This window comes from Taudactylus pleione, unplaced genomic scaffold, assembly GCF_031769625.1.
Source record: "Taudactylus pleione unplaced genomic scaffold, aTauple2 ptg000314l, whole genome shotgun sequence".
Lineage (NCBI taxonomy): Eukaryota > Metazoa > Chordata > Amphibia > Anura > Myobatrachidae > Taudactylus > Taudactylus pleione.
In genome coordinates, this window is record NW_028284715.1 from 10074564 (window position 1) to 10146652 (window position 72089).

At 48.0% G+C, this 72089-nt stretch overlaps 1 protein-coding gene across 1 annotated transcript; it reads left to right on the plus strand.

The window, feature by feature from the left end:
- The first annotated feature begins 11264 nt into the window (after window positions 1–11264).
- YWHAZ (tyrosine 3-monooxygenase/tryptophan 5-monooxygenase activation protein zeta) lies at window positions 11265–47867 on the plus strand. Its single transcript, XM_088442672.1, has 6 exons — window positions 11265–11471; window positions 26854–27158; window positions 42582–42705; window positions 44788–44951; window positions 45036–45131; window positions 46805–47867. Exons 2-6 carry the CDS (start codon window positions 26865–26867, stop codon window positions 46865–46867), a joined length of 741 nt encoding a protein of 246 aa, XP_088298798.1. The 5' UTR covers window positions 11265–11471; window positions 26854–26864; the 3' UTR covers window positions 46868–47867.
- Window positions 47868–72089: the final 24222 nt, after the last annotated feature.

The following is a 72089-nucleotide window of genomic DNA, read 5'->3' on the forward strand; positions in this document are numbered from 1 at the left end:
CTGGGGCTCGCGCATGCGCACGCTGAAGGTGGTGCATTCGCAGTGGGGGAACATCGACCCGAATGCGAGCGCCATGCGCTCGCAAGTGGGTCTCAATCAGTCCCAAAGTACCAACCAATCAGCTCACGCCATGTAGCGATTAAACAGGCCGATTTAACGATAACAACATCATTATCGTTCAATCACTTGTTAATCGTTCACAAATCGCGTACCCGCTAGTCATTTTTTACATCTATCATCGCCCGAACATGCTGGTCAACCTAACGACGACGTCAGGTTGCCCGTGCTCGGGGATGATTGATGTGCCTACACTGTACGACTGAACTGTCAGTGTAGGCACATCTCAGACTGTGAAATGACTGCACGATTACAATGTCGTAATCATTTCACAGTCGTTATGTGGATATGCACCTATAGACCTGATTGGTTGATACTTTCTCTCTCAAAACTCAAACCCCCCTAAAATATTATACCTTCTACACATTTTACACTAAACTTAAATGTATTATTTATATAATCAAACAACTTACAGCTCCCTAAACATTGCTGTGTGACCTACAGCACTACACTTTACTTTTTCCTATTAAAATCTGGCTTGACCAAAATCTATGGTATTGAAACTGATTTCCCAACCCCTAGCTCTCTCATCTTCCCTGAGGAAGCATTTGCCCGCCCCACAGGTGACTCTGGGAGAGATGTATCAAACCTTGGAGAGAAAGAAAGTGGAGAGAGCTAAAGTTAGCACTTTATCTCTCTCAAAGGGTTGATACATCTCCCCCTCTCTCTTTTCTTCTCTTTCGCTGGCTCTACCTCTTCTAGGGCCTCATTTAGCAATGAGTTTTATAATTCACAACAAGTGATAAAACTCGTTGCGTATGATAATGGTGCTCCAGCCAATCAGCTCCCAACTGTCATCTGTTTAAAAAATGACAGTTGGGAGGGGATTGGCTTGAGCACCACTGAGCATAACTGTCAACAATCTGAATGTCGACAAAGTAAATGTCAACATGCTGACTGCATACCAAATGATTTGCTCATGCCTAATGACAGTAGCCCCTGTCACGGCCAGGGTATTTCAGCATGGCGCTAGGCGAGTGTTACCTGTGAGGTCATTGTGGCGCAGGCTGTCTGGTGGCGGAGCTGGTGTCTGGCGGGGGGCTTTGGCTGCACGCGTTGTTGTGCGGGCCTGTTGTCACTCTGCGCTGGTAAGGCCTGGCGGCGTCTCCATTCCGTTTGGCATGGGCGCTGCCATCTTTCCTTCTGGCCATGTGATGCGGCTGGCCAATCCTGGTGAGTCACATGTTCCCTCCAGCCAGTAACAGCACGGCATGGGGTATTTAGGAAGGGTCAGTGCCTTCCTTCTTTGCCAGTGCAACGTGTATCTCAGCCTAGCTGAGAGGGAGTTCTCTGTGCTTTCCTGTTCCTGTGAATCCGCTGTCTGCCAGTCTGCCTGTCAGCTCCTAGTTCCCACTGGACTACCCCGCTACCTCCATCACCCTTGCCCATACCTGAGTGCCTGAGCCTGCTGACATCCTGCACTTCAGTTCACTATCTGCAAACCTGGCTTGTTTATTTTCAGTTTCACTATCTGCAAACCTGGCTTGTTTATTTTCAGTTTCCCTACCTGCACAGCTGGACTGCTCTAATTGTTTCTACCTGGACATTAACCCTTTTGCTCCCACCACAGAACTCTTGTGCACATTTATATTTTCCTGGACTTTTATTTACTGCCACATTATATGTCCACTCGAGCACTTATTAAAAATCCTAGTTTTATTTACAAATCTGCTTCTGTGATCGCTCCTGCTACCACCCCGGGTCCACAAATAACCCAGAACGTAACAGCCCCTACTTACAAGCAAGGACCCAGGGACATAGACCTAGCTATATACTGCAGGGCCCCTTCCCATTACTAATCTCTCTGGACCACTACACAAGTCCTTCCTTTTTCATACCTGATGGCGAACCTCTTTATTCATCAGCATGGATGGACTGGCCCACAGGGGAAATCCCCGGTGGGCCCCACTGCCTGAGAGCCCACCCACTCCTCTAGGTGCCAGGTTCCAGACCTCAAACCATACATTGTTACTCTATTAGATGGTCAGTTACCTGGTGGAGTAGTACCACTGATCATGGGTGATTGGTTCCTTTCTATAGATACACCAGATTTGCTTATTGGTTAACCAAGCATTTGTGGTGGCTGGCCACACTCCTTAACCACGGGCCCCTTCCACTGCATTCCCCTGGTGGGCCCTTCATGCTTCAGTCCGACACTGTTCATCAGTTATGTCACTAGGCCTAGGAAATCTATTTTATTGCCATAGCGGGTTGAGAACCAAGAGGGTGGAGGGCCCTGCTCATAAGAGCTTAGAGTCTAATGGATTAGAGGTAAACTTGGTTGTGAACAGGGAAGAGAGGATGGCGAATGAGTAATAAGAGTATAAGTAGGGCTGACAGGCTTTAATGAACAGGTGTGTTTTCACAGCACATTTGAATCACTGCAGGTTGGTAGACACCCCAGTAGGATGGGGAAGTGAGTTCCAGAGGATGAGAGCAGCACAGGAGAAGTTTTTGATGCAGGTGAGGGAGGAGGTAATTCAAGAGGAGGCAAGGCGACAGTCAGAGGAAGAAGGGAGAGGGAGTGTGGCTTGAGATGAGATTGTACATGTTAGAGGGGGGGGTTAGTGTGAGCAACAATTGGATTATGTTGGGGAATGGGAGGCAGAGAAGGAGTTGCAATAGAGGAGAGGTCGAATCAGATTGATGGGATAGGAAAACAAGGCAGGCAGCTCTATTGAGGACAGATTTGAGACAAGCAACATGGGAGAGAGGGACTCCAGTGAGTAAGAGGTAATAGTAGTCCAAGTACAGTATATACTCGAGTATAAGCCGAGTTTTTCAGCACATTTTTTGTGCTGAAAAAGCACCCCCTCGGCTTATACTCGAGTCATGCCCGCATGGTACGCTGCTGAGTAGCGTACCATGAGGGCCGCGGTGCAGACTGTCACTGTGACACAGCCTGCACCACGTGTGTAGCGCTGACCGGATGGAGTTCGGTCAGCGCTACACACTGCCAAACACACAGCCGCCGGAGCCGGCAGCTATGTGTTTGGTGTAATCAGCAGCCGCTGAGAGTCTGTCAGACTCTCAGCGGATACTGCTGCTCCCACTGCGGGAGCCATCTTCCAGCTCCAGCAGTGGGTAATGGGAGAGACGTCATCATGACGACGTCTCTCCCATTATGCAAAGCGGCGGAGGAGCCTGTAGCAGCGTCGGGACCAGGAGCGGGGTTACAGGTAAGTGTTTTTTTTTTTTACATTTCTTTCTACTGGGGGGGCTACTACCGGGGGGTACTACCAGGGGGGGATATCGCTACTGGGGGCACTACCAGAGGGGGGGGATTAATAATGGGGGAACTACCAGGGGGGGGATGTTGCTACTGGGGGCACTACCAGGGAGGGGGGGAATACTGGGGGCACTACCAGGGGGGATGTTGCTACTGGGGGCACTACCAGGGGGGTTAATACTGGGGGCACTACCAGGGGGGGATATTGCTACTGGGGGCACTACCAGGGGGGGGGATTAATATTGGGGGCACTACCAGGGGGGATGTTGCTACTGGGGGCACTACCAGGGGGGGGATTAATACTGGGGGCACTACCAGGGGGGGATATTGCTACTGGGGGCACTACCAGGGGGGGTATTACTACTGGGGGCACTACCAGGGGGGGATATTACTACTGGGGGCAGTACCAGGGGGGGATTACTACTGGGGGCACTACCAGGGGGGATTACTACTGGGGACAGTACCAGAGGGGGGATTACTACCAGTAGCTGCTGCATTTCCCACCCTAGGCTTATACTCGAGTCAATAAGTTTTCCCAGTTTTTTGTGGTAAAATTAGGTACCTCGGCTTATATTCGGGTCGACTTATACTCGAGTATATATGGTATGTGATTACAACGGCATGAATAAGAGATTTAGTAGTCTCCAGGTTTAAGAAGGTTCTGATCCTGGAGATATTGCAGAGGTGAAAGCAGCAGAATTTAGAGATAGCAAGAATGCAAGAGGTTAAGGAGAGGGTAGCCGAAGATGACAGCCAGGTAGCGTAATTGGGGGGACAGGAAAGTGGTTAGAGTTAGCAACAGAGAGAGGGAGACTGGTGGGAAAAGGGATCCTGGAGTATGAAGGGGGAGACAATAAGTTAATTACATGTTAATATTATAGCTCAGTACCGGTGTGAGGGCTGTTTTCAGTGGCATATCTATAATGGGTGCACCCTGCACCAATGTTCTGTATTATCTGCAATACTTACCTCTATGTAGTCCCGAGGCGGCAGTGCTGCAGAAATCACTGCATGCGCAGTATAAAAATCACCTGGAAAATGGTTGCCATACAATTTTCCGGGAGACCTGCACATGCGCAGCACAAAAATCTCTACCGTGCTATTTTTCCAGAAACCTGCACTTGCGCAGTACACTTTAGCACAGTACCAGAGTCCACTCTCATTTGTGCTGCCGGTTGAAAGTGAGAAGGCCCAGACAGAGAGTGCACATGGGCTCTGTCCTCACTCAATATGCCCCTGCCTGTGTTCTTTGCATTTGTCAACTAATGTGGTTTCTGGATTTCACGGCTTGTCAGTACTCATCCAGTAGGTGCTCATTTGTGCAGTAATACTGAATTATTTATGTATTTTCAGTAATATTTTAGAAATTAGGCCTAAAGCCGCACACACACTAGACGATAACGATATCGTTCAACAATATATCGGTCATATAGTTCAGTGTGTATACAGTGAACGACCAACGATGCACGCTCCCGCGGGTCGTTAACAATGTCATTTGTCGTCTGTACATGCAGGCCAATCTGACGGTATCATCAACAATTGTTGTTCAGAGATGTGACAATATGACTTCACTGAAAGATATATTTAAAGAGATATCTTTCAGTGTGTAGTTGTGTACATCCAATATCGTTTGTCCTGCACTACAGAGAGTTCAAGGGAAATCTTTCGCCAATATCGTTCATACAGCACATCGTCTAGTGTGTTTGAGCCTTAACTCTAACCTTGCTCCTGCCACCTTATATCAGGTTATGTAGTTTCTAAATGTTTCCGCTTAACCCAATGCATACCTTACATTTAAATGGTGGAGTCAGTACTTCGTGAGCGTGCCTCCGGCGTATACGAAATGGTGGCATCTCCGTGCCACGCCTCTATTGTTCATCGCACTGGGGGCAAGCCGAGTGCCTCCAGCCTCTCTCTACACTGACTGATGGCAGCTCGGCAGCTCCACACGTCATGCCCCTTTTGTACTTCATGCTGTGGGCATGCCTAGTGCTTTCCAAATTGCTGTGCTGCCTCCAGCCTCTCTACACGGCTTAGGTGCTGCAGATACGCTATGCAGAGCAGCAAAAGAGAGTGTAATCTCCCAATCCCTCCCCCTGTGTGACACCGTGGCCCAGACTTGCCTACCCTCCCGATTTGGTCTGGAGGGTAGGCAAGTAGGCAAATCGGGTGCCGCTCCCGACCCCCGGGAAAGGCAGGCAAGCCTCCCAGCTGCCGCTTGACACCCTTCCAACTACTACAAGAATCCCCCGCAGCGGGGGGCCCGATGACGCGATTCGCGCTGAATCGCGTCATCGTGGCTCCGCCCCCTGCTGCACAATGCCAATATTTTCGGCATTGTGAAGAGAGGGCGGAGCCACGATGATGCGATCGCGTGGCTCCACCCCTAAAACCGCGTCATCGCCCGGCCACGCCCTCCACTGTGCACAGAAATTCAGCTCCCTCCCGGAAGGAGGGAACTGAATGTCAACAAGTATGCCGTGGCCTGCAGGTGATGGGATGCCCAAAAGGGCGGCCTGCAGCCGTGGCGTAACAGGGCTGAAGTCAAGCCCGGTGCAAGGTTTCTTGGCACCCTAGGCAAATCTTCAGCCCACTGCCCCTTCGACCCCACCACCACCAATATCCCAACCCAGCCCCTTAGGTGAAAGTGTGCAGGAGGCATTATATAAGTGCACAGCCGCTACTGTATTGAGTACAATCAGAATGTCTCTAAGCTACATTCTTAATAATGTGTTGGGCAGACTCAGCAGTGCCCCCCAAATTCCAGCCCACTAATCAGCTGATTAAAGCTGCCTAGTGGCAGAGTCGGCCCTGAGCAGCCGCCATACAAACCTATGTGGGCTTCTTTTGCAGGCAGAGAGCAAGGCGGTATGCAATTTAAAAATTAAGGGTTCTATCTATCCCATCACACTGTAATATCGTACATAGAAATATTTACTGTTACTTATCGTGATGATGAAAAAGAAACATTTATAGTCATAATTTGCCAGCTATATCACCAGGGCATCTAAGTGTTACTGTATTAAACAGCCCAGTTATACTGATCCAGAGTGGTAGGCAGGGTGGCATGTCAGGCCAGTCTCTGTACATATTTGCATGTATGACATGGCTAACAGATAACATGGTATGTACTGTAGTTGGAAGAGGTATGATACAGCTGGGTCATGACACATTCATCACTTCTGTGTGGTCTTTGCCTACATGTGGCACTGAGCCTGGACCGGTATAGCCATCACTAACATTTCCTATTATAAGATGATTTCTTACATCAGGTATTTTTTTTAGGGTACCTGACAAACACAGGCAGAACTGCCATAGCAGCAGGGGGCACTACTGATAATGAGCTGTGGAAACCAGTCAGTGCTGATGGCCCGGGTGGTGTACCTGCCCACCTCTCTGTTAACCATGATTTCCCAAGGCTGAACAATGACTGGGATGAGACAAGAAGAAATGAGGGACATGAGCATTGGATTAGGCACTGGGGGCCCCAATTTGGAAATAAACAAGTGAGATTTTGAATGCCCACCTGCCCTGGCAGCCTGCTACTTGTCTTCTTCTCCAAAAGAAGAGGAGATAAGGGGAGGAAAGAGCACGGCCGGCCAGCAGCGTTTGTGACCGCAGACAGCCCGGGTGGACGCGGCACCCTGTTAGAGACGATGCACTGGAAGTGACAAGTGCAATGAGGTCATCATGTGCGGGATGACAGATAGCGGCTGATTACACCAGCGGGCCTAAGACCGCCGAAGGCGCAGTGTGAAAGAAGTATGTCTCCATCACAGACATCCTTCATTTTTTTAGTTTGACCGACTCAGTGGTGCCCTCCTGTGGCCGGTGCCCTAGACATGTGACTAAGGGCTATTTCACATTTGCCGGTTTTGGCTGGGCGGTTTTTAGCCGGCTGTGAAATATAGTAGTGCAGGGAATCAGCTGGGTCCTTTCACACGGCACGGTCGCCGTGTTACAGCCGGGAATATCTACTGTGCAGGACGGCTGCCATGCCGTGTCGTCCCTGCACGCCAGTGGTGTAAAGGTAACAATGTTTCCTTGCACACACACTGGCTTCTGTCGGCCGGGCTTGTTCAGCAGGAGCTGCCGCTGTGCATGCCCAGTTGGTTTTAAAAAAAAAACACACATAAAAAACAGCTCTAAGCCGCTGCTTGTGAAAGGCACACAGTGCCTGAAAAAAGCCGTCCGGCTACCGCCAGGTTCTTCCAGGCCGGCCAAAACCAGCAAATGTGAAACTGGCCATAAGCTGCCTAATGGTGGCGCCGGCCCTGGCTGCAGTATATCCTGTGCTATAACCCACCCCGATTGTATGATGTCGCATAGAGGGGACTGGGCTGCCAGCACCAAGAAATGCAAGGCTGCCCGGAGTGGCTGTACCTGACTACTGGGTGCGTGCCTCTAGGTTCCAAAGGACAGTCTGGTAGGCACTGTAGCAGCGATACTGGCTGCACGTTGCCATCCCAGGCACCCTGCTAGCCAGGAGCAAGGGCCGTGGGGCAGCATGGTGCTGCCCGCAGTGCCCTGCTCTATGCGCTACAGGACCGCTCGCACGCCCCTAGTTACTGCCCTACTGCGCAGTGAATTATCTTCACTCATTTCTGCCCGCAACCCATATAGATACGTATGAAAATAAGCAAAGATTACTTGCCTTATTTAGTAGAAATGTGCGCAGCTGGACATGGCAGCGAAATATTGCTGAGAATTGAACTGCCCCATTCGTACTAACTTGCTGTAAGATGTACTGTATATAAGCTCATTGTATTCAATCGTAAACAATCTGAACATATTAATAACATATCTGAGCTATAGAATAATTTAATTGCAGAGGGTTCTATCATCTTTTGCAGCAATATTACAAAAAACAACACTTGAATGTATTTAAGAAGTAGAATCAAAAGTTGGTTTGTTTTTTAATACTTCCTTGCTGCCAACAGCACTTAAGAGATCGCAGTTCCAGGAAATAATTTCTACCCTGAACTGCACTCCTGTCATATTATTTATATACTAGAATGATTATTGTGAATTACAGGTTGAGTCTCCCATATCCAAAATGCTTGGGACCATAAGTTTTTTGGATATAGTATTTTTCCGTATTTGGGAATATTTGGAAACAGGACCCAAGTCTAAACACAGAATGTTTTTTGTGTTTCATATACATATACACATAGGGCCTGATTCAGAGCTGAATGCTCTGACCAGAGCGCTCGCTCTGAATCAGGGCCCTCCTACCTGTTTTAGGAGCGTCCTCTACCACCCACAGCTTATGCAAGCGTCCATGATGATGGTCGCGATGGTCAAGACCATCGCGACCATCGGGCTTGCGACGGAGACCCTGCGGTAGGGTCTCGCTGCCGCAAGCCCTGGAGTGATTTTGGCTCTATCAGAGCCAAAATCACTACTACTGACATCACTAGTGATGTCAGTGGGGCCGGCTTGAGACAGTAGGCGTTCCCATGGGAACGCCTCCGTCTGGCAGGCACGCCCCCGGCACGCATGCGCAGTGGGGCAACATCGACCCGTTTGCGAGCGTCCTTTGCTCGCGAACGGGTCTGAATGACCCCCATAGTCTGAAGGTAATTATGTACATCAAACAAAGCTTGTGTGCATACACAAAATTAAATTGCTTCATATAACAACCTGAAGATGATGTTATACAATATGTTTAATAATTTTGTGCATTAAACAAAGTTTGTGTCTCAGTCTAACCCCCCCAAAAAATCAATATTTCAGAATATTTGGATATGGGAAACTCAACCCGTATTACAATTATTATTTTCCACATCAAGGGGTAAGCCATACAGCTGGGGTCAGGCTGTGACAGTGGGCCTGATTCAGAGCTGAACGCTCTGACCAGAGCGCTCGCTCGGAATCAGGGCCCTCCTACCTTTTTTTGGAGCGTCCTCATGGACGCTCGCATAGCTGTGGGTTACCACCCACAGCTATAGCGAGCGTCCATGATGATGGTCGCGATGGTCTTGACCATCGCACTTGCGACGGAGACCCTGCAGTAGGGTCTCGCTGCCGCAAGCCCTGGAGTGATTTTGGCTCTATCAGAGCCAAAATCACTCCCACTGACATCACTAGTGATGTCAGTGGGGCCGGCTTGAGACGGTAGGCGTTCCCATGGGAACGCCTCCGTCTGGCAGGCACGCCCACCAAAGGGGGCGTGCTGTCAATCAACATCGACAGCACGCCCCCTTTGGTGCGAGACCCGGAGCAATGGTGAGCCCGTCGCTCGCCGGGTCTCGCGCATGCGCACAACGGAGCTCCCTCCGTCATGCGCAGTGGGGAACATCGACCCGCTTGCGAGCGTCATGCGGGTCTGAATGACCCCCAGTGTGACTTATACCTTTCACGTCGCAAATGCCGGGTCGCAACCGGGATTTGTACACGCGTCCATTCCAGTGTGACCCCCTTTCAGACTGGCGGCCCGACCAGGCAATAATGCCAGGCTGATGACATCACTGCTGAGCTGGCGATCTCCAAGCACCGGCTCTTCCTATGCAGTGAACGAGACCCGTTCCCACTGCACTGCAAGCCGGGTTGTGTTCCACCATGCTCGTTACCCGAGTTGAAATGCCGGGTCGCTCGACCCAGTTATTCAACTGGGCCCTTTTGTACCCTTTCAAATCGCAAATGGCGGGTCGCACCCGGGATTTGTTCACGCATCCTTCCCTGGTGTGACCCGCTTAAGACACCTTTCAGACCAGTGGCCCGACCCGGCAATGATGCCACATAATGCCAGCTCTCTCTATGCAGTGATCGGGACCCGGGTCACCTCGACCTGGGCTACCCATTCACACCGCATCGCGAGCCGGGTTGAACTCATGTTCAACTCTGCTCATTACCAGAGTTGAAATGCTGGGTCACTCGACCCGGGATATTTCAACTGGGCCCTTTCACACTGCACGGCAACCCGGTATGCCGCGCGTTCATGTGCAATAACCCGGGCTATTTGATGACAGTGTGAAAGGCAGAGCCGTACCTAGACTTTTTGGTGCCCTGTGCCAGAACGAGCATTGGCACCCCCCCCTATTTTTTTAAATAGTGAGATAACCCACCCGAAAAGGGGCAATGGCCTCATGTGGAAGGTCCAGGGAAGAGATAGGGGAGGCCAGGAGGGAATCAGTATGATTTACCGCCGGACACGGCGGTTGGAATCCCGGCACCAGCATCCCGGCAGTAGTGGAAATCCCGAATGTCCTCAGGTAAGTCTTAGCTAACCTAATTCTGTCCCCTAACCCCCCCTCTAAGTGCCTAAACCTAGCCCCCCTTCCCCTAAGTCCTCCCCGGGAACGCTAAACCTAACCCTCCCCCCCCCCCCCCCGCAGCTATCCGCTCCTGGCATCCCTTCGATCGGGATGCCAGACAACGGTCTCCCGGCATATGTCTAATGACAGGCGTCGGCATATCGACGCCTGACTTTAGACCCTTGCCGGGATATGACAGTCGGGAAGCCGGCTGTCAGGATTAGGTCCGCCGGCTTCCCGACTGTATACCGGCCAGGAGGTGATGGGGATAAAATTAGATGAAGCTACAAGTGAGAATGATAATAAACAGAAAATTTACAGGTCCAAACAGCAGCCCCTGCCCTGTGCCATGGCACAGGTCGCACTGCCCCCCTGGTGAAAGGGGTATCTGAGTGTTATAAGGTTACAGTCAGACCATGTTTCACAGCCTGCCATGATGATGAGCCAGCCAGCAGCAGTGTAACTGAGATGCTGTGAGTGTGAGTGACTGAGAAGATAATGAGTGAGTGTCTGCTGCACCGCCCACCAGCGCAGCAGGTCAACCACCGACCAGGCCCTGCCGGGCGCGAGCGCCCCACCCTCCGCGCGCGCGCTCCCGCGGCCCTCTCAGGGAGGGAGCGCGGGAGCGAGGCGGGCGGTTATTATGCCACCCAGTCAGCGGTTGCCATGGCAGCGCTTGACGTCACTCCCCCGGCCCCTGCTCAGCGATTGGAGGAAACCCCGTGGATCGGTGAGAGCAGAGCTTTGAGCGCTCGGAAGAGAGAGACCGGACTCTCCCAGCGGCAGAAGCTAGAGAGACGCGCACTCGCCCAAAGCCCGGGGACCGACACAGCCGCCAGCAGCTCTCCGTGCTCCCCTCTCCGATACAGGTAGGTACCAGTGCAGCGGCGACGGGGGGAGGGCGGGCACACCAGCCGGGCGTGCAGTATGGGTGGGGGTGCAATGGCGGAGAGGAAGCATTGTCCATAGAGCAGGGAGGGGGCTGGGGCCGTGCTATCCGGTATACCCCCCCTAATCCAGTGTCTCCTTCTTGTCCTGACCTTTTGGGCAGCTTGGGGCACCTTGGCTTTTGGCAATACCGAATCAGCCTCTTGCAGGGCATGCTGGGGCTTGTAGTCTCCCTCCCCACCCCCCCTCTTCTCATCCATCCTCTGCATCTGGTTGCCTAAACCGTGGGTAGGAGGAAGCCATTGTCCCCAGCATTTCTCCTTTCTCTGGCAGAGGGAGGACCCTCCCCTCCCAGCATCTCCTCCTTTCCCAGCACCCCATATATGGTGGCCGGGCTGAGCTCATCGCCCCGCTCTATTTACTATGCCGCCTTATCGTGCAATGTCCACATAAGTATAGAATATACGCGCCCGCACCCATTCATTGGCACCACGTGTAATCCGCAGGCAAGCGCGGCTAGTCGGTGTAATCCGGTAATGTGCCCTGATCTGGAATTTTTTTGGGGGGGGGCACTGCTGCATGCATCCATCCCCCTCCCCCATCATGTTGCATCGATGCAGCAGACATTGCAGCACAGGTGAGGCCGCCCCCTCCTCCTCCCCCGGGGACACGGGGAGGAAGGGAGGTGTCTCCTCTCTTTGCTGCTGGGTCAGTGGTGGCGAGTAGACCTGGTGACAGTGGCCATGTTCCCTGGAGGCTTGTGCACAAAGGAGCCCAAATCATCCCCCCCCCCCCCTTACACCAGTCACACTTTGCATAGAATCAGGCTGCAGCACATCAGGAATGAATTACATCGCTGCTTAACCTTACCAGTATGCCAGGCCCTGTTGTATGACCAGGATTAAGGTCACTGTGACCCCTCTCTCTCCTGAGATGCAGATATACCTATATCTTATGGGCCCTTCACATGGTCAGTGTATTTCCCAGTATGATCTATGAGTGACTGTGCAGATGAACAATGCCCCTGCTGTTAACACATTAGCTAATTTCTGAGTGAGGGTGTCGGTTTTGCTCATAAAAGAAAAATGTGTTGTTGCCATGTCAATTTAAAAAATTTTTTTTTCTCCTTATAAACGTGGACCATGCCCTTAGTGATTGGAGGAGAATTGGGTTTTTCAAGACCTGTGCATAGCTGGATCGCACCTCCCCCTACACATTCCAGATACTTGGGAATGGGAGGTGTTCATCTGGGTAATTCCTCGCAGGTCTCTTGTTCATCCGAAGCGTTTAGTGAGGGTTGGAGGTGCGACGTTTATCTGTTACCTGGGAAAGCTTAAGGATTTCGTAGGCTAGTCCTTGTGCAGCCACTGCTTCTAATATTGAATGGCTTCGTAGGGAGTGGGTGGGGTGATGCTGAAGCTTTCCGGAAGATGGATCCACCATGAGCATTGGCTTCCTTTGAGAGGATGTTAATGTTCACTTGAGTATTTCCAGATGGGAGTAGAGTTTGTTTGAACTAACGTTTCCGCAGCCCATTGATATGAAATGTGTGAAACCTTTTAGCAGCTAAGAATATTGCGGTCTTTCATTTTTCCTTGTGGGGTTTTTTTTTTTTTTTTTAAATGGTTGCATTTTATGTAACACAAGTGTAATTGTAGCTTCAGCATTGATTACAGTAACATGAACGTTGGTGTCTTTACATAAAGCTGACTTACAAAACCTGATTTATTAAGGTCTGGTGAAACCTGATTTGTAAAACGGGGAATCTTTCATTGTCATCCTAGCCAGCGTCCCATATTCCGTGCCCTCTGCAAACCACATGGAAAGATCTCTATTAAAAATGGATTACAAGAGCAATGATGCAATGATAGGTGGAGTTAATCCTCATATAAGCCTTTCTTGGAGATCATATTGGCTGGCATATACTATTAGCGGGGACTCCTCCCTTGCTATAAAACTAGGGCGTCTAGGTTATGTCTGGTGTATAAAGCTTGTGCTCCCTAATTCTTCTGCAAGTAGCCAGACACATCACAAACAGGTAACACAAGCAGACCAGGGTGGGGCCCTACTGATCTTTATCAGACTGCATTTTTTACAGACTATAACCCTCCCCAACATCACTAGCTGGTTTTCTTCCTCCTAATTCCACTTGGTGACTGGGAGAAACCTGCTTTTGCCTTCCCCTGCAGCCTTGTTTAAAAAAAAAACATGGGTTAAAGAGAAATCCCTATTGGATTATTCTTCTGCAGTTGTCTAAAAATCTTCTATTCTCATTATTTCATTTCTGAAGTACATAAATAATTAATCCCAACAGTTTGGATTCCTTCAGCCCCAGTACAGTTACATTCTGACCTGTTTCCCCCTTGGGCTTTAGAAGGAGACGCCACTGAATATCACATCGTGGTTTCCCACTCGGGGTGTGGTGAATTCAGGGTTGTTTTTTTTTTTTCTTCATACATTTTGGTTCCTGTTCATACATGCATAACACCTTGTGGCTGTAGAATATGACAACGCCTGCATGCTTATGGTTTGATCATCTACGCAGCTTCTTGTAAATGATTGTCCCTGTGGTGGATCGGCTAACGTGTGACCTCTATGGTCAGTGGGATATAGATATATGTACACCTGGATTATGGGTAACGAGGGGTTTTGACAGCACGCAAAGGCTGTATTTCCATGGATTGGGAATCCCCGCGGTCTCCCATACACATGAAAAGAGGGAGCACTGTAATGAATGTAGGTTATTAACAATGTTGCTATGTCGCTGGGTCTGTTTCTCATCTCTTAAGAAATATCATTCATTTTATCGCGTTGGAGCTAGCATAGGCGTGCGCAAAGCTTGGGAAAATGCAAGTGCTGGAAGAATATTAATGACATGTAGCTTGTGTTGTGTAAAGAGCAATCTGCTGGTTTAGGCTTAACCCCTTAACTGTCCTCACTGGCATTTCCATTTTTAGCCTGGCCAAGTTGTGGAAATGATGCTGTCAATTACAAACGTCACTCGGTCGCGACAATTTTTAAAGAATCTTGTATTGAAATGACGGATCTCTAGCCTGAAAGAATCATTGTTTAGGTCCTGACGTTTAATGTCAAGCAAGGACTTTATCACTTTCTTCAAGATGACAGGGTTATTTGGGGGCGCTGTTTTGTTACAGTTGCTGGATTTGGCATTTAATCCTCCTTGGAACCAGTATGAAAGTTGATCCCATTTAGACTATACTGGCAATGTGTTATGCATATTCTATTAAATAAAACACGCTCCTGCATTGGGGCTATTTTACATTATTCAGCCTTAAAGATCATTTAAAATAATATTTTGGCATTTATTGAATTGTGCTGAATATTATAAATGACAATGACTGGAGTATTTAGACTTCAAGTCTGTGGTCATATTTAGTTTTCTCTCCTACAGCAGATATTCCCTTTTTGACCTGGATGCTATCAGGACACAGTAATGTAATGGGGTGGTGATAGTTACTTATCAATGGAGCTGCATTGGAATGTCACGTTTACACTGAACCTTATTTGTTACCTTCATGGTCCATATTTTCATTTTGGGGTTTAGTGGTCTTGCACTGATACTGAACTATATTCCTGTACAATAAAACTATACAATTATAGGATATATTACAATCTGATCAGTTTAATTAAAAGTTTCCACTTACTATACAGTTTGTATATAATAAGGTAGAAAGAAACACTTGCAGGATATGTAATTGTTGTTTAATAACACTATTTCAATACACAGCCTCATGCTGGGCACACACTACAATAATCTGGCTGGTTGAAATGAAAACCTGGTAATGTATGGGAGCAAATGACAATCATCCATTTGCTCACAAACACTGGAAAACAGCCAAAAATGGTCGTTCAGACAAAGTTAAAATACATGAATTTAACCAATTTGAAATAGTTTTTGTCCGTTTTCCAGTGTTTAAAACTATATCGACTGTAATTTGCTCCCATACATTACCAGGTTTTCATTCCAACCAGCCAGATAGCTGACAGATAATTGTATAGTGTATGCCCAGCATTGGACTGATCCCTGTAGATGAAAACTATGTAAAGTAAGCACATTTTCTTCCAATTTTGACCTTTGCAGGGTATTGCGTCAATTTATAGCTCAATGTGTTTTATGCTTTCGTATACTAGTGAATTGGATAATCGTAACCTGTGTCAGCTTCAGAGACCTAGTGTGCAACCCTTAAGGGGCCTATCCATTGCACGAGTTTTAGAATGATGCGTTTTGGTCGAATTGTTCAGTCGTGTAATGGATAGCCAGCAAGGACCAGCGATGCGCGTGCAACGCTGGGTCTTTGCCGACCCGACTACCTACTGAACATGTTCGTCAACCTGACGATGCTTGTCAGGTTCGGCATGTTCAGAGATAGGTCGGACTCCTGCACTAAATGACGCAGTTCAGTGCGGGCACCGCACCTCGACGACCTGAAGGTCTGAACGCTAGTCTTTCAGGTCGCCTAGTGGATAGGCCTCTTTAAAGTTTTAGGTGTGTTCATTGCACAGCTATGATGTCATTTCCTGTTCATGGATCCTGTTTTTTTTTTTTTCTAAACCAGGTCACATAGTAAATAGTAGGGACCGAACTGACAGAACTTCAACAGCTAGAATGGTGGTACAACCACAATCTCTGCTGGGAGAGTTTGGTGGGGGAGATAGTGGATGTTGTAAATGCCAACCTAACTAAAGCAACTCGTAGTATAACTTTCTACCTGGTCTCAGTAACCATCTCAGTTTGTATTTATCAACAATTCCCTTTTAAAGTGATCTATTCAGTGAGGTTGGATTTTGGACGTATTTATAATAACTGATGTTTGATGAAGCATTAATAGAAAGTGCCTTGCGGAAACAGTGATGTAAAAAAAATATTTTTATTATAAAGTGGGCAAATGGCTCCTCTTACTTTATAGCATTAAATATTATAATGGTCATGCAACATAATGGCAATATGTAGTTACCCATCTTTAGCTTGAAAAGACCATAGATGTTTCATCTTTAAAACAAATGACTATTTCGGGTGAGAGCGGGACTGCTTAGTTGTCTTCAGGACTCATAAATGGCAGAAGGGAAGTCTTTACCCACCTTCCTACTAAAGAAGTTATCTGGAGTGCAAGGCCACAGCCTCTTCTCACACTGTCAATATTGATTTTGTTTGGACCCCCAGAATGCTGTCTGAGGATGGTATCCAATTGTTTCTATCCCCCCTTCGCGCCCAATGGAGTTATTCAATTGTTGCTCCTGTCGGGCGCAGTCAGCTGCTGGCGCATCATTTCAGCTCGCATAGGGGAAAAGTGACCCGTTTGTGTGCCCAAATGGCATTTTTCACAATCTCGTCCAACACTAAACCCGACCTCATTGGGAGCGATAATCTGCATCAATCGAACAGCGCCTTGCGATCTACCGTCACTTAAGACGTGAGAACGGGCACGATAAATCAATTGAATACTGCCCATAGTATCTTATTTTTATTTTTTTATTTTGGTTCAAGCAAACTCTTAATTCACATGTGGTAGCACAGTGGTTAGCATTACTGCCTCACAGTTCTGGTGTCAAGAGTTTGATTCCTGACCAGGGCCATGTCCGTGTACGGTTTGTTCTCCTGCGTTTGTGAGTTTCCATCAGGTGCTCCGGTTTTTTGTCACAATCCATAAAAATAACATACTTGTAGATTTTAATCTGCACCTATGTGCGGAATTCAATTGATTTTGCGGCCCGCATCTCCCGTCTAAAGTGACAGGAGATCGCGGGCCGCTATTCAATTGTGCAAGCTTTTCACGCTGATCGCGCCCATAGAGGTCAGGTTTAGCCGCGTAAAGCAGCTAAACCCGACCAAAGTGCTGGGCGCGATCGCGAAAAGTGATGTTTGGGCGCCCAAACATGTCACTTTTCGCACATTTCAGCTCTCATCCCCCTGGGGCTGCGAGCTGAAATGTAGCGCTTGGCAGCTGATCACGCCCGACAGGAGCAAGAATAGAATAGCTCCGTCGGGCGCAATAGGGGCTGGAAAGAATTGAATTCCGCCCTATTTGTCCATGAATAATGGGGGGACTCTTGTGTGCGCTGTACTGCCGCCTGCACAGCTATCGGCTAGTTACGGTAGTGCCAACATTGCAAGTTTTCCATCGCAACACATGGTGTAATTGTTGGCATTACTGCCTCACAGCACTGAGGTGGTGGATTCGATTCCCTCACTTTGTGGAGTTTGTATATTCTCCTTGGGCATTCGTGGGTTTCCTGTGAGTGCTCTGCTTTCCTCCCACACTCCAAAAAATATACTGGTAGGTTAATTGGCTCCCAACAAAATGAACCCTAGTGTGCATGTGTGTTTAGCGAATATAGATTGAGAGCTCCGCTGGGGCAGGACTGATGTGTATGGCCAAATATTCTCTGTAAAGCGCTGCGGAGTATGCGCTATATATGATGAATAATAAACCGTGTTTGAGGGAAAACTTGTGATGCATGGAGACGCAATGTGCCATTTAGGTGTAGCGCAATGTTACAATACAGAGGAATTTATATCTTTTTAAGAGCAAAAATCATCCTGAAATAGGGCCTTGGGGCTGGACACACCGTACCTGCAGCGCGCCCAGCAATTCGCACAGGAAAAGCTGCTTAACGCGGCTAATACCATGCATGCTCGCAAGAGAAAGGGGCTGGTTGCGCAAACCATTGAATAGCTCACGTGCAGTTTAAGCGGCAGCTACAAACAATTGCATAACCCCCTAAAGCTTTAAATAGCTTTTGAGGGCAGCATATTTTAGATAGAAGAATGCAAGCTAGTATTCATTTGCTGCAATTCACTATACAGCCATGGCCAAACATTTCAGAATGACACAAGTATTAGTTTTCACAAAGTTTGCTGCTTCAGTGTTTTTAGACCTATTTGTCAGATGTTACTATGATATACTAAAGTAACATTACAAGCATTTCATAAGTGTCAAATGCTTTTGTTGGCAATTACATTAAGTTTATGTAAAGAGTCAATATTTGCAGTGTTGACCCTTCTTTTCCAAGACCTCTGCAATTCGCCCTGGCATGCTGTCAATCAACTTCTGGGCCACATACAGACTGATGGCCGCCCATTAATGCCTAATCAATGCTTGGAGTGTGTCAGAATTTGTGGGTTTTTGTTTGTCCATCCGCCTCTTGAGAATTGACCACAAGTTCTCAATGGGATTAAGGTCTGGGAGTTTCCTGGCCATGGACCCAAAATGTCCATGTTATGTTCCCCGAGCCACTTATCACTTTTGCCTTATGGCAAGGTGCTCCATCATGCTGGAAAAGGCATTGTTCCTCAACAAACCTGTTGGATGATTTGGAGAAGTTGCTCTTGGTGGATGTTTGTAATTTTACTTCAGTATACCATAGTAACATCTGACAAAAAGGGCTAAAAACATTGAAGCAGCAAACATTGAAAACCAATACTTGTGTCATTCTCAAAACGTTTGGCCATGGCTGTACAGGGCGTGTTGCAACGTATTTAGTAGGCAAGTAACGCATACCATTGGCAACATTCTTCTGCAATTCACAATGTGAATCTGTCACAACTAGTATAAAAACCATATTGGGGACATTAGTGTCTACAGAGCGCACACAGCAGTTTGTTTCTAGTAATTTCTAATGGATCGCGTGCTGCAGGCCCTCTGAGCAGATGATACAATGACAATTTAATATATTTTTCTTTTTTTCTTCCTGATCATTTGCAGACCCCTCAATCAAGGGAGGAACACATTCCTGACAGTTTTTGGCAGGGCAGTAATTGAGGGAACTAGTTGTAGTGTTCATTTTAGGTCAGGCATGGAGAAGGGCACCGGACCTTAGAAAGGGCACTCGCGTATGGCCGAAAAGGGGGCATGACTTTACGCACCCCCTTTCCATCACTCCTGGGTGTGTGCTCAGCTTTTACGGACATCCTGGGCTACCCGAAGCTCTTACACAAATGCGCACGGCATCTATTCACAGTGTGGTATGTGCTGCATATTCTGTGAAACTTTGGTTTTAGAGAATACATCTTAAGTCAAGGCTTTATCAAATAAAATTATTAAAATACATGGCTTTTACTTGCCAGGTAGATTGTAGAGGTAGGATAACATTTGTAAGCAAGGGTTGGATCCATAAAAATACATTTGGCTCACTTTTTAATTTTTTGCCTATTTAGTAATTTTGTACAGTTTTATCCATCTGCAGAGATACATTGTTGCAGTCAGTGTCGGGCTGTAATGATGCTACTGATGCATTGTTTTGGATATATATTTTGTTATGGGTGTCGGTGCTATAGTATGAGAACGTCTTGTAGGGGGGATTAAATTTGTCAGGATGTGCAGTGGTGATGCCAAGCTGCGCACATATCGGCAATTACAGCAGTGCCGACATTGCACCTCTGTGGGTTTGCAAATTAAAAACTGTGCTGTTAGTCAGGGATTTGAATTCCCCCTCCCATTTGAGGAATTTGACACCATAAGGTACTGCATTACCAGAAACCTTTTGGCATTTTTAAAATTACTGAGTTGTAGAGCTAGTTATTGAAAACTTTTATGGAGAAAACAAAATTCTTTGCTTCCAAAAATAAAAATTGTAGCTTTAAGGAAGCTGAACAAATCGTGTTATATAAGGTTTGCTTACCATATAGGCAGTGCACCAATATTGATAGGCCAGATTTATGAGGTAAAATCAATTAAATGCAAACCTCGCATGTCACAGCGCAATGTTCAGTGTGTGTCACCTGCACTTAGGCTAGTTTAGCTTTGTGCAATGATGGGTGCAGTTACCTACATTCAAATGCAATCATAGGGCTCGATTCAATTCAACGCAAATTGAATAGCGCCAGGAATTAGCTCCCTGAGCTATTCAATTTAGCGCGCTGCTAAGCCCGCCTAAAGCTGCGTACACACGGTCAGATAAAGTGGACAATTTAAACGATAACGATCCTATCGTTTTTGTTCAAATCGTCCAGTTTCTGGCCCCTCCAAACGATGGTCGATGCGCGGGAACGAATAGTCGTTATCGACTGTCACCCGGGCAAACGTCATACATGGTCAATTTCAACCATGTTAGCCTGTTTACTATAGGGACTCGCGATCGTTAATCGCGGGTCGCTATAGATTAATGCATGTGTTGTATGATCATTATCTGATCGTCGTGTAGTCGTCCCGTGTGTACGCACCTTAAAGATTTCTTCTCGCATCTCCTGGGATGCGAGTATAAATCCGGCAAAGTCTAGGCGCAATGCTGTTTTCTGCCCTTAATTTAGGCCGGGGAATGCCCATTCTCCCGCATAACAGCGCGCAGAATTGAATAGCTTCATTAGCTCATTCCCGGTGCTATTCAATTTGCATTGAATTGAGCCCGTAATGGTGCGTCACCCTTACTGTTTATTTAATCAAATTGTTATGTATATTTCTGGTAGTAGATATGCTAGACGCCTGGATGAAAATCTGGTCTATTTGTACGCAGTTATCTGCAAACTCTCCGATCCTGCAGGCTTTGGCCATTTTAAAAAGGATTTTTTTTTTATTGTCCTAAAGCAAATGTGTTGAATGTATACAAATATTTGTTAATTTACTTTCTTCTTCAGGGTCCATAGGCTCCACAGGGAGACCTTGGAGGTATAGCTGGATCTAGATCCCAGGCACCATGCAGTTAAAAGCTTTGCTCCCAGGATGCACTGGAACCTTCCTCCTCCTATACCCCGAGCCAAAGGCACCTCAGTTCTAGTTGGTGCCCGGCTGGAGTAGGGTCACTGTTTTGCGCAGGGGGGCTGATTAGCAGCCCCAAAGCTGTTTTATTTTGAGTTATTTTTTTTTTTTACTTTGACTCTTCAGAGCTGGCAGCTGCGGACTGTCCATAGGACGTCTGACCTCTCAGGGTATCCTGCAGTTGTTGCAGTCTACTCCTGTGCCACAGACTCACTCCCTACCAGGGGTTTACACACTATATGCAATCTCCTACGGTACCACTACAGTCTGTCATTCCCTTCCAGGGTCTTACGCCAGCTGTAAAACCACCATGGGTGGATGTTTTATCTAGTTCAGAGTTTGGCAGCTTCATCTACGGCCTTTCAGACCATGTGGCGGAATGAAAGACCTCAGAAGGCTTCTAAACGTCCTGTGTTGTCGTCCCAGTCTACGCAGGACACCGATGTTTTCATCGGATGATGCGGGAAGTGGCTGAGGCGTCTGATTGATTCCCCCCTCACAGGAGGTCTGGAGCCTAAATCAACTAATATTCCATCGTTGGTACGGGCGATACGATCCATACTAGATATAGAGAATGATGGTCCTGCCCCTAAATCCAAATACCCTCAATTTAAACAGGTAAAGGTGACTTCAGCCATTTTCCCTCTCTGACCAGCTGGTAGACCACATGGCGGAAGCCTGGTAAGAGGTATCAACTGCAAAAGCATTTGGCCTCATGCTATCTGTTCCCTGAGGGTCACTGCAAGAAATAGGAATCGCCACCTGTGGTGATTCTCATATGTTACTCGCCCGATTTAAAAGTGCTACGCTGCCAATGCCTTCCATTTCTTCCTTGAAGGATTCTACAGATAGGAAGGTGGAGGCGTGCCCGAAATCGATTTACTCTCTCTCGGGAGTTGTGGTCCATCCGTCCATAGCCATTTCATGGGTGGCCAAGGCAATAGAGAGCTGGGCGAATGTCCTGGAGACACCTTTGCCGAGGAGGCTCCTGAGACTCAATGGTCTTTAATGGGCCACATGAGGGATGCAGCTGCTTATATTGGTGAGGTTGCTTTGGATGCCAGTCTACTGACCTCAAAGAGTTCGGCCGCAGCAGTTTCTGCTCGCCGCTCCCTGTGGTTATGCTCCTGGAGGGCTGATGCTAATTCAAAAAAGGGCCTGGAGGCCTTGCCCTTCAATTTGGAGATATTGTTGTCCCAGACCTGGACAAAATTGTAGACACACTGGCAAAATCTAAGTCCGCTTTTCTGCCGTCAGCGTCTGCGCCTTGAAAGGCTAGAACCTCTTTCGGTCCTTTCGTTTTCAAGGAAAGTCCAAAGGACAGTCTTCCTAGACAATCAGCGGCCAAATCGACCTCTAAGCCTAAGAAACAGGCCTGGAGCGCCAGACGGCCTCCTTCTAACTCAGAGGATAAGCCCTCAACCTGACGGGACGGGCCTACCTCTAGAGGATCCCAGAGTTGGAGGCCGACTTCTTCAGTTTGCCCAGTGCTGGTGTCACCACCAAGGATGCTTGGGTAAAAGAAGTGGTCTCTCGAGGTTACGCCCTCTCATTCCGTCGAAGGACTCCCCATCAGTTTATCTGCACAAGTCCTCTGCTGGACAAGAACAAGGCCTTGCTGATCCAGAAGGCAATAGAGTCCTTGCTGAAAGCAGGGGTCATTGTACCAGTTCCACTGTGTCAGTGCGGGACTGGTTACTATTCTACTGTTCTGGTTCAAAAGCTGAATGGGTCTCATCGGCCTATCCTCAACCTAAAATCTATGAACAAGTTCCTCAGGGTGCCCAGGTTCAGGATGGAAACTTTCCGATACATCATACTGGCTATGGAACCTGGGGATTACATAGTATCACTGGACATTCAGGATGCCTACCCACTTGTCCCCATAACACCTTTCCACCAGCATTATCTGCGCTTTACTATATTGCAACAACACTTCCAGTTTCGGGCGCTGCCCTTTGGCCTCTCTGGCACCAAGGCTATTTACCAAAATTATGGCTGTCATGGCAGCCCATCTACGGAGTAGGAGTATACGACTCCTGCCCAACCTAGATCACCACCTCTTGCTTTCAGGCTCTCCAGAAGTACTTTAGCAACACTTGCACCTGACGATCGCTTGTCTACAAGCGCACGGATGGCTGATCAGTTGGAAAAAGTCCTCCCTAATTCCCTCAGAGGATGGTTCATTTGGGAGCCTTTCTGGACTTCAGAAAAGTTCTCATCTCTGCAACTGTGAGTACGAAGTGGCCGGTTGTTGGTACACTCGGAAATGCAGGTTCTAGGATCCATGGTGTCCATATTTTGATATGGTGGAATATGCCCAGTTCCATTCAAGGCCCCTGCAGGGGCTGATACTATCCAAGTGGAAAGGGTTACCCCACCGGATCAGGACTCAGACGCTGGTGTTTTCTCCGGAGGTACGCCTGTCTGTCTTGGTGGCTACAAACAACTCATCTCACCAGGGGTCCCCCCTTTTGGATCCCAGACTGGGTACTTCTGACAGGCGCCAGTCTCCGAGGTTGGGGTGCGGTGACCGGTCCGCACTCATTTCAGGGCAGTTGGACAGAGGACAAAGCTATCCTTCCAATCAACATATTGGAACGTCTGGCTGTGTACAGGGCCCTCATGATGACGAGACACTGCTCTTCACGAAAAAGGAGTGCAGATTCAGTCTGACCAACGCCACCACAGTGGCTTACATCAACCATCAAGGAGGCACTCTAAGTCGGGCAGCAATGACAGAAGTGTCCCACATCCTGACTTGGGCAGAGTGTCGCCTCCCGGCCATCTCGACAGTGTTCATTCCAGCCTCCCTCAATTGGGAAGCGGACTTCCTCAGCAGTCACAACATGCATCCAGGGAAATGGTCTCTTCACCAAGAGGTGTTTCAGCTCCTAGTGGACAAATGGGGCCACCCAGAGGTGGTCCTCATGGCTTCCCGTCACAATCACAAGTTACCGGTGTACGGGTCCAGAACAAGAGATGCCGAAGTAAGCTTAGTGGACGCTCTGTCAGTGAAGTGGACCTTCCAGTTTGCATACATATTTCCTCCAGTTTCCCTGCTTCCTCAGGTTCTTCTGAAGTTCAAACAGGACGGAGGCACGGTCCTGCTTGTGGCTGCAGCTTGGCCCAGACATCACTGGTACTCAGATCTTCGGAGTCTCCAAGGACACTCCGTTCCTGCTACCTCAGCAACCGGACTTGTTGTCTCAGGGTACTTGCCTTTACCTGGATCGTCTCTTCGATGGCGTGGCTCTTGAGACATCCATCCTAAGGTCCAGGGGATTCTCTAGCTCGGTCACCATCACGATGCTACGAGCGTGTAAAACTGCCTCAGCCAGGATCTTTCACAGAGTGTGGCATACTTATTTCCAGTGGTGTCGCACAAGGGATTATGACCCTCAAATGTTTCGTGTTTCCAGAATACTAGCACTCCAAGATGGTTTGGACCTCGGCCTAGTTAAAAGTGCATGTCTCTGCACTGTCAATGTGGTTCCAGCGACGTATAGCTCCGCTCCTGGGTAGCCACACTTTTTTTTTTTTTTTTTTTTTCTCAGGGTGTTTTCTGGATTCAACCACCCTTTGTCTCACCTGTGGCTCCTTGGGATAGTTCTTCGGTCCTCCATTTGAACCACTAGATTCGGTGGAAATTAAGTGGTTAACCGCTAAGACTATTTTTTTTCTGGCAGTTGCATCTGCCAGGAAGGTGTCAGAATTGCGGGCTCTCTCCTGTCATCCTCCCTCGCACTTGCCCTGAGTTTCTTCCTAAAGTGGTTTCTAATTTCCACGCAAATCAGGATATTATAGTACCGGCCTTTCAGTCACCTAACCTCTCGGCAGGTGAGGCCTCCTTGGTGTGGTCCGTGCTCTCAGAATTTTATTATGTGGACCGGACCCGTTCCATTCAGAAATCGGACTCCTTATGTGCTCTATGGATTTTACAAGACAGGATGGCCAGCCAATGAGCAAACCTTGGCTAGATGGCTTCGTATGCCTATATCAGAGGCTTACACACAGGCAGGCCTGCCTGTTCCGGCTTATGTTATCGCTCACTCTACTCAGTCTGTGGGCAGCTTGCCGTGGCGCCTCTGCTGTTCATCTTTGTAAGGTGGCCATGTGGTCTTCTATCCAGACATTTCTAAGGTTCTATGCATTTGATACCTTCAACTCTCAGGACATCCCCAAGGTCTCCCTGTGGAGCCTAAGGACCCTGAAGAAGAAAATGAGTTATGGTAAGAACTTACCTGTGTTAACTTTCTTCAAAGTCCATAGGGTCCACAGGACACCCGCCCTTACGCACCTGGCTTCATATGGGCTCTCATACTGGTCACCTGTTTTCCGTCTCCTCTGTGAGTGTGATTCTCGAGTGTTCCAGTCTTCCTTCTCTTTTTTTCCTCCAGCTACTTCCAAACTGAGGTGGCTCGGAGGCGAGGTATAGAGGATGGTTCCAGTGCATCCTGGGAGCAAAGCTTTTAACTGCGTGGTGACCCAGATTCAGCAATACACCCCCACCCAAGGTCTGGTGCTCACTCTAGCTCCGGCGGCAGGCAGGGTGCTGGAGCTAGAAAAGGCACTTCCGTGCGCGCCCACCCGAAAAGGGGGCGTGGCCATTGAAAAGGGGCATGTCTATAAGACGCGTCACCCTTTTCATCACTCCTGGGGGCGTGCCCGGCACTTACGGACGCACCGGGAAGCCTGACGTCTATTCACCGGCAGTGACCGGGTTACCGCACATTTCCACACCCGCGGGACACTGCGACCCGCTGGTGTAGACGGCACCCGCAGGTTGTGAGGGCAGGGCGGTTTTTGCTCTCCAAAAGCAGGGCAGGGTACCGCACCCTGCTAAAACAGCCTAGCGGGAACGCTGCAAGGTCTCCCTGTGGACCCTATGGGCTTCGAAGAAAGCGAGTTAACTAAGGTACCTTAACTCTCATTTTATCTATTATACTTTCAAAGTTTACCAGTCACTAAAGATGCTCATTTATCTACCTCTTAATCCACTTCTCTCTTCCCAGAGGTTTCCTAGGTGTGATAATGAGGGAATGAGTGCCTGGAGCTATTCAATTGGCCGCACTGTGAACCCCCGTCTAGAGTGTTTTTGTGCGCACCCTCCTGAGTTGCGAGCATAAATCAGACTACTGCAATGATGCTAGATGTGGGCTTACCGTGTGGGCTAACTGCATCATGCCCGGCACTTCAGTCAGAGAATGCAGGTTACCACAACTAAACCCCAGACATTGGCAGCAGTAAACTGCATCTCCCGATTAAGTGTCGGGTGTAATGCGGATAATTGAATAGCTCTGGGCACTTGTTCCCGCCACTATTCAACATCGCGGGTGCCCACATTTCTGCTCACAGCCTTCTGAGGTGCTGAGGAGAAATGTGCGAAATATCTGCTGTTGGGCGTCCAAACTTTTTGCGTTGTGCCCATTACTTCATACGAGTTTAGCTGCCTTGATTTAACTGAACGGTGATGCCTGGCTGCATTCTGCACTGCCATATGCGGTAGTGGATTGTCCGACACTACTAATTTTGACAAAATTGCTACTTCCACTATGTATGCAACCTTATATGTAATTCTATAACAGTACACCTGTATAAAGACCTGTTCACGTAAAAACTAAAATGTTTTCTTTTCCTTTCTTTCCAGAACCATTAGCCATGGATAAAGGCGAGGTGGTACAGAAGGCCAAATTGGCCGAGCAGGCAGAGAGGTACGATGACATGGCAGCTTGCATGAAGCGGGTGACGGAAGAGGGAACGGAATTGTCCAACGAAGAGAGGAACCTTCTTTCAGTGGCCTACAAAAATGTTGTGGGTGCACGCCGGTCGTCCTGGAGGGTCATCTCTAGTATTGAGCAAAAGACGGAAGGAAGTGACAAAAAGCAGCAGATGGCTCGAGAATATCGGGAGAAGATTGAGATGGAGCTGAGAGAGATTTGCAATGATGTGCTGGTGAGAGGAACATCTACAACCTGTCTCCTACGTTGTCATATATAAACTAGCTGTGGTGTGCTTGCTTTATAAATACTAACACTAGGGGCAGTACAATGATAATTACATGTTGGCAGCGCGTAAAGCACCTAAACCCGTGCAAACTACTGGGTGTGCTGCCCAAACGGCTGTCTGATGCGCACAAAAGCTTGACATTGGGACGATTTTCAGCTCCCAGCCTCCGGAGGGTGCCAGCAGGATTGATGGGCACTCTAGCCCTGTGGCACAAACAATTGAACCATTTCTGGTCACTTTAGACTAATTGAATTCCCCCCCAAATAGCTATTTTTAGTCAAGTATCCAAACTATTTGATTGTCCTTTGCATATCCTGTCCTAGCTAATTCAATAGGTGGAATATGTCCAATCTGCAGCAGCTGACAAGTCCCTTGTGGGACTGTGCAGTGCCAGGCATAGAATGTGTCGCCCATGTGCTAATGCTTGTTTAGCTCTCCATTTAGGAGCGGATAGTTGCTGCACCTCTTGGAAATACTCTAATGCATCAACTCCATTACTAGCTGCTCCTCCTGTTCTATGCAGGTTACAGTATGTATTGGGGGTGAAGAGGATTTATCAGATATTAGTGGAGAAAGAACTGTCTCAGTAAACCCCCTGTGAGCGAACCAATGCTTACTTGTAGTTTACACCTATTGCTTGATGACTGTATTAAGCCATTGACGGCTGCTGATATGGTTACACATTCCGTACAAACAGGAGCGTGTGGAGTGTTTTGTGAATTCCCTGCATTTCACAATAACTTTATCTGGTCCCCAGCTGTGTTTTTCAGCAAAAGTCTTTCCAGCATTTTGGGATATAGAAAAAAGTCTGCAGTGTAATATTTTTTTTTTTTTTTTTAAATACAGGTTTTGGAAAAAGTAGGAATATATATATATATATAATCTCTCACACACACACACACACACCTGTCTCTCCTCATTTACACCCCCACACACATACACACCCCTGTCTCTCCTCATTTACACCTCCACCCACCTGTCTCTCCTCATTTACACCCCCCCACACCTGTCTCTCGCCTCATTTGCACCCCCCCCACACACACACACACACACACCTGTATCGCCTCATTCCCATGTGCAAACTATAATGGTAATCAATGGCTAAAGGCCCCCGTACACCTACCGACTGGTCCCGCGATCAGATCGGAAACCCTGATCCGCCGGTCGGAAATGCGGACTGGCAGCCATCGATGTTTTGCGATCCGTTGGGAGGATCGGTGAAATTCTTAGTTGCATTTCACTGATGCGCAATTTCCAATTAGATTTTGATCGTTGGATTTCACCGATCCTGCAATTCCGGATTGCAGGAGTGCGGCGATCCATCGGTAGTGTATTAGCCTCTTAAGTGAGAGTTGACTTGATCTTAAAATTTGTAATGAAATAATTTCATCCCAGAAAAATCACACTGCACTGGGTCATTGGTGTTGCTTTTAACCAGTGAGGTCAGCTCAGACCAGGTTATCCACCCACGTGTGTGGCCTGATTGGAAGCAGTGGTGGAATGTGATCATGTGGTTAGAGGTCAGTCTGAGGCTAGGGGTTAGTGGTACAAGTTGAGTCTCCCATATCCAAAATGCTGGGGACCAGAAGTATTTTGGAATATTTTCTGACCATAATGACACATCTTGGGAATGGAACCCAAGTCTATACACAATGCATTTGTTTCATACACACCTTATACACACAGCCTGAAGGTAATTTTACACCTTATTTTATGTTTTAATAATTTTGTGTACATTGAACCATCAGAAATCAAAGGTGTCACTATCCCAGTCATGCTCGAAAAGTTGTATTTCAAAATATACTTTTGTATTTTAATTTAAAAATAAGAGGTAATGCATGGGTCAAACATGTAGTTGGCATAATATTTACTGTTTTATACATTATGCACTATTTTGTGAGCAGTCTGACAACCTTATCAACACTTCTGAAATTGTCCATAGTTTCTGCACAAACACTGATCATAGAGGCAAAAAGTTACGTATAAAGCCATTATTTAAAATGTGTAGTTAGTACAGCCGCAATGTTTTCGCCGTCTTTGCCTGTTTTGAGGCGCAACTTTTTCCCTGCGCGCTCCCGCTCATCTCCATATTAAATTCCAAAAGGCAAACTGGCGGAATCGGCAGTAAGTGAAACTGGCAAAGTCCCTATTAATATTTGAAAACCGTCTGAACCCCATAAAAAGCTGCACTAACATTAGAAATCAATATAGAAGTGTCCTAATAGCCCATATAAGTGTTTTGTGTTCATAGGGCGGAATTCAATTCTTTATAGCCGCTATCGCGCCCGACGGAGCTATTCAATTCTTGCTCCTGTCGGGCACGATGAGCTGCCAGCGCTACATTTCAGCTCGTAGCCCCAGGGGGGTGAGAGCTGAAATGTGCGAAAAGTGACATGTTTGGGCGCCCAAACATCACTTTTCACGATCGCGCCCATCACTTTGGTCGGGTTTAGCTGCTTTACGCGGCTAAACCTGACCTCTATGGGCGTGATCAGCGTGAAAAGCTGGCACAATTGTGTAGTGGCCCGCGATCTCCTGTCACTTTAGACGGAAGATGCGGGCCGCGAATACAATTGAATTCCGCCCTTAAAGTGGCAGAATTGGCTGTTGTATGCTTATATGCATAAGTGCTGAAAAATAATAGAAAGCAATTTCTTTTGGGAAAAATAAGTACCTAGTTCAAATTTGGGGTACATGAAAATGGGTACTAGCATATTTTGATGTGTCTAAAGTGAAGATTGAAAAAAAAAAAGTCAAAAATACACCACCTGCAGCCTTGTGCAATCCCAAAAACACATGTCCATCCATATATCCCTCCCCCCAAAATACCAGACCCTCACTTTTTACCCATTTTCCAACTTTTTTTGGACTGAATAGTCCATTAGTGGGCTTGTCCAAAGGGTTCTGGACCAAATCCCCTCAGTTGAACCCCAAACTAGTGATTTTTGCACTTCAAATTCGCCTACCTGTACACAGAAAATGTTATCTGTATTTTTCCACTTAAGTGAAAACTCCTGCAATTGAATACGGAGATAAGTTGAAAACTGGAGAAAAGTTTGCCGATTTTGACTTTTCGCCTAACAGCACTTTTCGCGGCTAATTGAATTACGGGCCTTAGGGGGGAATTTTTTATTTTTTGCATCTGGTCTCCCGTCTAAAGTGATGGGAAATAAGGGGGTGACATTCATTTGTTTTGGGCACCGATTACTTTTCACGCATGTTGCGTCCAAATGAAACTGTTTTCTCTACGTACGGGGGAGTTCAAGTTTTTATCGCAGCTTTAACTAATAGGCGCTCAAGGAAGCATTTATGTTGTTGCTCCGATTTAATTGTAAGTGCCACATGCTTACACATTTCTCCTTGCAGCCTCCTGAGGTGGCGAGCAGAAATGTGTGCAAAGAACGCCCAAACCAGGACTCGGGGGAGAGGGGAGATTCAGTTGTTAGCACGGGGCATCTGACTAATGGGCGTCTATTGGAACAATTCAAATGCTCCGTTCAGAAACCCTTTAGTATTTTAGACGTGAAAAGTTTCTAACCTTGTCTAAAATCCTGCTTATTCGTCTAAACCTACCTTTTGGAGCGTCTGAATTAAGGACCTTACACACGTGTGTATGTGTGTGTATATATATATATATATATATATATATATATATATATATTTATATTCATATATTCTCTTACACCTTACACATACCGTTTTTTCTCCAACAGAGGAGTGCCGGTCCATTTACAGCAACACACACACACACCCCCTCCCCCCTACAGCGCTGCGATGAAGAAATGACCACTGCGGCTAATGGGTGTCTGATCAGACAACAATTGAATTGCTCTGATAGACGCCCATTACTTAAGACACCCAAAAAAACAATTGAATTTCCCCCATAAATGGCGAAACCCATCTAAACTAATGGATGCGATGCTGAAAATTCAGATTGAGCGCCCTGACTTTTCATGTATTTCTGCCCTCCACCTCAGGAGGGCGCAAGCAGAAATCTGTGCGCTTGCTTCTGTTCGCAGCATCAATTGTTTTTGCTTTGTTGGGTGCCCAGTATTGACAGGAATGCAAAAACCAACTGAATTTCCCCCCCATTTGTTGGTTTCCTATAATATATAATTGTATGTGTCTTTTTCAAAGGCGGACCTATGTTAAGCTTTGTCTTTAGCATTTTCTTTTGTGTTGCCGGTACTGCAGTTGAAGTCTTGGTGTAATGAGCTGTAGAAGGCTCTGGTTGTTGCGTCCAGCCCGGTCTCTATTCAACCTTTTTTAAACTTCTATTGAAGTTAAGGAATGTTCAGGTATTGATTACCACCTCTGCACTCAATAGTGTGATGTCATGGAACAACATAGATTGTCATTACCACGCTGGCCATTTTGTAAACTGTCTTGGTAAATGGCTAGATTTGTGCTATATGGCATGCAGTGAAAGGCATTAAAATAGTTTCAGTACTTAAGAAATGAAAGTGAAATTCATAGGACATCTATCAATTGTTTAGTAAATTACTCACGGCTATGTCTGGTTCATGGTTGTAGCTCAGCATTTTTGCAAAGAGAAGTTGCATGGTAGTTTGGAAGTGTAACTTGTGTCATACGCAGGAAGTGTGGGAGGGCAGTAATTGGTGAATGAGTCGGCTTCCTGCACAGGAAGTGCGACACAAGATCTGTACCTGAAACGTGGTGACCGCTTCTCTGGGTCTCCGTGAACATTTAAGTGCACAGGAAAGAAGTTTCTTATGAGTTTCTATGCTTTGGTCTATATTTCCACTGTAAATCATTCACATCATATTACTACGCCAGGTAATACAGGATTTTCTTCTCCCATACGTGATCACTGGTTGATTCAGTGCTATCAGTTATTTGCTGTGTAATGCAGCTGCTAAATAGGAAACCTGAGGCTGCATCTCAAAACACTTCCATATGTATGATTAAAAGAAAAATGTCCTATGCTCCAAGTGGAGGGGGTGGGATTCAACTTGTGGTTTTTTTTTTTTTTTTTTGCAGCTGCAGTTCCCGTCTAAAGTGACAGGCTACACAATTGTAAAGCAGCTAAGCCGGTGTAGTGGATTTCTGCTGGTCTCCTCAGGAGGGTGCGAGCAGAAATACGTCACCAACAATTTAAATATCACTTGTCGGTGTAGACAGGAGCATAATTGAATGCCCCACTCTACCCCACGCATGGTTTGCTAGCCTTACCTTTTAATTATAATGTACCTGTCCTGGAAGTCCTCCTTTGCCTACATGGTAATATCTGGCTGTCATAATGGGGATATGTGAGTTGTGCAGAAGATTCTGGGCCACCCTGTGTCCTCCCACGGTCACATTGCTTTAGGCTGCTGATACAATAGTCCAGTGTGAAGGCTGTTGGTGCCAGGTCTGACAGATTATTGGGTTGTGATGCAACTTTTACCCCTACCTTGTTCCTCCAATAGCACTGTCTGTACATATATGCAGTGATTGCGCTGAGCGCAAACATTTGTGGGTCCCAGGGACTCCTCACTTTAAGAAATTGGGGTCCTACTCCATGGTACCTGGGTCCCATCACATTATGGGGGATGAGGTCAGGCAGCAGATGGGACAGTGCTGGGGGTGAAGGAGGGGGGTTAAGGGCAGGCAGTACTGGGGGTAGGGAGGGGGGTAAGGATAGATGGCAGCTAGGGCAGTACTGAATGGCAAGGTGGGGGATTAGCTGCTTAGTTTTGAGTGATGTCCCATGGACTGTGGGGAGAGGCAGTTATGCTGAAAAGTCTGTAGCCTGTGAGTCGTCACATAATGGGAAGGGGGCAAATGTCGACAGCCTGACAGAGGATCTTGATGCTGCAGGGCAGATGGAGGCAAAGTGGGCTGGACAGTGGTGCCCTGACAGTGTCACCTGCCCCGGACCCCCGTCTTGAACTGATGAACAAGTCAAGATGTCAGTAGCAGTTGCCCTGTGTGACCAGACAATGCCGGGCGATTATAATGCAGCCGCAAATCAAATAGGCAGTCCCCTCAGGGAGCCGGCTTACTGGAGAGAGGCAGCAGTTCCAACAATCTCAAGCTGCAGCCTGCAATAATAATCTAGCGGCCGCCAGGGAGGCAGGGGTGTTGGGAAGACTGGAGGCTGAGTAGGCTGGCCAGTGGCACACTGACAGTGTCACCTGCCTGGGACCCCAGGGCTGTTGCCGGCGGCTGGGGGGTCATCACAAGTCAAGTGCCCAGGTGCGGCCACACTGGAACAGCCCTCAAACCGGCCCTGCATCACCAGACACTGCACCGATTACAATGCAGCCGTGGGTCATACAGGGAGTCTTCCCCCCCCCCCCCCCCCCCCCCCCCAGAGTTAGCTTATTGGAGAGGAGAGAGGCAGCGCAGCAGTCCCTGCAGTCACCAGAGATAACATCTTAGCAGCCGCCGAGGCAGAAGGTGGGTTGGCAGGGCTCAAGCGGCGATTGGACTAGAGAACTTAGCCGGTTGTGATTGGTTGGGGAGACTTCGAGGACTGTTTTTGACTGACCGCGGCAGCGCGTCTTGCGGGATCTGCTCATTTAGTCCCACAGTGCCTGTAGCACGTAAAAACGAGCTATAGTGTGTATTTTACAATCCCTGTATATGCTTTTCCATAGCTAAGAGGGAAGTGAGACCAATACGGAAGATTTAATCTATGCATGTACAACCATTATCTGACACACAGGTTGTAAATTGTGAGGCACCAGGAGAGGTGCACAGTAATAGCAAATTGGTCTTTTTACCTGGCTGGCCTATATTTGTAGCATTTTGTTGGTATTGGATTATGCACCTTGAGTTGGCAATCTGCAAACAGCAGAAACCCTATATACTATAACTGCCAGTGTAAGGCAGACAGCTTAAATAGAAGTACAAAGTCCGTTTTGGCTGCTTGTGTGAGGAGCACTTGGGTGTGTCTGGTGACAGCCTAGCAATCCAGTTACCACATTACAGCCAAGTCCTATACAAATCGTGGCTTCCCGAGAAAGCTCCCTCCTAGCAACACAGCCATTATTCCCGACAAACGCTGCCACAGTCTGCTGTACAGACGCTGCTGCTGTCTCTGTCATGTATCAGCCAACAGCTTACTGGTGATGTGACCAAGATAATAATATACGTTTACTGACCCGTTCAGACATATTTCCTGCCTAATCTCACTGAATTGCGCTGCTGGAGGCCTGTGTAGGAGATCCAACTGTCTCCAACTCTCATGTGCACCCAAAACACTTGTCTATATTTGTCCACGTAATATTGGCTCATTATGTTTCCGATAAAGTGCCGAAAAACTCCTTTATTTGACTGAATGCTGAACTAGTACTAATTTATGCAGATGTATGTTGGAGGTGTGAAATGTGATGGTTTTTATCCATTGCCCCCTGCACTGTTTCAGTCTGCAGTTCCTCCCAGTAAATTGTATGAGCGCTTCTAAAACACGATTTAAGTGCAGTTTCATATTGTACGGGAAAGGAGTCTTCTGCCGTCAGATGACTTGTGTATACCTCCTTGCAACTTTTGATGACTACTTTTGATTTATATTTTATTTGATTGAATTAAAATATATGAAAAAAAAAAAAATGTTTTAACTACTTATCCATATATTTCATCAGCTTTCTTTGCTGCTGTTCTTCTACTAGGACAATAAAGTTTTACCTGATGGAACAAAGTACATGGCTAAAAAGCACAGGAAGAATGTATAGGAAAGCATTTCATTGGTACATGAAGGGAACGTACAAAGCAATGACTGAGCCTTTTGTTGGTAGTGCTCGCCGTTCTGCACATATATAAGGGGTTTTGGTTGGAGAGCCTGGTGCTGATTTATAATTGGATGTAAAGCCAAAAAAAAAAAGAGGGTAACTTTGCATCTGGTCAAACCTATATTGCAATTAGGGATGTGCAGGCTCGGATAGGTTCGAGTTTGCACGTGGAGTTCGGATTTTTCCCTCCAAAAAAACGGAACTCAGAACGAGGCAAAACGTCATCTTACATGGACGAACATCATCATTCCTGGTCTTTTGTCCAGGAATGATGATGTTCGTCCATGTAAGATGACGTTTTGCCTCGTTCTGAGTTCCGTTTTTTTGGAGGGAAAAATCCGAACTCCACGTGCAAACTCGAACCTATCCGAGCCTGCACATCCCTAATTGCAATGCAAATGCACTTATTTATTTTTCCTTTGTCCCCAATGCTGAATCCGCTCCTTGGCCTGTTGCATTTTCTATTTGCCTAAAACGCCGCTATCAGCGTTTGGAAACTGCTTGGTGGCATCATTTCTGTTTTACTTGTAGAAGTTGGCTATTTCGCTGAGAAGTGGCTGTGACATCCCTTTTATATAATGTGGACCTCCCTGCCTATAATACACACCTTTCCATTTAATGATGACCTCATATTTACACACAGATTTTACCAATGCTTCCCCCCCCTTTATTCAATTATTACATGTGATCTTTATAGCAGTGCCTCTCACGGTGACACTATGGGAGTCACTTAATAAATGCATCCCGCGGGGTATGATGTTTTATTCAAGCAGCAATATTTACTTTTTTCTACTTCAGGGTCCATAGGGTATCCACAGGATACCTTGGGGTATAGGTGTGACGTCAGTCGCAGGGCACCAAAGAGTTAAGCTTTCAGCCTCCCAGGATGCACTAGGTCCCCCTCCTATACCCCGCCCCCGGGCCAAGGCACCTCAGTTTAGTTTGGTGCCCGGCCGGAGTTGGGTGCACCTGTTGGAGTGGGGGCTAGAAGAGCCCCTGAAGCTTATTCTTCATGCAGCTGTGGCTGCACATCTGGATGAACAGCATGGACAGTCAGTCCTGACGTCCATGCTGTCTTCCCTACACCCCGCCGGTACCAGAACGCCGGTACTGATCCGGGGATGCTGGTGGGCGTCTGGGGTCACAGCTAGCGGTGACCCCAGATGCTCCGGACCATGGCCGGATTCAAGGGGGACAGAGGTAAGCAGCGGGGTCCCGCGGTGGGTCCCCGCTGATCACATGGTCTTAAGTCCCCAGGCAGGGGGCTCCCTGGGGACTGGCTGCAGCGTGGAGCCAGGCGACCAACCTGCGCTTCCACTACCCCCTGGGACAGCGGACCGCAGCAGAGCGGTAGCGCTGCGGCGTCCCAGGGGTTAAATGCATGCCAGGGGAGCGCGCCTTCCCTGTCTCACAGCCGGCGCCTCCCCCGCTGCACACAGCCCTCTCTGCATGCTGCCGACTGGTCCTGTGGCAGCGCTCCTCCCCCAGGCCAGCCTCCTCTCTGCTCCTCGGCGGCCATCTTCTCCAGAACGCATGGTGAACGCTGCTGGAAGCGCTGGACGGAAGCATCGTGGTCTGGGTCCCCCCGCATACCTCTCCTCCGCTGTGGTCAGGTCTGTGTATGCAGCGCTGTGTCCTACCAGGCCCTGTGTCTGTGTAGTTGAGTGATCAGCGCTGTTAGTGCAGGAATTGTTATTTCTCTGCATTGTATGTGACTGTGCTAGCGCTGCTGCCTGTAATCTTTTCTTCTCTAAACTGTCAGCTTTATTACTGTCCCTGTTCTTTCTGCTAAAGCCCTTGCGGTGCGGTGCTGCAGGGTGGTCTCTCGCCTATTTAATACTTAATTGGTGAGAGAGGTCACATACGTGGTGCCATCATGTCTGAAAGTGATTTTCCCCTCCGGCTACAGTGTACCACGTGCAAAGTACCGTTAGCGGAGGGGGAGGGTAGCGCGGAGGGCCTTTGCCGGCAGTGTTTGTCCATGGCGCGGCCTATTACGGTTACAGCACCGGTACAGGAGCCGCCCTGGGCTTGTTTCGCTCAGGCGTTAACAGCTTTAGTGGGCCAGTTAGCTCCGCAGCCCGCGTTTACTCCGATGGGTTTGTCCCAGCAGTCTGTGGTGTCGTCACCCATGCAGGGGTTCCCACGACAATTGGTGGTACCCCACAGTCTCCCTATTTCCCCGCTCCCGGGTTCTCAGGAGCCAGCGTGTGTTGCAAGGGGAGTCTGTGATGCGGTCTCATAAAAGGCCGGTGGCGTCTCTGTCCGCTCCTTATGAGGATGACGAAGGGACGTCTGATGATGGGGAGATTCTAGATCCTTACGATCAGGAACCTCTCCATACTAAGGACGCTGATGCTAAGTCCAAAGTATATATTCCTGGACTTATTCGGGCGGTCCGCACAGCCTTGGTGATTGAGGACGAAGTTCCCCCAGCGGCTAAATCTAAGTATGCCTTTTTCAAAGATGTGAAGGGCGATGCCACAGTCTTTCCTCTTTCGGGTCAGTTGGTGGACCATTTAGAGGAGGCGTGGAAACAACCTGGCAAAAGATACCAGCCGCAGAGACGCCTGGCGGTGGCTTATCCGTTCGCGGATAATTATTTTGCGAAGTGGGAATCCCCTCCACAGGTGGATTCTCACGTGACCCGTCTTGTCCGTAGTGCCACATTGCCGATGCCATCCATGTCCTCCCTTAAGGATGCTACGGACCGCAAGGTAGAAATCTGCCTGAAGTCCGCTTATTCCCTTGCAGGGGTCGCAGCACGGCCGGCTATGGCCATTTGCTGGGTTGCCAGAGCGATGGAGCGCTGGGCGGATTCATTAGAGGCTTCTTTTGAATCCGACTGTCCGGCCGATCAGGCGGAGTTGATTGGCAATCTCCGTGATTCGGCCACCTACATCAACGAGGCGGCTCTAGACATTAGTACTCTGGTGTCTAGAATTTCTTCAGCAGCGGTAGCTGCTCGTCGCACCTTGTGGCTGCGATCCTGGAAGGCGGACGCAGATTCCAAGAAAGGTCTGGAAGCGTTGCCGTTTACCGGAGAAGTTCTCTTCGGTCCGGATCTGGATAAGATTGTGGCCACGCTGGCGGCAGCCAAATCTGCCTGTCTCCCGTCGGCCGCTGCTCCTTCTGGTTCGGGACCATCGTCCTTTCGGTCATCTAGGGCCCAGGGCAGGCCCAAACCACAGTCGTTTCCTCGACAGGCTGGCCCTAAGAAATCGGTCAAGCCCCGGAAGCAGGCATGGAGTACCAGACGTCCGGCCCCCAAGCCAGATGGCAAGCCTGCGGCCTGACGGTCCGGGCCTCCCTTTGGGGGATCCCAGGGTGGGAGGCCGCCTGCTACAGTTCGCCCAGTGTTGGTCGACCACTACGACAGACACTTGGGTTCTGGAGGTGGTTTCCCACGGATACGCCCTCTCCTTCCGGCACAGACCCCCGGCTCGCTTCTTCACCACGGGTCTCCCATCAGACCGGAACAAGGCTACGGAGCTGCGGAAGGTATTGCACACTATGCTCCAGGCTGGAGTTATAGTGGCGGTTCCATTCTCCCAGAGGGGCCAGGGTTTCTATTCAAATCTATTTTTGGTACAGAAACCCAATGGGTCATATCGTCCGATTCTCAACCTCAAAGCACTCAACAAGTCTTTGCGGGTCCCGAAGTTTCGGATGGAGACCCTACGGTCCATCATTCTGGCGCTGGAACCTGGGGACTACTTGGTGTCATTGGACATACAGGACGCTTACCTGCATGTCCCTATTCTTTGGCGCCATCAGCAGTTCCTCAGGTTTGCAATCAGCAGCGACCACTTCCAGTTTCGGGCGTTACCTTTTGGCCTGGCAACAGCACCACGTGTTTTCACCAAGGTGATGGCGGTCATGGCGGCTTCTCTGCGGCTGCAGGGAGTCCGCATGTTGCCGTATTTGGACGACCTGTTATTGGTGGCAGGATCTCCAGAGCTCCTGTTACGCCACTTGGACCTGACCATTGCACTGCTGCAACGGCACGGCTGGCTAATCAACTGGCAGAAGTCCACTCTAATCCCGTCTCGGAGGATTCTGCATCTTGGAGCCTTATTGGACTCGGGACAGCAAAGGATCTTCGTGACGGAGGACAAGATCTCTGCTTTACAGTCAAGGGTGCGCAGTTGTCTGCACAGCCGCCGGGTGTCCTTACACTCGGCGATGAGGTTACTGGGCTCCATGGTGTCGGTGTTCGACATGGTGGAATACGCCCAGTTTCACTCCAGACCTCTGCAGCACCTGATCCTGTCCAAGTGGAACGGGCTGACTCAGTCTCTGAAGTCCCAGACGATTGTGCTCACCCAGGAGGTTCGCCTGTCCCTTACGTGGTGGTTACAGACGACCCACCTCAACAAGGGACGTCCGTTCTGGGTTCCAAATTGGGTCCTGTTGACAACGGACGCCAGTCTTCGGGGCTGGGGAGCAGTTTCGGGTCCACACTTGTTCCAGGGCAGGTGGACGCCGACAGAAGTGGAGCTTCCAATAAATATCTTGGAACTCCGTGCGGTCTTCAATGCTCTCCAGCAGGCACAGCGGTTTCTCCAGGGTCGTCCGGTGCAGGTCCAGTCGGACAACGCTACCACCGTGGCCTACATAAACAGGCAAGGAGGAACTCGCAGTCGGGCGGCTCTCGTAGAGGTCTCTCGGATCCTGGTTTGGGCGGAGCGCAATCTTCCGGCCATATCAGCGGTCTTCATCCCGGGAGTGCTCAATTGGGAGGCGGACTTTCTAAGTCGCCAGGACGTTCATCCGGGGGAATGGTCCCTGCACCCGGACGTTTTTCAACTACTGGTGGACAGGTGGGGTCTTCCAGAAATCGACCTCATGGCGTCCCGGCACAACAACAAGTTGCCGGTGTACGGGTCTCGCACAAGAGACGAAGGGGCGTCTCTGGTGGATGCTCTGTCCGTCCGGTGGACGTTCCGGTTCGCATACCTGTTCCCTCCGGTCTCCCTTCTTCCACGGGTAATCCGGAAATTCAAACAGGAAGGAGGGACGCTCCTGTTGATAGCTCCCGCGTGGCCCAGACGGCACTGGTTCTCAGACCTTCAGGGTCTGTCCGTGGACATTCCTCTGCGGTTGCCGCTACGACCGGACCTTCTGTCTCAGGGTCCTTGCCTTCACCCGGACCTGACTCGGCTGTCTTTGACGGCGTGGCTGTTGAGACGGCCATGCTGAGGTCCCGGGGGTTTTCCAGCTCTGTGGTGCGTACCATGTTACGAGCTCGGAAACCGTCTTCCGCGAGGATATACCATCGCGTGTGGCATACGTTCTTCCAGTGGTGTCGACCGAGAGGTTATGCACCGCGGGAGTTTCGTCTGTCTCGGATTCTCGCCTTCCTGCAAGCGGGACTAGATCATGGGCTTCGCCTTGCTTCTTTGAAGGTACAGGTTTCGGCCCTATCTGTCTGGTTTCACCGTAGGATTGCTACAATCCCGGATGTGCGCACCTTTATGCAGGGTGTTCTCCGCATTCAGCCGCCCTTTGTTCCACCTGTGGCGCCTTGGGATTTGGCTGTGGTCCTGAGGGCTCTCCAAGGACCGCCGTTTGAACCACTGGGCTCAGTGGATCTTAAATGGCTAACAGCTAAGACTGTTTTCCTTCTGGCCATTGCTTCGGCCAGACGTGTTTCTGAGTTAGGGGCTCTTTCTTGTAGACCCCCTTTCTTGGTTTTTTATGGGAACAGGGCAGTGCTCCGCACTCGGCCCGAGTTTCTTCCCAAAGTTATTTCCCAGTTTCATATTAACGAGGAAATAGTTGTTCCGGCCTTTAACTCACCGGGTCTTTCCGTGGGTGAGGCCTCTTTGGATGTTGTGCGGGCCTTAAGGACTTATGTTGACCGCACTTCTTCGTTTAGGAAGTCGGACGCTTTGTTTGTCCTCTTTGGCTTCCGTAAAAAGGGTTGGCCTGCTTCAAAGCAAACTTTGGCAGCCTGGATCCGTATGGCTATTTCTGAAGCTTATCTTCATGAAGGCCTACCGGTCCCTCCTTCTCTGAAGGCTCATTCCACTAGGTCTGTGGGTCCTTCGTGGGCAGCTCGACGTGGTGCCTCGGCAGTTCAGATCTGCAAGGCTGCTACGTGGTCTTCTGTCCATACCTTCGTGAGGTATTACAGGTTTGACACCTTCGCCTCTCAGGATGCTTCCTTCGGGCGGCGGATTCTCCTTTCTGCACAGGAGCGTCCCCACCCTTAAAGGATACTGCTTTGGGACATCCCCAAGGTATCCTGTGGATACCCTATGGACCCTGAAGTAGAAAATATGAGATATGGTAAGAACTTACCCTTGTTATCTCTATTTCTACGAAGTCCATAGGGTTCCACAGGACTCCCGCCCTGTCGCACCTGTGCTGCAGATGGGCTTTGCTCTGGTCACCGGTTTTCCGTCTCCCTCTGGTGAGAATGTGATTCTTGTATGTGTCCAGATCTTTGTTCTCTCTCTTCCTTCTCCTCCTCCGGCCTATGGCTTGGTAACTAACTGAGGTGCCTTGGCCCGGGGGCGGGGTATAGGAGGGGGACCTAGTGCATCCTGGGAGGCTGAAAGCTTAACTCTTTGGTGCCCTGCGACTGACGTCACACCTATACCCCAAGGTATCCTGTGGAACCCTATGGACTTCGTAGAAATAGAGATAACAAGGGTAAGTTCTTACCATATCTCATATTTTTTTTTTTGTACAGAAGCTCTTTGCTCACTTTATCTAGTCTGATGGGGAAGAATTCAATTGTACGTGACGTGCGGTTCCGCATTGGCACATCGCGCCCACCAGCATTGCAAGTTTTCCCTTGCAGCCCATGACTTTCCAAGTGAACACTCGTAACTGGCCGATATGTGCATAGCCGGTTATCGCTATAATGCCACTTAAAGTGCGCAAGCCGTAGGATTGGTAAATTATACCCCTGTCAAACGGAAACATTTTCAGTGCAGTGTTTTTTTGTTTACAAGTCCACTCTTGTGTGTTTTACAACAATGTTGAAAAGAGACCTCGCTGTAATCAGTAGGGTCTCAAACACTCTGGTGCAATTTTTCAAAGTACCAAGGAATGTATTTAGAGGAATGATTAAAAATAAGGCTACACTATCGTGAATCAATTTATGTACAAGTTCGCTGCAAAACTTGCATCCATGTAAGGGGGGTGATGCAGTTGTTTTATAGGGTGCCTAAACTAATGGGCGCCCGACGGAGCAGTTCAATTGTTGCTCCGTTTGGACGCACATAGCCGCAGTTAGACGCATTTCTGCTCACAGCCTCCTGAGGTTTGGCCGCCCAAAGCAGGACGGGGTTAACTGCTATATATGCAGCTAAACTCTGTGCTTTTTCTGTTTGAAAGAACATCTAATGGCATGTGTGACAATCCTTCCTAAATTGCCTCCTTCCTGAGTGACGCCACTAGTTGCTATTGAATAGGCTTCATTGACGTGAATATTGGTTCACACACACAATGGCTGCCTCCTATAAGCACACTTTTTAATATGGTGGTAATGATCGGTTATAAAACGGGGAGGTAGCACCAGTATCACCTCCATCAGAATATGACCGAATCTGCCTTGCTAAAGGCTAATCTGGTTTTCTTTTTGTATTTCATTTACATTTTAATCTTTTTTCCTCTTTAGAGTCTGTTGGATAAGTTCTTGGTCCCCAATGCATCACAAGCAGAGAGTAAAGTCTTCTATTTGAAAATGAAGGGAGACTATTTCCGTTACCTTGCTGAAGTGGCCAGTGGCGATGATAAGAAAAGTAAGGTTTCAATTTTTTATTTTTGTTTACAGTATTTTATTACATCTGTAGCGTAGACTAGGTACGGTAGCACAATAGTGTTTGCTAGTTAATTTGCTCACCGACATTCTTAAATAGTTTTCATAGAGAACTTTATTTCCATTTTAATCTTAAATACATAGATATACAGCACATTATAAGCCTAGTACTCTTATTCTGGCCATAAAGATGACTTCTCATCATCTTTTTTTTTTTTATATATATTTTACAGTAGAAACTTTAATTTCCCCTAATAATAAGGTTTCCATTTGAAACCATGCAAATTGCTTGTATACGGTGACTCCTTTCCAGGTGTAATCGAGCGTACACACGGTCAGATTTGTCAGATGAACGATTAAACGATTTGACCAAAGTTTTGAACGATTTGAACGATTGAACGATTTTTGACTGCATTAAAATGAATGGAATCGTCCAAGTCTGACTGCAAACCCATCAGATGTCAGATATCGTTATCTGACAAACAGGAACGCGCATCGTTGATCGTCCATCGTTCAGGCATGTCAGATATGAACGATTTTCCTTCAGATATGAACGACTGAACGATTTTTAAATCGTTATCGTCCATATCTGAAGAAAAAATCTGATCGTGTGTATGCACCATTAGTCATTGGGGGAATTCAATTCCCAACATCAATGCGTTGAGCTGTTTCGGAAGAGCACCCCTTGTAATGCCTGTTTTACATCCTGATGATTGCAGCACTACTGTGAGTATGTGCTCTACATGTGCACATCCGTGCATAGCGGCGATGATTGCAGCACTACTGTGAGTATATGCTCTACATGTGCACATCCGGGCATAGCGGCGATGATTGCAGCACTACTGTGAGTATATGCTCTATATGTGCACATCCGGGCATAGCGGCGATGATTGCAGCACTACTGTGAGTATATGCTCTATATGTGCACATCCGGGCATAGCGGCGATGATTGCAGTACTCCTGTGAGTATGCGCATAGCAGCTATGCGCAATCGGCACTTCCCGCACAATTGAATTCCCCCGTTGACCGCTATACTGTGCCATTTGGCCACTCGCAAAGAGCGCACACAGCCTTCTGATCAGGGCATTTTTGGACCTTGCAATCAATTTGGGGTCGAATACACTACACGAGAGCATAGTGTAGAGAACAGACTATTAAGCAGAATAGAAGTTTGTTTAAGCAATTATGATATGTTGAGTTTTATTACAGCAGTTAATGTTTATTTTTGGTCATTGTTTAACATCACAAAGGATGTGGCCATATAAACAGTAGTTTTACATTTTTATTTTTTTTTCTGGAATAGATTGTTTTACTTGCCTGACGCAAGTCCACCTTCCTAACACATGCATAACATCAGTTTGGGGTCACACACACTACACTATCTGGCTAATTGCTCAGCATTGCCAATGATATTGCAGTGTGTGTAACCAGAATCCAAGACTAGCTGGGTGCAAGATATTCTGTTAACCATTTAGCACACAGCCCGATTGCATTGTCCTTCTTCTATGGAATTAGTGATCCAGGCTCCTATTTACTTTGTCTTCCTTTTATTTAAGTGCTGATTTGTAAACCCCATAAATGTTAAATAATGTATACGTTTAGGGTTGGGTTCTCCATGGTAGCATAACTGGGTGGAAATAAAGGCTATATGAGCAGAAATGGAAAAATATATATATCATTTTCCCCTCTTCATCATTCAAATATTTAATTTGTTGCAGCTTGTTAATGTTGCTGTTATACTCATAGAAACATAGAATTTGATCTAGTTTGCTCTATTTTAACCTTTTTGGTAACCTCAACTGAATGATTTTTTGGGTTCCAGTCATCAGGGACCCCTAAAAGTTGTTTTACAGATCTCTCCAGTATCACAATTGAAATTGGCTCCACCTGTGGAACTTAAAATGTGCACCAACTAGGAGATTTGGAAAATATGCACTGTTAATGTTGCCATAGGCAATAAGCTTGGGCATGTTTGTTACTATATTGCACAAAACTATAAATATGGAAAGAAAAACTTCCCAAAATGTAACGCCTAGTACCTTCTTTTTTTTTTTTTTATTTCCAGCGATCGTGGAGCAATCCCAACAGGCGTATCAAGATGCTTTTGACATCAGCAAAATGGAGATGCAGCCAACGCACCCCATCAGACTGGGGCTGGCTCTCAACTTCTCAGTGTTTTTTTACGAGATCCTTAACTCCCCGGAAAAAGCGTGTTCTCTGGCAAAAACCGTAAGTTCCTAGTGAGATGTGATGCACCATTACTCGCGGTAACCTGAGAGCGGTGATTTATTCTCCCCTCCGCCCTCGTTCCAGGCTTTTGATGAAGCTATTGCTGAGCTCGATACTCTGAGTGAAGAATCATACAAAGACAGCACGTTAATAATGCAATTACTGCGGGACAACTTGACAGTAAGTTAATATCTCTAAATAAAATGTAAAAAAAAATGGTCATAGTACTGCTGTTCACCAAAGTCCTAAAAGAAAACGACTCAAGGCTTTGGGTGTATTTAGTTTTTGTCGGTTTGTCAAAGCCTCTAATAGTCGGCAGCTTTGACCGATTAGTTTTAAATCTGCAGCATAAATAAATGCTAAACCAGCCCTGTTTAGCATTTTCCTGTTGACCCTTTAAATTCCGCAGTCAAAGTACTTTGGCAAACCGCGCAATAGTAAATCTAGCCATTTCATACTCTGGCTTTGAGGTTAGGTATTTATGTATAAGGTTTTATGTCCTTCCGAAAATGTATACTCTGTACAGATCGCCTAGAAGTGGCAGCATTTGAAACTGGGAGCATGGTGTAGGGAACAGAATATTAAGCAGAATAGAAGTTTGTTAATTAAACTTGCAATTGTAATGAAATGTTGAGTTTTATTAGAGCAGCTAATGTTCTTATTGGTCATTGCTTTACATCACAAAGTATGTGGCATAGAAACAGTTTTACAGTTTGTTCTGGGATAGATTGTTTTACTTGCCTGACTAGTCCACCTGCTTAACGCATGATAACTGAGCCAGTGCTCTCAAGTGTCAGTAAAGCTGGGCATACACGTGCAGATAAAATGCCTGTCAGACCGACAGACCTTTTATCTGGCAGCATGCCAGCCGCAGATTTCTGCGGCATACACTATGATTTCTCAGTGTATTAGCCGACATCTGCTTTCTGCCCCTGGGGGAGGAGACACTTCCCATGTAAGGAACAGGGAAATAACACTGGAAATGCTTGTCTGTCGGCCGCGGCTGGGCATACACAGCCCGATGCGGCCGACAGTTTACCTGTTAAATATCGCATCGGACAGGCATGCTGGACAATCCAGCATGCTCGACCGAGCAATATTTAACCCTTGGTCGCCCGCACACATGCTACATTTATCGGGGAGATTCACAGCTATCTGGCGTAGCGTGTATGGCCAGCTTAAACTGGCCCAACATAGACACGAGAAGAGCCCACAATGCAGATCGGGTCCTCTCTTTGTATAGGTCTCCCTTCATCAAGGGGTTCTCACAGTGCAGGTGAAAGGCCTGTCACTAAGGAGTCTTCTGTTGGTACTGGGCTTGAGACCATTTCATAAGGTGAATGTCTTGTGATGGGTTCTAATTGTATGAATATTCAGTTGCACTGAGTACAAAAGGCACTTCATACTGATGTCTATGGGTCTGGTTCAGAGTTGGGAGAAAATGTAAAAATGGATCAATTTGCACCACTTTATTAAATCTACGGGATGTGGTTGGGATGCCGGAATCCTGGCACCAGCAACCTGACTGTAATTATTGGGTAGTGGGTTAGGGTTAGGCACTTAGGGGAAGAGGGGGTTAGGTTTAAGCTGCTTTACCAGTTGGTGTCGGGATTCTGAGTGCTGGCATCTACCACTAAATCTCTGTACATTTTAAATTTGCCCACCTGCAGTGCAACATGGGTCTACAAAATAGCTTTTTTTTTTTTTTTTTTTTTTCTTTAATTACACTGATTAATTTAGACACAGTCGGACGGATTCAGTGTATTGTAAGTGATTCGGGTGGGTGACTTTAAAATATGGCAGCATATTGTGCCCTGTCTCCAAAGAAACTAATTCTGTCTGTCTTCTTCTAGTTGTGGACATCGGACACTCAAGGGGACGAAGCTGAGCCAGGAGAATGCGGTGGAGAGAATTAATCAGCCTTCCTTCTCTGTCTGCCTCGTTCTAAAATTTACACAATAGACCATTGTCATCCTTACTGTCCCACAAATAGGTTTATTATATATTTTTTTTTTTTTTGTTTACAATTATAAAAGGTTTATGTTACTTCTATTTGGATTTCTATATTTCCCATGTGGTTTTGTGTTAAATAGGGAGTAGGGCCAGTTAACATTTTTGGGGCGTTTAAAAAATTTTTTCTCCTTTCCCCCACCTCCATAAGGTGACCAGTATGGGAAATTAGGAATTTTTATACATGTTTTAAATGTCTGGCAAAGTACTTCTGGTACATCGTGGGTTACCACAGGGCCCAGTGTTAAAAACGATTTCCCATAATCAAGCAACGTGAGCGGCTTGTAGTATATTGATCTTTGTGATAGTATGGGGCATTTGGTTGGCACTGTAGGCGAAGACTCTTTAATTCCTAAGCACATTGCCGAACGGCGTTGTGCGTTTGTCGGCTATCGGGAGTCGTCCTCTTTGCCAAAACACAATTTTTCACTGAATAGTCCCTGCGATAGCGAGTCAAAATCATGAGCAAAAAAGACGGTTCACATTCCATTCTCCTTATGGTCGGCTAACGTCTGCTTTTGTTTGTCGCTATTCTCCATTTTATTTGTATTTAAATTGTTTCAACAACCTAAGATCAAAAAAAAAGTACTTGATGCGTTAAAGACATACATGCTTGGTATTCCATAATTTCACTATATATCAAGCACAGCAGAAAAGAAAAAAAAAAACATATATTTAACTTTTTAGTTTTATTTTTGTTTTTGATACTTGCCTAACATGCATGTGGCTGTAAAAAATTAAAATACAAAATAGTTACCAGGGGAATAACTTGAGATGATGGCTAGCTTTGTTTAATGTCTTATGAAATTTTCATGAACAATTCAAGCATAATTGTTTAAAGAACATGTGTAATAAGTTGATGTAAGTGGAATAAAAGTTTTATGAATGGACTTTTCAACTACTTAAGAGATGGTTTTATATAGTGCTTTTATTGGTGTTTATTTTTAGCTGAAAGCTCCGGTAAAGCAAACAAAGGTGTTTGGTCAGCCTTACTACATTTCCCACAATGCACCTTTGTCCAGCATTATGCCACAATTTAAATGTGGTCTTGAGTTGCATAGATGCAGCAAACATTTTCCCACAAAGGACTTTAGCAGTATTTCTTTTAAAACTACCTAGGAATGCAGCTTGGCAAATGCTTCAATCAACTGTACTGGCGGGGGGGAACATCGCTTTGGTTTAACACTGGCTACATAATCATGGTGTAGACCAAAAATGGGCAACGTGGCTCTCCAGTTGCAATTGAACATCATGACATGCTCAGACTTGGGTGTATATTTTCTGTTTGGCAAAGTTGCTGATCATCTGCAGCTTTGACCAGCAATCGGAACTGGTGAAACAAGCCAGGATCAGCACTCGATCCTGATGCCGTTTTTAAACGATCAGTCAAAGGCTCCGATGATCGTCGGTTATGACCAACTGACTGTATAGTACATATGCCTATTAGTTTCTTAAGAGCTGATAAGCCACCAATCTAAGCCAGGTCTAAAGGTGCCTACACACATGGTGATATTTTGCCCGATCTGGCCGATTCCGACACATCGGAACGACAGATCGTGTAACATATGCCCAAATCGTGAGTCCCCACTCACGATCACGATGCATGTCCCCGCAGGTCGCACATCGCATCTTCAGAACTGCCGTGCTGTAGGGCAGATCTGACAATCTCAAGTCACGATGCACTGGATAGTTTAGGAGGCACGATAGATCGCGTGTCTGATTGGCTGCTTTTTCAGACCAAATCGTGTGCAGGACTGCCGGGGAGAGTTCAGGAGAAAATTGTGCACATCACTGTGTGTGTAGGCACCTTTAGTGAAGTCCATACACTACTGTATAGGGGTCTATGTATCAAGCAGTAAGGGTGTGGAGAAGTTGCCCATAGCAACCAATCATTTCCTACCTATTTGGTTGCTATGTGCAATTTCTCCACTGGTCCACTTTACCAACACTTTTCACTGCTTGATAAATAGACTCCACAGTTTGGTAACAATACGTGTCCATTGACTGGATGGAGACTGCTCGGTCTTAAGGAGGTGGAATTAAGCTTTAAGTGTCTGTGGAAATGGGAGGGCGGTGTTCATTGATTAGTTCTACATATGTATAAAGTAATTTCCATAGTAAAATACTTTCCCAGAGACTGCTGCATACAGTTATTACAAGTTCACCGAACTACCTAGAGCAGTGATTCCCAACCTCGGTCCTCAAGGCACACTAACAGTCCTGGTTTTAGTGATATCCATGATTGTGCACAGATGGTTTAATCAAAATAACTGAGGCACTAATTAAGTCACTTGTGTACAAGTATGGTTATCCCTAAAACCTGGACTGTTAGTGTGCCTTGAGGACCGTAGTTGGGAACCCCTGACCTAGAGGGTTGGCAGATCCACATTATTAAACCCATGAAGTGTACCTGGCTGCAGCAGCCACTGATTGGCTCGGCACACCTGTACTGTACTGGTGAATACGTTTCTGAGGTGCTGATGGCTGCCAGGAACATTACAGGTGACAAATTGCTGGGACAGTGTCAGGAGGGACGGCAAGTGGCTGGCTTGGGATCAGGGGGTTATATGACACATTATGATTATCAATCTGGGTATGTTGGAGTAAGAAGCAGTATTTTGACACACAGATAAGACGTTTGCTGCATGACTTGTTGCTTGTGAGTAAATGTTTTTGTGATCTCCTTTTTCCCTCGCATGCAGAGAGGATACTTGGAAGACTGCTGTAAGACTGTGGTGGGAAAACATGTTCATTTAGCTAAATATATAAAAGTGCAATCTTGAGAAAATAAATAAAATCTCACTAGTGTGTATACATAGAGTTAATCAGTGTTTAATGCAGGGAGGTTGTTTCAGTACTGTCAGTCTGAAGTGTCCATGTCAGCTCCCTATCCAGCTACACCAGTGTTGGAATTCACATAGATGATGATGCGAGTCCCAGGAGCCGTCACTAGAGCACAAACTGCACTTTACAGAAGAAGGTTTATTCCTAGTAATGGGTGCAGTTGTAATAAGAGTCTGTAGTGGTAATGAGCAGCATATATCTTATATAGGGGCTGAAGTCCACATAGCCATAAATTATGTGGCCGTATGCAAGGACACAGTATTACCTGTGACCAGCGTTCCCAGCTGCTATTTGGCTCTGTAATGTGCTGAGACAATTACGATTAATAAAGACAATATTTAAAGCTCAAACATAAAATAAACATTTATTACTGCAAACTTAAACCTCATCATTCTCCTGAATGGCTGCCCCCAAAATAAGGGCTGTGGCGAGATTTGATCATTTTGGGGATTTTAATAATCTAGCACTTAATGCAGTTAGTGACATTTGTTATACAGTACACAATGTCAGTCTTTGGAAAGCCACTACTTCTGTATACTGTACCCCTCCTCCCTTATTTGCATGCACAGTGTTTGCCCTATAAATAGAAGTTACTCAGAACCGTACCCACCTAATACATCACTATTTCCTCTGCATGATCCATGAAGCATTTTTTGTTCTGAGCGGTTTCTGTTGTCTTGAACCATGCACAACCTCGTCATAATGAGGTGTCGCATTTACCGCATGCTGTCAGTGAAGAGATCTAATTGCAGCCAGCCTCTGTACAATGATCGGCATACGCATTCAGCTATAACAGTCTATCCATGTCAGATCATTTCTAGACACAAACCAGATCCACACACTTCATTTACAGCTGGGTCCTAGCAGGAAACCTGACCTTGGCGAGGATTGTAACCTCTAAACTTAAGGTTAGCTAGGTCTTACAAGCAGATGCCATGGATATTAGAGATAAGCTTGTGGATAATCGCTGCATGGTGTAGATGAAGTCTTGCATCGTCATGTACCCATATTAGCGTATTTTCTTAATGAAACAACAAAAAAAAGGGGTTTGGTGCACGTGGAGATATATTTGCCATGCAGGGAATGAATGTAATGTTTCTTCAGGGTCCACAGGATCTTCCTTGGGGTATGTAGATGGAGTGATCCATTGCACCAAACCGCTTACAGCTTTGAAGCTCCCAGCATGCACTGGTCCTCCTTATATATCCCGCCCCCAACCACAGGCGGTCAGTTTTTTTAATTTGGTGCACGGCAAATATCCAGACACGCACCGTTTTGACAGCTGGACTGCCTAGGCAGTCCCAGGCTTTTTCTTTTTTGATTTACCTTTTAGTGTTTTTTTTTTTTTTTTTTAACTTCTGAGTTTAGCAGTATTAGGCGCCAAATACGACGCATTTACTACGACTCCTACCTCCGCCGATGCCGAAACTCCAGTACCGCTATATTCCCTGGGGGTTTATTAAATATTGCCACACCACGCCATAGTCCTTACGAATTTACCTTCATCTGTTAATGCAGTTGTCTTCCGATGTTGTATCTTCATATTTTCTGGACCTTAAAAGAATATTGTTGATTTGAATAAGCCAAAAGTATATTCTACATTTTCCTTTCACCAATACCGCCTGTAGCCCCTTGTTTAAGTCTCAAAACACCTTTTTCGCTTATGAAATACTATGGTTTGTTACTTATTCAATGCCTATTATAACTAGATGAAGCGCCGAACTTGGGGTTTGATTCAGAGATGTCATCTAATACAATCGCAGCTGCGAAAATATACTAATGACTCACTCGCCGTCCGACGCTTAGACTCCCAGTGAAAGCATCTCCCAACTGCCGCTCTCACACAAAACCGGAAACATCGAATGCAGATCAGGCGGCCATCAGCCTTCTGAGTAAGTCTAAGGTGCTAAAGACAGTGGGGGCCATTCAAATACTCTGCCGGCTGCTTTTTTTTTTTTTTTTTTTTAAGACACCTGCCAGAGCAATTCAATTGTTGCTCTGTCAGGTGCGATAGCTGCCGGCATTTCTGCAGGCACTCGGGAGGGTGCGAGCAGAATTGTGTCTGAAAAACCCTGGTTAGGGCGTGCTAACCGCAGATAGCGAGCCCTAGCCAGAAATTAAGACTGGTTTAGCCGTTTTACATGGCTAAGCCTTGACTCATAGTCGGTGAAGAGAGCGATAATTAATGAGCGCCCAGAACAATTTAATGAGCGCCCAGTTTGCTATTCGTTATCATGACCAAAAAAACATTTGAATCTCCCCCAGTGGGTCTCCTACTGTGAGCCTGAACATGGTGATTAATTTAGGGAGATATGTATTCAGCGCTTCACAGACATTAGTCAACCAGATCAGTCCCTACCCTCAATGGAGCTTACAATCCATGTTCCCTACACATACACACTAGGGCAGGGGTTCCGAACCATGGTTCTCAAGGCACATACAGTCCAGGTTTTAGGGATAGCCATACTTGAGCACAAGTGACTTAAATCAATATAACTGAGGTACTAATTAACAGTCTGTGCACAATCATGAACTGTTAGTGTGCTTTGAGGACTGAGGTTGGGAATCACTGCTCTAGGGTAAATTTTTGTCAGTCTTATTGAACTACAGTACCAGAATGCTGGTGGAAACCCATGCAAACAATGGGAGAACATACAAACTGCACACAGATGGATCATGATTGGGAGCAATGAAATCTTCCTCCTCCAATGTTGAGTATCTTTCAGGTTAATTTGCAACAAACCTTATGACCCCTGTAACACCAGTACGCCTCTCAAATGTCCTCTACTTGGTGGTCTTTCATGTATTATTATTTTTTTTTCCCCCTTTCACAATAATGTCTGTTAAACGCTTGCAAGTGTTGACAACACTGTAATCATCTACAGCAGTCAGGGCCCATGTATGTGGACGCACAATATATGTCCTGTGTTTGGCCACAGTGCATTTGCCATAAGTAAACCATACATTTAATGAACGTTTTAATAGTTATGTTCTATAATCCAAACTTTCCCTTTAATTAAAGTAAATGTGACAAGCCTGCATCTTGACACGATCGGAAAAAGCTCCTGGTGATGCTCAATGACATTACAAGTTGCTACATCAGCTGGAATGTCTGACATTCTTCATCTACCACCCATAGACATCACAGAGCTGTGCTTGGGCACCAGGGATGTAAGCCGTAGTGTGTGGTTTATGACAGTATTCTGATTGTACCGTGCGGGTAGCCACTACCCGACGGTGAAAAGATTGAACGATGTCATTCAGTCGTTCACTACACTACACAGTATATCGTTCAGTGTAGGCACCCTCCCTCATCCCCGAACATGGTCAACCTGATGATATCATCAGGTTGACTAGCATGTTCGGGTGATGAGCGTCGCAATGTCGGCAATAACCAACGTGAACGTGCATTGCTGGTCGTTGTTGACATTTTGCTGCCTGACTAATAATCGATTGAACAATAATGATGTCGTTTAATCGCTCTGCGTAATCAGGTAGTGGATACGCATCTTTACAACAAGTGTGACTAGAACCAGTGATGTCCGACACTGCTCTATATGAGCAGTAGAGTGCACTGACCCAGTTTAGGCAATGACATTCAATCTGCTTTTATTTATATCCAGGATGAAGTCAGGACTGTCAGGGCCATTCTGTCTCCGATTGTTGTGAAACTATAAGCGCCAGCATGCTTTGCCAGATAGCAAGCAAGTTATGCTGGGACTTTTAGTTTCACATTACCTGTTGAGCCAATAGTTGTCCAGGCCTGCAGTGGAAAATGTTTGCAGCTGTGCAATTCAAAGAACAATGTCCTAATACACAGGTTCTCAAACTCTGTCCTCAGGACCCCAAACAGTGCATGTTTTCCAGGTCTCATCACAGAATCACAAGTGAAATAATTATCTCCACCTGTGGATCTTTTAAAATGTGTCTCTGAGTGATTAATACACCTGTGCTCCTGCTGGGTGACCTGGAAAACGAGACCTGTGTGATGTCCTGAGGACCGAGTTTGAGAACCACTGCCCTAATACATTACGTATTATATGAAAGAAGGTCATGTACTGACACTGTGGCCCAACAAGTATAATGGTTTAATCTAGCAGCATGAGATTATTGTGTTACTTCCTGGTAGGACATATGCTAATTTTAGCCAAGTGATGTTGCAGCCACAGTATCTACCAGCATGTCACCTTGTTTACGCCTGCCCAGTTCTGATACAATGACAGCTTGGAAATTGTGATGGTTTTTTATTTTATTACTTTTAGCTGGATATAGGGACCTGTCTTAGTTGGGGCAGTGACTAACCGCGGTTAAAGGCCATCTCATCTGAAAATAGCAGTTTTATTTCGGGTGTGCATGCTGCAGTGCCAGCTAGTATAAAATGTTGTAAATAACTTTTTCACACTCCTACCTGCTCCAATTCACACCTGAAGACAAAAATCTGTGTTGAGGTTTCTTATTTTACATCTAACATTCTGATTAACAGAACAGTGGAGACCCCCTACTAGGGGACCCCACATTGTGGAAGATCTAACCCCCATCAGCACTGTTACATTGTTTTTGGCCTTAGTGGTGACACACAGCTGTACCTCTTTCTGCTGGTTTATTGTGCAGGGACAAGAATTATATGTTGCTACATTCTCTGGGACCATGGGAGGGTCAGCGGCAAGTTCCTGCTAGTTTGGGTAGGTGGCTGTTTGGTAAACCCAATCAATTCAGTTTCATCATAGCAATGAGTAATTATAACATGGTGGATCCCCTCCTTTGCTCAGAGTAAGCCTCCTGCTTCCTGGCCGTACGTTCACATGGCATTCACCTGGCATCTCCAATATGTGTGGGTGGAGGTTTTAGACTTGTATTTTGGATCAATTCTATCATCTCAGGTTGCCTACACTGGTGCTGTGGTTTGTTACAAGAGAATAATAAGTAAGTCTAGTATACAATGTTTTTTTGTGTTTAAATTGTGAAGGGTGCATAAGAAGTCTAATGCAGCAATATAAATAATAATAAAAAAAAACCAGTTGAAACCTCTGGGTAGCAGCACCTGTAACCTATTGCATGAAATAAAATGTAATCTTTGACCTCAGAAACTAAAGGCCCCCATACATCAGAGATTGATTGCAGCAATCGTGCAATTTGAAAAAGGGAAAGATTTTTATACACAATCGATTGTGGCAATTCTGCAATCGATTGAAAAAGGGAAAGATTTTTATACACAATCAATTGCAAATTGCACTATTGCTGCAATCAATCTCTGATGTATGGGGGCCTTAATCCTGGTCATACATGGCATGAGCTCTGGCACATTACATGATCCACCCATTCTGTGCTTGGTGTGAGTAGCATATCACAGTTAACACTAGAACAACTCCAAATACACACACACACGCCACTAGCAGTCATCTTTCTACTTCAGGGTCCATAAGGGGTCCACAGGGTTGACCTTGGGGTATAGGTTGGGAACCAAATCCGGGCACCACGCAGTTAAAGCTTTTAGCTCCCAGGATGCACTTGGGTCCACTCTCCCTATAACTCCACCCCCAGCCAGAGGCACCTCAGTTTAAGTTGGTGCCCGGCCGGAGTCGGGTCACCGTTTAGTGCAGTGGGGAGCTGATTAACAGCCCCATAGCTATATATTTTTTTCTAAGTACAGAGTTTTTTATTTTTACTTTGGACTTTCAGAGCGGCAGCGTCGGACTGTCCATAGGATGTCTAAGCTGCCGCTCCGTCACCCCGCCGGCGCTGAGACGCCAGTACAGATCTGGGGATCTCAGCGGGACCACAGAGTCTGTACTAGCCGGACTCTGCGGGCGCCCAGGACTGCTGCTGGATCTACGGGGAGCAGGTAAGGTCGCGGATCACCGCTTGCGGTGATCCGCGCATTTAATATGCAGTCCTGTGCCTCCGGTCTCCGGGGACAGACCGGAGGCGCCGGCAGTGGCGGCGGGCCCCCCATACCCCGTGTGTCCACTAGACCACCAGGGACTTACTGATCGGCGCTGGGAGCCGGCGTCCCGGGAGGTTAATAGCCGGCCAGGGGAGGAAGCTTTCCCTGTTACAGCAGCTCCTCCCCTCAGCTCAGCGCACCTTTCAGTATCCATAGTCTGGCGTCGCTGAGCAGATTCCTCCGCGGGCCACGCTTCTTCTGAGGTCTCCAGCGGCCATTTTCTTGTGGTGCAGCAGCAGAGCTCCAGAGATGGCAGTGAGTCCAGTCCCCCTGCGTACCTCACCATCAGGTCAGTGTACACAGCGCTGTAGCCTTCCCAGACACTGAATCTGGGTAAGTTGAATGCAGTGTAATAGTGCAGTATATTATATGACATGTTTATGTATATATGTATATATCTGCATGGTATGTGACTTATGCTAGTGCTGACTGTCTGTATTTAATTCTCTCACCTGTCAGTGTATATCTATCCCTTTTCTTTATCTGCCCTAATACAGCTGTACTTAGGGTGGTTCTGAGACCTCACATTTATATACTCGTTGATATTTGTGAGGTTTGTCACATACTGTTGCGTGCTGCACGTTGCCACATTTTCGTTGGAACTGTGTGTTGCATACGCTGAAAATGGGTCCCTGCGGCTAATTTTAGCATCAGTCAGGACCAGTATAGCACTGCTTGATATTTCCGCCAAGATTGGTCAGATATGTCTGACCAGGAGATAGAGCGTTATACGGCACCCATTTTTGCTATCCTGCAAGTCATGTGCTGCAGGTGTTAGTGCGGAGGATTTGTTTCATAAAGGGTTCTGTGTGTGGCGTCATCTGGTGCCGGCCCCTTTCACGACCCCCTTGGGCGGTTTGTTTTCTCGGGATCCTCTCAATTGCGGATCGCCGGGTGGGCCCCATTGTTGTACCTCACCTGGGGGTTACTTCACCATACTGCCCTTTTCATCTCAGGGTATCTCGCAGTTTCTTGCACTCTTCCCCTGTGACACAGACTACCGCTCCCTGCAGGGGTTTTTCGTAGTATATGAATTCCCCCTGGTGCCACCATAGTCTGTCATTCCCCTTGCAGGGATTCCCACAGCCACCCTGGGTGGATGTCGTTTTCTACGAAACGCAAAGTGGCGTGGTTGACGCCCTGTGGTTACTTCCCAGTTGGCTCTGCGTGAACTGGATACTGTTTTGGGCTCTTTCCCTCTTACACGGGGGGAAGCCTATTTCAAGTATTTTTATCCCTGCTTTAGGGCTGGTGGCAGGTCCATTCTGGTTAGAGTGAATGTTGACCTGCACCTGTATCATACACCCTCAGTATTGCGTGCCTTCTGGTTCCCTGTTGCTGACTAGTGGGGGGATCGCATGGCGGGACTCTGGCTGTTGTCAGTTATGAGGTATTACAACAGTGTTTGGCCTCCTGTCCCAAATTCCCTGAGGGTCATCACGAGCCCCTCATGGGGTGGATGGGCGTGTTACTCGTCGGATTACAGACGTTACTATGCATCCCATTCCTGCGTGGTCGGATTCTTCTGATCCGTAGGTGGTAACTCTGCCTGAAATCAGTATACTCGCTTTCAGGGGTTGTTACCCATCCTACCATGGCTATAGCATGGTTGGTTAATACTATTGCATACTGAGCTGATGCATTTGTAATGTTTTTTCCCCACCAACACGTCTGGGGTTCAAATGTATTTGGTTGCTCACGTAATATATGCAGTTGTCATAGGTGGACATGCCTATATTGGATACCAGTCTCCTAACTTTCAGAGTTCCGGCTGCGACGGTATCCTCCATAATACCCTATGGCTGCGCTCTGGGAATGCAGGGGTGCAGATACCATCTATAGGGTAGATCTTGTTGGGTCCTGACCTTGACAGTGGCAGTACAAATTTCCCGCCTTCAGCTATGCCCACTACAGGGTCTCAGACTAAGTCTATTAAGTCTTTTTGTCCTCTGGGTCAGCCTAAAGGTCTGTTTCTTCAACCGAGCAGGCCTGGACTGCCAGCCGATCCTGCTTCTGAACCTATGGATATATATCGTCAGCATGACGAGACAGGCCTACCACTGGGAGATGGCGATTTTCTCTGTTCGCCCGGTACTAGTGTCTAGTTGCCGCGGCTACGTGGGTAGGAGGGTACGCCCTCTCTTTGCTCAGGCGGCCTATTTCCATGTAATGGTACGCAGGCCCTTATTCGGACCCGAACAGGGCCTTACGAATCCAGAAAGCTCTGCAGATGTTGCGGTAAGCGGAGCTAATTTTGCCATCCCCACTTTCTCAGCGAGGGACTGGTTGTACTGCTTTCTTTCTGGTGCGGTGGCTGAATGGTCCTCTTTGGCCTATTCTCTGTCTCAATTCCCTGAACCAGTTCCTAAAGCTACCTGGGCTCAGGAGGCAATCCCTATGCTCCATCATACTATGTTTGGAACCTGGGGACTCTATGGTATCACTGGATATACAGGATGCGTGCCTACGGGTACTTACAGAGACCTTGCCTCAGCATGGACTGAGGTTTGCTGTATCACAGCACTTACGGTTTTTCGGGCTCTGCCTGTTGGGACTGTTCTCAGCCCCACGGGGGTTTACCAGCGTTTTGGATTTTCTGACAGTTCTTCTGTTCAGTATATCCCAATGCTCCTGTACCTGGATGGCCTCCTGCTCTTAGCAGGATCACCGGGGTACTTTACAGCCGGGTCAGGTTGACTGTGGCTTCTTCAGGGTGCAGATGTTTAATCAATGGGGAAAAAGTCCTCCCTGCATCCCTCTCTGGGTATTCTTCACCTATGAGCCCTGCTGGATTCTCAGAATCTGAGAATTCTTCTGGCGTAAGACGGCATCTCCACTCTTCCATTAGGAGTACATGGATGTCTGCGCAGTCGACATATGTCTTTGCACTCTGGGATGCATGGTCCACTATTCAGTGTCTGCCTTTGGAAGGGTGGAATGGGCTTAGTTCCATTCCAGGCCTTTCCATAATTGGCTTATCTCCAGATGGAACAAGTTTTTTCTGTCTGATCACTGTTCAAACGATGCTGCTCTCCCCGGAGGCAAGTCGGTCCCTTTTCGGGTGACTATGACCATCTCGTCCAGGGTATTCTTTGCTAAGGACAGTGTCTGGTTCGCATCCATTTCAGTGCAATTGGATGTCTGTCGATTCCACCCTGTCAATTAACTTGTTGGAACTTTAGCCTGTCTTGGGCCTTCACTCTGGCATAGCCCTTGTTTCCCGGTGAACCTGAAAAAGTTCAGTCCGACAGGGTCAGAACAGTGGCTTCCTTTTTAGCAATACTGTTCATTTGGTGGCAATGTCAGGTATGTCATACATTCGGACATTGTCTAAGGGTCTCCTCCCGACCATCTCGACAGTGTTCATTTCAGGTGCTCTCCATTGGGAAGCGGGAGTCCTCAGCCGTCACGACGTGCATCCCGGGGACTAGTCTCTTCCCCAAGAGAGGTTTAATCTCCTGGTGAGCAGGGGGGGGGGGCCCTCCTGAGGTGACACTCATGGCCTTCTGACTCTATCACACTATGGTGTTACAGTCCAACTATGGGGATTCTGAAGCAACCTTCAGTGACTCTTTGTCGGTGAAGTGGTTCTTCCAATTTGCGTACCTGTGTTCTCCAGTCTCCATTCTTCCTCGAGGGAAGTGTTTCAATCGAGACAGAGATGCTTTCCTGCTGGTGGCTCCTGATTGCCCCAGATGTCAGGGGTACTTGGTTTTTCGGAGTCTCTCCATCGATACTCCATTCCTGATGCTTCACTGCCCAGACCTGTTGTCTCAGGGTCCTGGGGTTTGCCTTGGACCTGGGTCGTTTGTCTTTGACTGCGTCCCTACACTGGTCTTACGGCTTCCCTGGCTTTGTCATCGTTGGAATGATTAGAGCACATGGATCAGCTTTTGCTGGGACCTACCACAAACTGTGGCAGCCATAATTCTTATGGTATTATACCTATCGATACGATCCTCTGGTGTCCAGGATTTCCAGATATTCTGGCATTCCTTCCGGCTGGCTTGGGTTTCACCCTCTGTCTGGCCTTCCTGACAGTGCAGATCTCTACACTGTCAGTATGATTAGGATATGGAATTGCTCCGCTCTGATATCTAGTTCATCCTTTGGAGTGTTTTCTGGATTATGCCTCCATTTGTCCTCCCTAGGGACTCCTTGGGAGTTAGTAGTGGTTCTTCGTTAACTCCGGGGAAAGTTAATGGAACCGCTGGTTGTGATAGCCATTACATGGTCTATTGCTTTGGCTTTCTCTTTCTATCAGGGAGTTTATATCAACCAGGTGAGTGTCGGAATTGGGAGCGTTCTCATGTGGCTCCCTCTTCTGGAGGGCATCTTGTCAGGGTGTGAGTTGCTCTCACCCTGTGTTTCTTCTTAGTGATTTTCAGGTTCCATATTATTCTGGAACTTATGGTGCGGCCATTCAGTCCCCAGTCCTCTCGGCTGGTGTGGCCTCATTGACTGTGGTCCGGCCTCTGTGGATTTATGTGATCCATTCAAGTTCCTGACGGAGATCGGACTCCTTATTGGTGGTCTGAGATTTCTGGTTTTAACAGGAAAGGATGGCCGGCCTATGGCCATATGTTGGCTGGACGGCCTCGTATGTCTTCTTCAGGGGCCTACCCATGGGTAGGCCTTTCTGTTGTTGCTGCTTGTTTTTTCTCGGGCCATGTAACCCTCGTGGGTGGCTCGCTGTGGCGCCTTGGCTGTTTTGCCTTGCTAGGTGGCCACGTGGTCTTCTGTCCACACCTTTTTAAGGTTCTAGGCATTGTTTTCCTTTGCCTCTCAGGATGCTTCCTTTTTGGCGGCGGATTCTCCTCTCAGCACAGGAGCGTCCCCTCCCTTGGTTGAACTGCTTTGGGACATCCCCAAGGTCAACCCTGTGGACCCCCTATGGACCCTGAAGTAGAAAACAAGAGATATGGTAAGAACTTACCTTTGTTATCTCTGTTTCTACGAAGTCCATAGGGTCCACAGGGTGCCCGCCCTGACGCACCTGGCTTCAAATGGGCTGTGTGACTGGTCACCGGTTTTCCGTCTCCCATTTCTGTGAGTATGGTTATCGAGTGTTCCAGTTTTCTCTCTTTTTCTCTCCTCCGGCCTTTGGCTACTTACAAACTGAGGTGCCTCTGGCTGGGGGTGGAGTTATAGGGAGAGTGGACCCAAGTGCATCCTGGGAGCTAAAAGCTTTAACTGCGTGGTGCCTGGATTTGGTTCCCAACCTATACCCCAAGGTCAACCCTGTGGACCCTATGGACTTCGTAGAAACAGATAACAAAGGTAAGTTCTTACCATATCTCTTGTTTTTGAACACATATTTCAACATTTCTAATAATGATCTAATCCTGAGGTACTAATTAAGTCACCTGTGCTCAACCATGGATATCTCTAAAACCTGAACTGTTGGGGAGCCTTGAGGACCGCGTTTGGGAACCTCTGATCTAATCCAAAGGTATCCAAATTCTGTCATTACAGTCCAGTCCTTAAAACCTCACTCAATTTGATTTAACCATCTGGACTCAAGTATGGATATCTTTAAAACATGAACTGTAATGGTGGAGTTTGGGAACCTCTGATCTAATCAATCCTCTATGGCACAGGTTCTCAAACTCGGTCCTCAGGACCCCAAACAGTGCATGTTTTGCAGGTCTCCTCACATAATTACTAGTAAATAGTTAGCTGCACCTGTAGATCTTTTAAAATGTGTCAGTGAGTAATGAATACACGAGTGCACCTGCTGGGTGACCTGCAAAAAGTGAACTGTGTGGGGTCCTGAGGACCGAGTTTGAGAACCACTGCTCTATGGATCTGATCAGGGTCGACCCTAGCCCCAATTTTTTGGTAAGCAAGTATATTTCTACTTCAGGGTCCATAGGGTATCCACAGGATACCTTGGGGTATAGGTGTGACGTCAGTCATCGGGCACCATAGAGTTAAGCTTTCAGCCTCCCAGGATGCACTAGGGTCCCCCTCCTGTACCCCGCCCCCGAGCCAAGGCACCTCAGTTTCGTTTGGTGCCCGGCCGGAGTTGGGTGCACCTGTTGGAGTGGGGGCTAGAAGAGCCCCTGAAGCTTTTCTTCATGCAGCTGTGGCTGCACATCTGGATGTACAGCATGGACAGTCAGTCCTGACGTCCATGCTGTCTTCCCTACACCACCGCCGGTAATAGAACGCCGGTACCGATCCGGGGATGCTGGTGAGCATCTGGGGTCACAGCTAGCGGTGACCCCAGATGTTCCGGACCATGGCCGGATTCAAGGGGGACAGCAAGGTAAGCAGCGGGGTCCCGCGGTGGGTCCCCGCTGTTACATAGTCCAGAGTCCCCAGGCAGGGGGCTCCCTGGGGACTGGCTGCAGCGTGGAGCCAGGTATGTAACCTGCGCTTCCACTACCCCCCTGGGACAGCGGACTGCAGCAGAACGGTAGCGCTGCTGCGTCCCGGGGGTTAAATGCATGCCAGGGGACCGCGCCTTCCCTGTCTCACAGCCAGCGCCTCCCCCGCTGCACACAGCCCTCTCTGCACACTGCCGACTGGTTCTGTAGCAGCGCTCCTCCCCCAGGCCAGCCTCCTCTCTGCTCCTCGGCGGCCATCTTTCCTGAACGCATGGTGAACGCTGCTGGAAGCACTGGACGGAAGCATCGTGGTCTGGGTCCCCCCGCATACCTCTCCTCCGCTGTGGCAGGTCTGTGTATGCAGCGCTGTGTCCTACCAGGCCCTGTGTCTGCGTAGTTGAGTGATCAGCGCTGTTAGTGCAGGAATTGATTTTTCTTTACATTGTATGTGACTGTGCTAGCGCTGCTGCCTGTAACTTTTCTTCTGACTCAGCTTTATTACTGTCCCTGTCCTTTCTGCTAAGCCCTTGCGGTGCGGTGCTGCAGGGTGGTCTCTCGCCTATTTAATATATAATTGGTGAGAGGGGTCACATACTTGGTGCCATCATGTCTGAAAGTGATTTTCCTCTCCGGCTACAGTGTACTACATGTAAAGTACCGTTAGTGGAAGGGGAGGGTAGCGCGGAGGGCCTCTGCCGGCAGTGTTTGTCAATGACGCGGCCTATTACGGTTACAGCACCGGTACAGGAGCCGCCCTGGGCTTGTTTGGCTCAGGCGCTTACGACCTTAGTGGGCCAGTTAGCTCCGCAGCCCGCGTTTACGCAGATGGGTTTGTCCCAGCAGTCAGTGGTGTCGTCACCCATGCAGGGGTTCCCACGACAATTGGTGGTACCCCACAGTCTCCCTATTTCCCCGCTCCCGGTTTCTCAGGAGCCGGCGTGGGTTAACTCCCTGACGAGTTCTGTACAGCACTTGTCGGATGTGTTGCAGGGGGAGACTGTGATGCGGCCACATAAACGGCCAGTGGCGTCTCTGTCGGCTCCTTATGAGGATGACGAAGGGACGTCTGATGATGGGGAGATTCTGGATCCTTACGATCAGGAACCTCTCCATACTAAGGACGCTGACGCTAAGTCCAAGGTATATATTCCTGGACTTATTCGGGCAGTCCGCACAGCCTTGGTGATTGAGGACGAAGTTCCCCCAGCGGCTAAATCCAAGTATGCCTTTTTTAAAGATGTGAAGGGCGATGCCACAGTCTTTCCTCTTTCGGGTCAGTTAGTGGACCATTTAGAGGAGGCGTGGAAACAGCCTGGCAAACGTTACCAGCCGCAAAGGCGCCTGGCGGTGGCTTATCCGTTCGCGGATAATTATTTTGCAAAGTGGGAATCCCCTCCACAGGTGGATTCTCACGTGACCCGTCTTGTCCGTAGTGCCACATTGCCGATGCCATCCATGTCCTCCCTTAAGGATGCTACGGACCGCAAGGTGGAGATCTGCCTGAAGTCCACTTATTCCCTTGCAGGGGGGACAGCACGGCCGGCTATGGCCATTTGCTGGGTTGCCAGAGCGATGGAACGCTGGACGGATTCATTAGAGGCGTCTTTTGATTCCGACTGTCCGGCCGATCAGGCGGAGTTGATTGGTAATCTCCGTGATTCGGCCACTTATATCAACGAGGCGGCCTTAGACATTAGTACCCTGGTGTCTTGAATTTCTTCAGCAGCGGTGGATGCTCGTCGCACCTTGTGGTTGCGATCCTGGAAGGCGGACGCTGATTCCAAAAAGGGTTTGGAGGCGTTGCCATTTACCGGAGAAGTTCTCTTCGGTCCGGATCTGGACAAGATTGTGGCCACGCTGGCGGCAGCCAAATCGGCATGTCTCCCGTTGGCCGCTGCTCCTTCTGGTTCTGGATTATCGTCCTTTCGGTCTTATAGGGCCCAGGGCAGGCCCAAACCACAGTCTTTTCCTCGACAGGCTGGTCCTAAAAAATCGGCCAAGCCCCGGAAGCAGGCATGGAGTACCAGACGTCCGGCCCCTAAGCCAGATGACAAGCCTGCGGCCTGACGGTCCGGGCCTCCCTTTGGGGGATCCCAAAGTGGGAGGCCGCCTGCTGCAGTTCACCCGGTGTTGGTCGGTTACCACGACAGACACTTGGGTTCTCGAGGTGGTCTCCCAAGGGTACGCCCTCTCTTTCCGGCACAGGCCCCCGGCTCGATTCTTCACTACGGGTCTACCATCAGACCGGAATAAGGCCACGGAGCTGCGGAAGGTCTTGCACACTATGCTCCAGGCTGGAGTTATAGTGCCTGTTCCATTCTCCCAGAGGGGCCAGGGTTTCTATTCAAATCTTTTTTTGGTGCAGAAACCCAATGGGTCGTATCGTCCGATTCTAAACATCAAAGCTCTCAACAAGTCTTTGCGGGTGCCGAAGTTTTGGATGGAGACCCTACGGTCCATCATTCTGGCGCTGTAACCTGGGGACTACATGGTGTCATTGGACATACAGGACGCTTACCTGCATGTCCCTATTCTTTCGCGCCATCAACAGTTCCTCAGGTTTGCAATCCGCAGCGACCACTTCCAGTTTCGGGCGTTACCTTTTGGCCTGGCGACAGCACCATGTGTGTTCACCAAGGTGATGGCGGTCATGGCGGCTTCTCTGCGGCTGCAGGGAGTCCGTATGTTGCCGTACTTGGACGACCTTTTATTAGTGGCAGAATCTCCCGAGCTCCTTCTACGCCACTTGGACCTGACCATTGCACTACTGCAACGGCACGGCTGGTTAATCAACTGGCAGAAGTCCACTCTAATCCCGCCTCGGCGGATTCTGCACCTCGGAGCCTTATTGGTCTCAGGACAGCAAAGGATCTTCGTGACGGGGGAAAAGATCTCGGCTTTACAGACGAGGGTGCGCAGTTGTCTGCACAGCCGCCGGGTGTCTCTACACTCGGCGATGAGGTTACTGGGCTCCATGGTGTCGGTGTTCGACATGGTGGAATATGCCCAGTTTCACTCCAGACCTCTGCAGCACCTGATCCTGTCCAAGTGGAACGGGCTGCCTCTGTCTCTGAAGTCCCAGACGATTGTGCTCACCCCGGAGGTTCGCCTGTCCCTTGCCTGGTGGTTACAGACGACCCATCTCAGCAAGGGACGTCCGTTCTGGGTTCCAAATTGGGTCCTGTTGACAACGGACACCAGTCTTCGGGGCTGGGGAGCAGTTTCGGGTCCACACTTGTTCCAGGGCAGGTGGACGCCGACAGAAGCGGAGCTTCCAATAAATATCTTGGAACTCCGTGCGGTCTTCAATGCTCTCCGGCAGGCACATCGGGTTCTCCAGGGTCGTCCGGTACAGGTCCAGTCGGACAATGCTACCACCGTGGCCTACATAAACAGGCAAGGAGGAACCCGAAGTCGGGCGGCTCTCGTGGAGGTCTCTCGGATCCTGGTATGGGCGGAGCGCAATCTTCCGGCCATATCAGCAGTCTTCATACCGGGAGTGCTAAATTGGGAGGTGGACTTTCTAAGTCGCCAGGACGTTCATCCGGGGGAATGGTCCCTGCACCCGGACGTTTTTCAACTGCTGGTGGACAGATGGGGTCTTCCAGAGATCGACCTCATGGCGTCCCGGCACAACAACAAGTTGCCGGTGTACGGGTCTCGCACAAGAGACGAAGGGGCGTCTCTGGTGGATGCTCTGTCCGTCCGGTGGACGTTCCGGTTCGCATACCTGTTTCCTCCGATTTCTCTTCTTCCATGGGTAATCCGGAAATTCAAACAGGAAAGAGGGACGCTCCTGTTGATAGCTCCCGCGTGGCCCAGACGGCACTGGTTCTCAGACCTTCAAGGTCTGTCCGTGGACAGTCCTCTGTGGTTGCCGTTACGACCGAACCTTCTGTCACAGGGTCCCTGTCTTCACCCGGACCTGACTCGGCTGTCTTTGACGGCGTGGCTGTTGAGACAGCCATGCTGAGGTCCAGGGGGTTTTCCAGCTCTGTGGTGCGTACCATGTTACGAGCTCGGAAGCCGTCTTCCGCGAGGATATACCATCGCGTGTGGCATACGTTCTTCCAGTGGTGTCGTCCGAGAGGTTATGCACCGCGGGAATTTCGTCTGTCTCGGATACTCGCCTTCCTACAAGTGGGACTAGATCATGGGCTTCGCCTTGCTTCTTTGAAGGTACAGGTTTCAGCCATGTCTGTCTGGTTTCACCGTAGGATTGCTACAATCCCGGATGTGCGCACCTTTATGCAAGGTGTTCTCCGCATTCCACCTGTGGCACCTTGGGATTTGGCTGTGGTCCTGAGGGATCTCCAGGGACCGCCGTTTGAACCACTGGGCTCAGTGGATCTTAAATGGCTGACAGCTAAGACTGTTTTCCTTCTGGCTATTGCTTCGGCCAGTCGTGTTTCTGATTTAGGGGCTCTTTCTTGTAGACCCCCTTTCTTGATTTTTCATGGGAACAGGGCAGTGCTCCGCACTCGGCCTGAGTTTCTTCCCAAAGTTGTTTCCCAGTTTCATGTTAACGAGGAAATCGTTGTTCCGGCCTTTAACTCACCTGGTCTTTCCGTGGGTGAGGCTTCTTTGGATGTTGTGCGGGCCTTATGGACTTATGTTGACCGCACTTCTTCCTTTAGGAAGTCGGACGCCTTGTTTGTCCTCTATGGCTTCTGTAAAAAGGGTTGGCCTGCTTCAAAGCAAACTTTGGCAGCCTGGATCTGTATGGCTATTTCTGAAGCTTATCTTCATGAAGGCCTGCCGGTTCCTCCTTCTGTGAAGGCTCATTCCACTAGGTCTGTGGGTCCTTCGTGGGCAGCCCTGTCGCACCTGTGCTGCAGATGGGCTTTGCTCTGGTCACCGGTGATTCTTGTGTGTGTCCAGATCTTTTTTTTTTTCTCTCTCTTCCTTCTCCTCCTCCGGCCTACGGCTTGGTAACTAACTGAGGTGCCTTGGCTCGGGGGCGGGGTATAGGAGGGGGACCCTAGTGCATCCTGGGAGGCTGAAAGCTTAACTCTATGGTGCCCGATGACTGACGTCACACCTATACCCTAAGGTATCCTGTGGAACCCTATGGACTTCGTAGAAATAGAGATAACAAAGGTAAGTTCTTACCATATCTCATATTTTTTTGGTGCCCCCAGGCATATTGTTGCGCGTGCCCAAACATATTAAGGGGCCGTGGTCTCATGGAAAAAACCATAACCATGACCCGGCTCGGGTCTTCCCACCAAGTTCGGATCTCAAAATGAGGCAAAACTTAATTTTCCCACAAATCTTGGATCTCATGTGTTTTGAATTACATATAAGAGTCGCTCCCTCGTAAGCAGGCGCCATTTCACACAGGAAAGTGTATGGAGAGGGTGTGGGCTGTGGTTGATCTTGAAAAAATTAGGATGCCATTATATTAGAGCAGTGTTGGCTAGCCTTGACACTCCAGCTGTTATGGAACTACATAACCCAGCATACACTGCTACAGTTTTGCTATTAAGGCATGCTAAAACTGTGGCAGGGCATGCTGGGATATATAGTTCCACAACAGCTGGAGTGTCAAGGTTAGCCAACACTGTATTAGAGAGTGTTGTAGCAGGTAGATGGAGTAGGTGGGGAGGGAGACAGCAGGTATCTTTAACACACATACACAATGACAGTTATTATTATTATCGTTTATATGGCGCCACAAGTGTTCCACAGCGCCTTACAAAGTACATAAATAGATTGATTTACAGTGACTTACAGTACAATACAATACATTACAGGGCATGGATAATATACGTTGCTGCAACCAAGTGTTAGGTGGTAGAGAGTAAGAAGTAGATGAAGGTAGAGTAAGGAGAAGCACAAGAGGGTAGAGGGCCCTGCTCATAGGAGCTTACATTCTAAGTGGGAGGGACAGACAGACAGGGGTGAAACAGATGGGGTAGGCAGGGAGAGAGGAGTATGTAGCAGCAAGTTAAGATGAGAGCTGAAAGGCTTTGATGAAATAGTGGGTCTTGAGAGCCCGTTTGAAGGATTGAAGAGAGGTGAAGAGTGATGGGAAGTGGGAGAGAGTTCCAAAGGTGGGGAGCGGCGTGGGCAAAATCTTGGAGGCGGGAGTGGGAGGAAGTAATCAATTGGCATGAGACGCGGCGTGCAACTGTTGAACAAAGAGGGCGGACAGGAGAGTGAAGGCAGATGAGATCAGAGATGTAAATGGGAGAGGAATGGCTGAGGGCTTTGTAAGTGAGTGTGAGAACCTTAAATTGGGTTCTAAAAGGGAAGGGGAGCCAGTGGAGAGCTTGTAGGAGAGGGGAGGCAGATGCAGAGCGTTTTGAGATGAAGATGAGCCGAGCAGCAGCATTGAGGACAGACTGGAGAAGGGAGAGAAGGGATTTGGGGAGGCCAGATAGGAGGAGGTTACAGTAGTCCAATCTGGAGATGACCAATGAGTGAATGAGGGTTTTAGTGGCATCCTGGGTGAGAAAGGGTCTAATCTTGGAAATATTTTAAAGATGAAAACAACAGGACTGTGAGAGATTCTGGATATGTGGTTTGAGGGAGAGGGAGGAGTCCAGGATAACTCCAAGACAGCGCACTTTGGGGCTAGAGGAGATAGTTGTGCCATCGATTGATAAGGAAATTGTGGGAAGTGTGGTTATGTAGGGGGAAGGGAAGATTAGCTCAGTTTTAGATATATTAAGTTTAAGAAATCACTGGGACATCCAGGAAGAGATGGCCGAGAGACAGTTGGAGACACGAGTGAGGAGAGAGGGAGAGAGGTCAGGGGATGAAAGGTAGATCTGAGTATCATCAGCATAGAGATGATATTGGAGGTCAAAAGAACTGATGAGTTCACCTAGTGAGGATGTATAGAGTGAGAAAAGGAGAGGTCCAAGAACAGAACCTTGGAGAACACCTACTGCAAAAGGCTGTGGCGGAGAAGAGGAGCCATGAGAGGAGACAGAGAAGGATTGGTCAGAGAGGTAGGAGGATAGCCAGGAGAGGGCAGTGTCACGTAGACCAAGGGAGTGAAGGATTTGCAGAAGGAGAGGGTGGTCCACAGTGTCGAAAGCAGCAGAAAGGTCAAGGAGAATGAGCAGAGAGTAGTGGCCCTTGGATTTAGCAGCAAGGAGGTCATTGCTGACTTTAGTGAGGGCAGTTTCAGTGGAGTGGAGAGAACGGAAGCCAGACTGAAAGGGGTCAAGGAGGGAGTGAGAGGAAAGAAAGGTGGTAAGGCGCTTGTAAACAACACGCTCAAGAAGCTTGGAGGCAAAAGGGAGGAGAGAGATGGGTCGGTAGTTGGAGATAGTGTTAGGATCAAGGGTAGGTTTTTTTTTAGTATGGGGTAGACAAGGGCATGTTTGAATGCAGACAGGACAATGTCTGATGATAGGGAGAGATTAAGGAGGTGGGCAAGATGGGAGCAGGCAGAAGGAGAGAGGTAGCGGAGGAGACGTGAATGGATCGGGTCAAGGGGGGAGGTGGAAGGGGGGGAGAACTGGATGAGGGACATGACTTCCTCTCCAGATACAGGGGAGAAGAAAGTTAGAGTCAGTAAAATGGAAGGAGAGGGGTGATCTGGGAAGAGAGGAGGTGGATAGCAGGGGCACTGGTGGGATATGATGTCCTGACGTATGGAGTCAATTTTAGATGTAAAGTAGGTAGCAAAGTCAAGGGCAGAGAGCAAGGAGGGGAGGCGAGGAGGGGGTGGGCGGAGGAGGGAGTTGAAGGTGGTGAAGAGACGTTGGGATTTGAGGACTGAGAGGAGATGAGGTTCTTGAAATATGACTGTTTAGAGAGGGAAAGGGCAGCACTGTATGATGAGAGCATAAATTTGAAATGGAGAAAATCAGCCTTAGAGCGAACACTTTTGCAGGTATCTGGTGCATTTGGAATGCCAAGGTTGAGGTGTTAATCTGCAAGGATGAATAGTGATCGCCGGAGCAACAGAGTCCAGAGCAGAAGTAAGGGTTGTATTGTATAGAGAAATGGCTTGTTCAGGGCAGGAGAGAGACAGGATAGGGGAGAGAAGTGAGTCCAGCTGGGACGAAAATGAAATGGTGTCAATAGCGTCAATGTTACGCTTAGTGATGGTGGCCTTATGAGGTAGAGGAAGGGAAGGAGAGAGGGATAGGTTAAAAGAGAGAAGGTGATGGTCAGAGAGGGGGAAAGGGGAATTGGAGTAATCAGAAATATCACAACGGTGAGCGAAGACCAGGTCAAGCAAAGGCCCACTCACATGGGAGGGTGAGGAGGTCCATTGGGAGAGATCAAATGAAGAGGTGAGGGTAAGGAGTTTGGAGGCAGAGGCTTCTGTGAGGCTATCAATAGGAATATTGAAGTCACCTAGGATAAGAGAGGGAAGGTCAGAGGAGAGAAAGTGAGGAAGCCAGGAAGCGTAGCTGTCAATGAATTTGGAAGGAGGGCCAGGGGGACGGTAAATAACAGCTACTCTAAGGTGAACAGGTTGGAAGAGGCGTATAGCATGAACCTCAAATGTAGAGAAAGTAAGAGATGGTTCAGAGGGTAGTAGTTGGTAGGAGGTGCTGGGGGATAGAAGGACCACCACCATGGTGACTCCCAGGCCGAGGGGTATGAGAGAAGATGAGGCCCCCAGAGGAGAGAGCAGCAGGGGAGGTGGTGTCAGAGGGTGAAATCCAGGTTTCAGTAATGGCTAGGAGATGCAAGTTTTTTTAGATGAAAAGGTCATGGGTGGGTACGAGTTTGTTACATACTGATCTGGCATTCCAGAGGGCACAGGATAGAGGGACAATGTTTGTGGGAGAGAAGTGAATTAGATTTGGGTTGCTGTAGCGAGAAGGTGAGTTTAATATTGGTGGCCGAGATGAATGTAGTGGAGAGATTATGCGGGGACCAGTGCTGGGAAGGGAACCTGTAGGTGGTTGGCAGGGAGGGAGTTTAATATGATGGGGGTGGTATGGGGTGACATGGAGAGGAGGTTTGGAGGAAGGATTATCAGTAGGGTAGTAGGATATAGGAGGGGTAGAAGAGAATGAAAGTGTAGTAGTGGGAGAGGAGAGGGAGGATGGCAGACAGAGGAGGGGAGATAAAGGAAGGATGAGGTGAAGGAGACAAGGGGGAAATGATATAGGTTGAAAAAGGGGGTAGAGCAGAGGATTAGGTAGACAATGAGTGGAGGGGGTGGTACACATGATAGTGGTGTGGAAGAGTTGAGTAGGGGGAGGAAAACTAGATGTAGGAATAAAGTATCAGTGCAGAGGAGCAAGTAATAGTACAATGGAGAAAAATGTGCCTGCAAAATTTCCAAACTATTATTGAGAGGAAAAGAGGAGAAATGGAATTATAAAGTAAACTGAATTAGAAGACAGATGACAGGCTAGGAAAAGAAAAGAGGTGGGAACATATTATTTCTAAGAAATAAACTGAAATAGGCACTGAATACAGTAAGCTATGAGTTGTTTGTGAAACGAGCGAGTCAGTCCAAATGTTATCAAGTGTAAGTTCTTATAGTGAGCAAACAGAGGCCCTGATCAAGAGCCGGACGCTCTGACAGAGTGCTCGCTCTGAATCAGGGCCTTCCCTCTGTTTTTTTTTTGAGCGGCCTCCTGGCCACTCGTATAGCTGTGGGTGACCACCCACAGCTATAGCAAGCGGCCAAAAAGATGGTCGCAATGGTCAAGACCATCGGGCTTGCAACGAGACCCTTGTGGTAGGGTCTCGTCTGCCGCAAGCCCTGGAGTGCTTTCGGCTCTATCAGAACCGAGAGCACTCCCACTGACATCACTTGTGATGTCAGTGGGGCCGACCCCAGATGGTAGGCGTTCCCATGGGAATGCCTCCGTCTGGCCAGCCACGCCCCTGGCCCGCCCACCAAAGAGGGCGTGCTGTCACTCACCATCGACAGCACGCCCTCTTTGTAGCGAGACCTGGAGCGACGGCTTGGCCATCGCTATCCGGGTCTCGCGCATGCGCACTGGCCAACATCGACCCACTTGCGAGCGCTCGCGAGTGGGTCTCAATCAGGCCCAGAGGCCAGTGAAGATTGTCCAG

What these genes read in the sequence shown, in the direction of transcription:
- YWHAZ (XM_088442672.1), top strand. Translation starts at nt 26,865, where the DNA reads ATGGATAAAGGCGAGGTGGTACAGAAGGCCAAATTGGCCGAGCAGGCA. An exon ending in AGATTTGCAATGATGTGCTG is followed by an intron (nt 27,159 to 42,581) that starts GTGAGAGGAACA and finishes TTTCCTCTTTAG; the next exon opens with AGTCTGTTGGATAAGTTCTT. An exon ending in TACTGCGGGACAACTTGACA is followed by an intron (nt 45,132 to 46,804) that starts GTAAGTTAATAT and finishes GTCTTCTTCTAG; the next exon opens with TTGTGGACATCGGACACTCA.